General features: G+C 37.4%; 1 long non-coding RNA gene across 2 annotated transcripts; it reads right to left on the reverse strand.

Moving 5' to 3' along the window:
- Positions 1-34,222: 34,222 nt before the first annotated feature.
- On the reverse strand, positions 34,223-41,906 carry LOC128851366 (uncharacterized). 2 transcript variants are annotated; one of them, XR_008448727.1, is made up of 6 exons: positions 41,792-41,906; positions 41,211-41,367; positions 40,253-40,496; positions 38,490-38,741; positions 37,489-37,728; positions 34,223-34,935 (listed from the first exon to the last, which is right to left on the reverse strand). It is a non-coding gene; the product is annotated as an uncharacterized LOC128851366 (long non-coding RNA). The 2 variants fall into 2 exon arrangements; XR_008448726.1 differs by lacking the exon at positions 41,792-41,906 and having other exon boundaries at positions 41,211-41,611.
- Between the last annotated feature and the right edge of the window lie 30,183 nt (positions 41,907-72,089).

Raw genomic sequence — 72,089 nt, forward strand, 5'->3', positions numbered from 1 at the left:
AACCATGAACAATAAAATTTCATCAAATAAGAAACTGAATTAAGTGAGTATTCTTTACCAATAATTCAACTGCTTATCTGGAGAGGCTGCAATCAAGACCATAAATGTTTTCCTCCAAGAGCTTGGGACTTTATTTTTCTGTTTTGTTCTGTAAATTTGTTAACTGATAACAATGGCAAAGAATCACTTTAAAATGTGTCAGCTGTATTTCTCAAACAAACTGAGTGCAGACAGAATTTGGGAGTCCCAGTTCACATATTAAATGAGCCCAATAATTTAGTATTAGCCTGAACATTCGTCTTGCTAGCTCTCATCTTATTTTGGGATTCTGGTGATATAACTGTTTCAGACTTTGGGTAAATTTCAGTATAAAAAGGGTGAAATCTATGTCCAAAAGAACAGAAAAGAAAAAAATGGAAATAATCAATCGCATGTCATTTTAAGTTAATAAAAAAATGGAACTTCCATTGGGACCACTGCAACATCTAAATATTTAGTTCAAATAATCTTTACTTCTTACACAGGGATCATAAGGACAGCCAGGATGGCAATGTGGTGAACCTGGCCCCCCATAAAGTTCACACCAACTGACAGTAATTTTATTGGCTCTGAGAGCTGAGTTCGTATTCAGGTGAGGGATGTTGTTTTCAGAGACAAGGAGGGAAAGGCGAGTGTTCTCTGAAGCTCAAAAGCTGTCCTTTTTGTCATAGTAATAACCACAGTGAGCTTATCAAAGGCAATGGAGAAGTCAGAGTAAAATAGAATCTGGAAGCTGCAAGGTTTGGGTAAGACCTACTGTCCCCATTCACTTGCTCTAAACGTCAGCTTTCTTGCAGCATATGTCTTTCTGTGGAAATAATTTCTTTTGGTGATTCTGCTGAGATTTTGCCCTCAAGAGGAAGGGCTGAACAGTTCAGAAGAGACGACAGAACCTTGGCACAGAGCTCAGTAATTGTGTCCTGTCTGAGTCACAAAAGCTTCGATAAGAATGCACTGAACACAGAGGGTGTCTTTGTATCAGGCTATAAATAAACTTCAGACTCATTTAAAACCATTCAGAATCCACCACTGTTTTACAAGGATGGATAGCAGAACAGCCTTGATAATAACATTATTTTCTTCCTGACATAGAGTGCCTAGAAGAGGCATATGAGGTCTGACACATAAAACCTAAGACTAAGCCTATGGCTTGGGAACCAAGAGTGGAAGAGAAAAAACAAAGAGATGGTTATAGAACATGTTCCAGCCTGTCACAGTGAGGCAAGGGTCAGCTCTATCACTTCACTCAGTACAAGTGGATGTCTGTTCAAATATAGATGTTTTCTTACCCTTGGTCAGAAATCGTTGACATGCAATAGTGAACAGCAAGGTAATACTAAGTTTCTTGTGAAACTGAAGAAATTCGTAATGGAAACTTTCCAATTATTGACTTAGGGTTACAGTGAAGAGGTACCAAAGATCAAATTGGTGGTCAAAGGAAGCAATTTTTTTGTCCATAGAAGATGTGTAAGCAAAAACGACGGAGATCCTCAACAGCCTTTCATGATCTATGGAATTGCTTTGAACGTTGGCAGCACTGTATGTAGCCGTGTGTCAACTCAGAAAGGAACTACTTTGAGGGTGATCATAGCTGAATTTCTTAATTTGTTAAATAAAAAGAGTTATTGGCACAGTCTCTTGGGTTTTTTTTATGTCGGACCTCACACCCATGCCTCTCAAAAACATTAGAACAGTACACTCCAGAAGTGGGTAAAATCACATAAGTTTTCCCACATAAGTTTCTACCTAAACTAAAATGCCTGTTATTAATCACTGCTACCTTTCTCCTGGCATTAATTAAAAAAAAAAAAAAAATGAGGGGAAAGTGAAGAGAAAGGAATATTAATTTCAAGTAAAAAAAATTTAATTTCAGGTAAAGATGCTGTTAGAGAGAAAAGTGAAAGAGTTCTTGGATATGTTAACTATCTGACATAATAATCACTGAAATTCTAAGGGTAATTGCCAGATAAAATTCAAGTGCCACCAGCAGTCACTTTGAACATTTTCTACACACAAATTTTAAGTGTCAGCAGATAGGAAGAATATAAGTTACTGTGTCAATCACTGGAAAGGATGAAATAGCCCAAAAAGATGAGGGATGTAATTTAAGTGGATTGTATCCAAGAAAAAATACTGAAGTGAGTAAAAGCATTGATGTATAGTTGTTAAAATAAAAATTAGAAAAATTAATCCTTATGAAAATCGAGAAAAGTACTAAGGACACCCTCAAAAATGCTCCAGAGAAGGTCACATTGTGTGACAGAAAGAGTTAATATATTCTTGCTTTTGTGACATGGTATTAAGACCTTTTTTTTTTTAGCTTATGCTGATCTCACTTACTGTCTCTTTTTTGTTTGTATTTTTGTTTACTTATTAAAATACTGCATCCTCCTCCTATATTCACTGCCTAAACTCTTTTATTCTATGTCTCCTTAGCCTTTCCTACCATACTGCAACCCCTTGTCACTTCCCTAACATCCTTGTCAATATTCAAAGTCCTTTTTCCTTGAGATGTCTTTGCCGGAGGACACTCTTGAGCTGTCATAATACTTATTAATAAGCCACTGCTATCTCTTTCTTTCCTCTGAAAGACATGGAGTCTGCCAAGGTGTTCCAAGAAAGTTCTGGGTTTCACTCTGACACACCCAAGTGACATCTGAAAGGTTGCCTGTAACTCTAATATCCAGTGAGACCTAATAACATTTTTAAAGAATATGCATATTTTTTTTAAAAAAAAGTTTAGCCAAAAAAAAAGGAAGAGACCCAACTGTAGAGACTCAGAGCTATAAAACAAAAATAAATAGCTTGGAATTTAAAATTTAGATTAGACATCCAGAAGAGGTTTTTAACAGAGAACACCACTGAATAATAGAATAAATTACTTGAAGAACTGCTGCAATCTAATGACTTCACTGAGCAGGTGGGACTAAGCATTACTGTGGGAACAGAGAATAGGGAAACTGTATGTAAACTATATACTGGATGAAAGGTCCAGGTTGTTTTCAGCCCCCAAGTTGAAGGCTATAGTTCAGTTAAGCTCACTGCAGATAGTACAATCTTTGCAGAAAAAATAAAAAGTGAGGCAAATCTCGTATTTTCTTCACAAACTTTTTATGTTCCTATTATTCCTCTTGCAATTCCTACTAGAAGAATAAAATAATGTTTTACTGACATTCTATATATCAAAGAAAAGCGAAGTGACAGTAACAGAAATGTAGAAAGAAGATTTCCATACTTTAAAGGTTATAAAACACTGTTTTTCTGATTATTGTGGAAGACATTTGCTAAGTCTATCCATGGCTTAGGGTTCACTATGAAGTTGAAAAAAAAAGATCCAAAATTTTAGATTTTAAATTCTCTGTATCAGAAAATCACTTTAATATCTTACTTTTTAAAATTTATTCTAAAAACAGTCACAAAGTTGTACATGGAACTCCAACCAAGCATTTTAAAATATTTTTTAATGTATGTATTCATAGACATTAAAATGATTTACTGTAGAGGAAATGTTATCCACCTGCTTAATAATCTTCAACTATAATTATTGTTCATACTTCTGTAGTCATTGACAGTTAACAGCACTTCTATTAGTTAGTTTACTTATGTTTTAATAGCTAAATAACATATATACTATCAATTTCCTCCACATTTTATCACTGCACTCAATTTTTTGGTGTATCATCCCTTTTCTTAAATTAGATTAAAAGCTAATAGAAGACAGTAAATTTATGCCTTTCTGCATACTTGTCAACACAGAATACAATCTGGCTATAATCCTGATGTGTTTTTATTTGCTACTGCTTTAACATCAGGAAAGTATTCAGAAAGTTTAATAACCACCAGTAATTTAGAAGGTATAACAACAGTACTTATGCTGGAAGATCTGTTTCTGTCCCTATTACTTTAACTGAAAACCACAACTTTGCTTCTGAGGTCACAATCAGGCAGTTTCATTTTAGATATATCCAGGCTTTAAAACTAAGATGATCTACATTTTCCTAGAAAACTTCTCAGATCAACACGTCTTTCCAGGAAATATCTGAACTGCTAGAAAACTTGTTCTATTTTCCTTAGCCTAATTGTGCCAGTTTGGATCCCAAAATAAACATAACCCAGTCAGAAACCTTTCTATGACATCCACTCACACAGCACTTCCAATAATCAACATCCAAGTCTCTAGAGTAAAATGCAGAAAAAAATTTCAAATAATTTTATGGATCCATAGCCAGAGAAATCCCTGTTGGCTCCACTTCTGAAAAAAATCAAACAGGCATATTGATTCTTCCAAAGTCAATGTTAATATATGCGTGCAGAAGAGGAGCCAAGTTTTGAGGTTTGTTTTGGTCTGGGTTTTTTTCAAGAGAACAGTATACAAAGATTTCACTGTTTCTGGTGAATTCCTTCACCTCTATAGAGAGATCTGCAATCATAACTGTGGAACAAAAATCAATAAAACCTTGATTCTATAGAAAGACTTAATTTCAAAAGATACGAGAAATACAGGAAGGCTGCTGCCAGTATTTTAATCTGTTCACGCAAAATTTGCAATTAGGGTGTTGATCTCTAGGCAATTTAATTATACAAATGTTAATAGCTGACATTTTTCTTCTTCGTTTATGTGATCTCAAGGAAAGGGGATCTCTGCTCTCAAAGATGTTGATAAAATATTCCTTTTGAAGAAATATACATATAGGTAAGTATCATTAGCAGCTAAAATTGTTATCCAAATACAAGTATAATAGCTATTGTACTCCAGAGGGAAAAAATGTGAGAGGTTATCCTTGTTTTCTCCTCTTATCAGAGCACACCACATATTTTCAGAGTGCTATCTAGTGTCATCAGGGTAGGGAAACGTCAGTTGACCCTTTTCCCCTTTCGAAACTCAGCCTAATCAGTCCAGTCTGGTTGATAACGTATAAGACTGAAAGATAACAGAAGCAATAGTGAAATATGATTTTGCTCTGTCTAGTTATCTCATTGGAACTAACCTCTCCACATTTAGTAGTTTGCCCATGAGAAACACTTCAGTACCCTTAGCAGGAAAAAATCATGCTCTATTAACCCTTTACAGTGTTTACAAGGACATGAGAAAGCTGAAGTATAAATTGCTGCTAGTGTAAGAGAGGATCTGGTTCAGACAGGTTAGTTTTATGATCAGGCAAATAGATTGGTAGTCCCGTAGATACAAGACCCAAATTTTGTACTTCAAGTGTGTTACTACAAGTTCAGAGCTAGAAACAATGTCCAGTTTCTTAAAACTTAGAAAACTAAAAGCACACAAGGATTGAATAGCTGGATCTCATTACAGAAATCTGATAAGTGTTTAACAGTGAACACACGCACAATTCCAGTGTGGAGAAACATCCCCTCTCACCTTATTTGGCATTTCAATGCATTCAGTGACAATGTAAAAAAGAAAAAATCTTATTGTCTAACAAGAGAACAGGAAAAAAACCAACTGTTACAAAACTAGGTTGGAACTTCTGTGATTTATAACCTTACAAGCATATTACAAAATGTCTCCTGTTTTCAGTGTAATCAAGCAGCTGAGCACAAGAACTACTTTTCATCTTCAGTATAGAACATATAAACTGTTCACTGAAAAAAACTGGAAATAAGTACGTTTGGTCAAAACTGACTTAGGGAAAATAATTTATTTCCCTGCTGTAGTGCATTGTAGCTTTGTTCCACAGGTACAAATAACAGCACAGCAAACCAGCTCATATTAACAAGCTGAGGTGAACTGCAGTGACCTACATTCGAGACAATATTTCTGATTTCTGCAAAATATATTAGTTCAAGTTTTATCTGTTCAATCATAATAAGCCTGCCTGAATGAGACCTGTACTACTGGCTTCAGTAAGAACAGGACTAGAGATACAGTGTAGGGGTTCCTAAATTGTTTGCTGTATAACTAATAATCATAAATCTAAACTAGAATAAATTGGAACATAGTTCTCCCTCTCTCCTTGCAGTATTATGATCAGTTCTGAAACATATGAATTTTATTGGAGGCAAGAACTGAGCTCCATTTACTTCTGCCTTTGCTGACATTCTTGTCTTGTAATTGCACCACTAATGAATTAAGCATTTGAGCATTTTTTCTGTTCCCCAGAGCAATTATGTTAGTCTTTCACATACCCAGACTCAGTATAGTACACAACAAGCACAGCTTTCTGTCAAGTTACTTCTGATGTGGGATGCAGTCATTTATGGATACATACCACGCCTGTTTTCTTGACAAATCGAGCCTGAATAATTAAACTCTATGTATCACTTTACCTTCTCATAACATAGCAACACATTGGTTAGCAACAGGTAATATAATACCATATGTACTTTGACTAAAAGTTTTTTTTCTAAATAGCTGAAACCACAGTGGAATAGGTATCTGTTCAGGAGGAGATATAACTTAACGATATCTTTAAATGGCATTAGCAAAGTATAGTTTCTGTACACTTTTGGTATTGTTGAAAGTGTAGTTAAGATTAACAAACCATGTCTGGAGGATTCATGAAGTTCACTAGGTCATCACAGAAGACCAGAATGAGCAGTAAATGATAAGCAGCATAGCATACAAGGCTGGTAATTTGAAGATACATAGATGCTGAAGACTAATTCCTCCAATACCTAATCTGCATGGGTCTTCCTACCCGTGCTCATATTCAGCCTTGTGCATAGACTGTGGCATTGCAGATGTTTTCAGAAACAAGTTGATGGTCAGTCACATATCCAAAAGGCAAATAAGAAGATAAAAAGAAAAAAAATACGTAAGTAGCTAAGAAAAAAGACTGGCTTGGCATATGACCAGTCATTTTACAGATTCAGATACTGAGTTACAATCTCCAGCTGCTTATAATCACTTGATTCTTACAGAAATCAGCCTGGGAGACTTCTCCTTGACAGCTGAACATCATAAAACCCTAGCTATGGTTTTAGGATTTCTCACTTGCCTCTAAACGAAACCTTGTATGCCTGTATGCCATGCAAACTGTCTTCAGAAAGAAAGAAACACTCTGATAAATAATAACTTTTTGCTTGGTGACTAAACCTACTTGCCCAGGAACTGAACTAATATACAGTTACAGTTACGTTGTGCAAAGAAACATGAATATAGTTTCTCTGAAGCTCTGAATCTCTTTTTGACAGTGACACCTAATTGAAATGGCTGCTCAGGTCCAGAAGAAAGGTAGAATTTATCTTTCTTCTTTCCTAGCTGCGTCAGTTGATTTACATTTCCTGTTGCCTAGCTTGCAATCCCTCATTAATTCCCTTCACATGAGATTAATGCACCTAGCTCCCTATAATGAAGTCCACTCTGCATAATTTAAGGACTTTGTGGTCTTGAACATCACAATAACAACATTTCCTTTTGAAATTGTTTTCAAGGCCTAAAATTATGTTTATAGATTCCTTCCTGAAGTATAAGGGACCAAGAAGAAAGATAAATGTCAGATGTTGTGTTGAAGCGTATTTTTATTGATTTATTATGGAGAGTTTGGATGAAGCTACCCTTTGAATCCTAAGTTCACTGATTTTTCATAGGCAGGTTTGAAGGACCCCATTTCAGGTATGCTATATTCTTAAAACATTATCAGGCACCTAACTATTTTCAAAACCAGCTGCCATACTCTAAAAGAGAAAGGACATAAAAAAAGATGCACTTGATTGTCCTGCTAAATTTGTATTGAGGTGCTTTCATTTATCCAACGATCAGTTACTACCTCCTCTAAATCATTCCTGGAAGCAGGATTCACATGTTTTAAATTTTTATCCACAACATTTCCATACCCTGTGTGACACGGTTTGATCATTATATAATGTTTAAAAGGTATATGTTACAGTATTAGAAAATTCTGTAGATCAGTTATATATCAAAACAGGTCAGAATCGTGGAATCATAGATCAGATTTTTCTAATTCTCTAATGGCCATATACTAACACTATTAATCATTTCAAAATATTTTAGATTTCAAACAGCCACAATGAGCTATCCATGCTATTCCAAGAGTTCATTTCTTTTTAATGGTGATGACATTTAGACTTCTAAATCTAAAAACAGAGATGAAGAAACTGTGCCTCATTTACTCCTGTAAAGAAGTACTTTAATCTTTCTTTAATCTTTTCTTCAAAAATAGTTGTAATAGTATCAGTTAGGCCACTAATAAAGGAATGTCTCCCAAAATTAAATAATGTGCAAGTCCAGCCATCTGAAAAAAACACGAATGCTCATGCACTGCTGTAAGATTTCAAACACAAAAAGGCACTGTAGATAGTTGCTATTGTAATACAAATCTATACTCTAAATTTTAAATAGATTTTTAATTGATGCCTGATATTAAAACCATGCAAAATCAGGAAAATAAAAATGACTGGGAAACAAGTTCAAAAATCACTCTTTGTTTTGGGTTTGTGACTGCCAAGAGCAGTATGAATGACTTGGCCTGTTTTTCAGTTTCTTCCCAGATGTGCAACACTGTTAGCCTTCTAAATTAGACCCTTTTTGGCAAATCAATAACCATTTACATTTGGAAAACAGTAGTCCTCATCAAAAGAGGCCAGGTTGTGGGAAAGTAATTACTCTTAATGTGGAAGAGAACAAGAAACCAAATCATTGAAAGAAAGATACATTAATGAATCCATTTTCCACAGTTTCACAGATGAGAGGAAAAGTAACTTGGCTCAATATAACTTTGTAGTAACCATTTGCATCATGAAACAGACAGGAACTTTGTTCTTTTAACTTGAACCAAACACAGGGTTTGAGTTTATTCTTTAAAAGTAAGGATAAAGAGTTCAGGTCTCTAGTCTTGGGAAACTTGGAAAGTGTTTGACTTCATTACATCTCTAGAGTCTGGAAAGATCCCTTTTGAATCACCATGAAATGGAAATAGTAAATGTTTACTGATTTCCAGCTATGGTATAACATTTTGTTTCCAAGCTTTTTCCACACAAAACCTTGAATTCTTTCTAGCAGCAATACTAATTCTTTCAAAAAACATTTTTTTTATTTTGACTAACATTTCAAGACTACAAATATGGCATCAACACCTCGGAAAGTCATCAAAATAACATTTTACTACCACAGAGGGTTATTTTTCTTCAAGAAATGTACACGGCCACTCACATTTCCACCTCAAACAATAAAGTAATGGAAGCATATTCTGACAGTTTGAATTATGTTGATTACCTACAAAAAGGAAATTTTGAATCAGTAGCAGAAATGATTTTGATCAATAAGTCTAATTCTAGATACAATGACAGCTGTATATTTGCATCTTGAACTTTCAGGTGAGTTTACATGGACAAAACTGTCACAGTTATACTGATGACCTGTACTTATAGAGAGTTTTCTATACATTGTTCTTAACATGAAAATGAATGAAAAATGAAAATAGTTTTTTTGGCAGATGGAGTGTCATTTTCTTAGCCTCCTACTTTCTGCAGACATTATCTGGCAGACAAAAAATAGCAATATTTGGTTTTTTCCAAAATAATTAGCGTAAGACAATGGAAAGAAAAACAGGTTCACCTAACCTAGTTATTCTCATAAAATGTCTTTCAGTTATATTTTAAGTATGAAAGATAATGTTGAAAACAGTGTGATAAGTGTCTTTAAAAGACAGACAGATTGGGAAAGAAACTGAATAAAGCTTCCTAACAGCTCAGATTCACGTGTCTTTTCTTGGGTGATTTACAAAACAAAATCCCCACGGAAACAGAATTTATGTAAAGGAATTACAGAACAATATATAAGACTTTCATATTCCCTTGTCCATGAGATCTGCATGGTAAAGTTACATATGCCATTTTACTAATGTCTAGTAGGAAATAAAAGCATATAATGAGGTAGTCAAATTCCACGGCCAGGACATTTTAGTCTATCTATGTTTAATGATTCTGACATACAAAGTAGTATGATTTTATTATTTCGTTATTTAAATTAAAACTCTTTGTCTCTGTACTAATTTTTGGAGTGAAGCAGCAGATCCAAAAGTGCAAGACCTATGATGTCATAAGATATTCAGGGGATTTATAAGGAGCATGGAAGATCTTTTCACATCTCTATGAGCCAAGATATGTTGTCATTTCCAGCTGTAATTGTTTAATATGTAAAATAATAGTTTCCAGTTAACACAGTCTTATACAAGATGGCAAAATTATTTCCACTCATCACCTCTGTAATAAATGTGTAGGAGTGGGAGTGGTTATGAGCTGCTTATCTCCTCTTTTTATGTTTATGTAATACAGAGGGTAACTACTTGGTTGAGTTTTCAGTTCATGAAGGAACTGGAGGCTCTTTGAACAAAAAAATGTACAAATTAAAAACATAGCATACAAATCCTGACATCCCATCCCACTACTCAGAAATATGCAAAGAAAATACTAAAGTTGATTTGAATGACAAAAAAATTAAATCAAGCTGGTCAAACAAAAACCAGGCAAGACATATGTAAAGCTCTTATAAAAAAACCCTAAGCCTTACAAAGTTCCTTCAGCTTCAAATACAGAGAATAGTCCTCTCAAAAGTGCTTCTCTGGTAGACTAAAATATTCTAGCCATAGCTTTTCCTGACCACTTTTCTTTTCTGCTTTTCACACACATAACTGTAGTCAGCAGAAACTGGCACTAGTAAAGAACCACTGTGCTTAGACCACCGCTTAAGACCTTGCTCCCACCTAGCTCAGTGGCCTCATGACTTATATTTACCCCTAGTACAGTGCAGTGAAAAAGTAATATGACTATCCCCTATATATATAGGTTTAGTGTCACCAGAAATGCCTGGATATTTCTGCTGTTTTGTTTTTTAACAGCATCATTATAAGTGGGGTATAAAATAATAATGGTCAAGTGAAGTGTCCCATTTGTAGGCTTCAGTCTCTACAGTTGTCAGTCAAGAATCTTTCCTGAAACCTGAATTCTCATGCATATGAAATCTTCTGTTGACAAAAAGCCTGTATCAACAATCTTTAGCAACTGCATAGCTACAACTAACACTTTTAATGTTAAATAATTTCTATTTCAAAATGGAATTAAATCTCTGTGCTGTACTCTTCCTTGTAACAGGTATATTATTTTACAAGTCGCATTATGCAGCATGAAAAACTTGAGATGTATTATTTATAGCTAAAAAGAATACTGCTGCAAATGGTGCTCTGTAACTCTGAGAGGATATTCAGATGTCAAAGAGGTACAGTTAATATTTCTTTGTCCTCAGTAAATGTTATTGCTCGTATTTAGATACACCATTGAAAAACTTCTGTGGTTGCCTATCCTTGTATCTTCAGTAACTTTCACTGGCTTGGTATTTCAGAGAAGTGAGTTTCTATTAACAATAGTTAAATGGAAAAGTTCTGATATATCTCATCCAAAGACCTGTTATTTGAACTATAATAGACACCTGTTTTGTACTACACTCTGTTGCAACAGTAGCACATACTACAAAAAGCATCTGTTTTGGGGACCATTCTTGGATCATACTTTTTGTCTCCATTGAGAGAACTACTTTTCAAGTAACATTTAAACAACAGAGTATCCTCAAAAAGATGGGTGGAATCAGCTTTTTGGGGCACATTTGCTAGCGCTTCTCAATTAAATGACCAAAACAATGAGGACATTTCTCTCCAAACTTCTTAACTCTAACAATGTTTTTGCTGACATTTGTTATTTCCACATTAGTGCAATTTCAAATTCAATTAAGTCCATGAACAAAGCAGCAAATTCATGCATAGAAAAGAATTAAAAGTTAAATGGGATGGAACAAGAAAAAAACAGTTATTTTTCAGATTTTCAGATTCTGTTTTGATGGGTACCTCAGACTGTCTCACCAAAAGCTTTCTCATTAACTATAATAATGTCACTCATGACACTCAGTGAAACACTGTAAAAGCAGTTCTCAGATATATTAAAGGAGTTGCTGATCAGTGATGACATGGGGTAAATATTATGTTGTTGACTCAGGCATAATAAATTAACTTTATTAATCTAAACAAAACTTAAAAGGCACAGATTTATGGTTTTAACTCAGGCATCACTAGATAGTCAGATTAAGTATCTCTCTTCTGTTGGAATCCATTGCTTTTCTGATAGTTCCTGTTCTGTTTCATTAGCATGCTTTGTGCTGAAAATGGATTGTTTACCTAAACTGCATTGTGATGGCAAAAATATAGCCAGAATATCAATTCTTTTCATGGACCTAGTTAGTTCCTAGTGTAAGACCAGGCCTGAATAACAGCAATGCAACATTTTCTACTGGGTAAATCAAAACGAGACCGTCTTTTGCTTTGGCACACTATTTTCGAGCTACGTGTATTCAAATGTATTTTCCAATTTTACTGTTTTGCTACACTACCCATAATAACTATCATGACTAAATATGAAATCTGATACTACTAAGGTGCAAATTAAAATGAAACAAGAAAAGGAAAGATGTTATCCATAACTGCAGTTTAATGTATTCATTGTAAGAATGAATTTGTTACATATTTCTCTTTCATTAGCGTAGAAAATTGGGGGAGGGGGAAAAGGGTGAGATTTAGCACTTTGGTAGAAGCTATTTTGACTATGATCTTACTTGCCTCAGATATATCCAATGGGAGAATTTGCTTACATAAAACCTCATGAGCTGGTACAAAAGCTGCAAAATACTTTCACACATAAGCAGATATATGATATAAATCTCTATTTTAAAAATTATACTTTTATAGATTTTTCATTGTTTTAAGTATTTTAAACCATACTTGGTAGTTCATTCCAATTAAGGGGATAAAACATTATGACCCTCTTTTTTTGGAATGAAATCTGATAAGCAATGACCTTTGTTAAAGGAGTACAATGACCTTGTGTATTGGTTTTGACTGAGATAGAGTCAATTTTCTTCATAGTAGCTTGTATGGACTATGTTTTGGATTTGTGACCAAAGCGGTGTTGATAACACAGGTTTGTTCTAACTATGGCAGAAAAGTGCTTACTCAGCACCAAGGCCTTTTCTGCTTGTGATACCACCTCACCAGTGAGGAGACTGGGGATCCAGAAGAGACTGGGATGGGACACAGCTGGGATAGCTAACCCCATCTAAACAAAGAGATATTCCATACCATTACGTATGGTGCTGTGAACAAGTTTTTTTAAATAAAACTCACATTTAAATAAAAGTACGTCTTAATAAAATTCAATTATAACGTCATGCTGTTACTCCATGGAGGAAATAAATAAGGGTAAATCAGGTTACATGTGATTATTGCTAAAGAATTATATGTGTACTGAGTCATACAATATTACAATGCTAAATTCTTATTCTAGTTAAAATGTTACTTGTTTAGCCTGTATAACTCCTTTCTGGTTGTGTACTTCTGCTGCCATCCAAGAAGGACTCAAAAAGGCCTCACCAGCAATCTATGGTTGGTGAAAGTTCTCCTTGCTTCAAGGAGCACCCTTGAGAGGCATCTCAGCACAAGGAGGGACCATCACCATGCAGCCATGCTGCTCAACAGGGAGAGCTTAGAGGAGTCTCACTTAGGCTGTTGTATTTCTGGGATAAAAGTGGCTCCTCTGGAGCCTGAAGCAAAAAAAATGCTGCTAGTTTGGATATGGGCAGGGCTGGGGTGGAACACATCTGTCCCACATGACCAGCAATGATGGCAAGAAGGAGGATGAGGAGGAATTCAGGATTATGGTGTGTGTCTTCTCAAGTAACCATTACACTTGATACAGCCCTGTTTTCCTGGACATGGCCAAACACCTGCCTACAAATGGGAAGCAGAGAATGAATTCCTGAATTTGCTTTGCTTGCACGTGTGGACAGAGTGATTAAGTGGCTGTGTGGGGCTTAAACTGTCTACTAGGGTTAAACCACAAACCCTTGTCACTCCACTTCTGATCACTGAATGTGCTGGAAAATACATTTACTTCTTCCTAAAAGCCCTAATTACTGTTATAATTTCAATATATATTGTGAAGTAATTTTTAAAAAAAAGTTCTTTAAGATTCATACCAAGAAAGAACTAAAATATATGGCTTAAGAAAAGCTATATAGTCCAGCTTTAACAGCATTCTGTTGTCATCAAAATATCATCAGATAAATTGTTATAATTATTCCAAGGTCTTGAATGGAAAACAAAGATGTGTTATTCTTTTCCTGAAGTGATTTGACATCATTGATAATCATAGACTCACACACAATAATACGAAACATCAGGGCAGATTTAAGCCAAATGGCAGAATCACACACAGAATATGAATTAATATTTTGATAGCCTAAATTCACCACAAATAGTCCAGTGTTGCAGATGGGAGTTATACAGAAAGAGAAACTACCCAAGAGGAAAAATCCTGTGCTATGCAGATGAACTGCAGTAACAGACTTCCATCAGGGAGGTCTTTATATCGGTCCCCTGAGCACTTATTGGTCCAGCTGAGTGTGTCATCTGAATGACATTTCTTCTGTATTGGCCTCCTCAGCAACATTGGCCCAGCCTTGGGGAATGAAAGAATGGAAAATATTACTTTTTTTGAGAGATGACTTCCTTACAACTTACAGATGTCTATCGTCCAACACTTATATTTTCTATTGGTACTGTAATTGCACGGATCACTTCTGTGAAGTCAGCAAATGCTTCTCTGTCTCTGAGAATGGTTCCAGAAACTCTCCTAGCCTGAATAAAGAGAAAAGATTGAATATCCAGTTCTAGGTGGTAAAACTTGCATTTTTCTTGATAGCACTTTATTCAAATTTAGATGCTGCAAAAGACAGTTTTTTCCTTGTATAAATAACTTTTATATGACAATTTGATTATTTTTTTTTTGCAGCAGATTCGTCTAATCTGAAGCTCTTTACAGAAATATCTAGTTGCAAAGTCTCCTTGCTCCAGGTTACCTCTACACCAACTACATGCATCACGGATATGGAAAGATGAAACGCTGAATCACTACTCAAAAGTTAACAGGCTAAACTGAGCTCTAAAAAATGTGGTTACACTTATCTCTACAGGTAGGGCAACCTAGCTGCCAAAACCACTGTTTACACTGTGTGTAGCCCACTGGACTATGACATTGTGAACTAGGAAAGTCTGCATACATTTGATGCACTGTCATCTGTAGCTAAGGAGAGGTAAAGAATGGAAAGACTGTTCAAAGATGTTTTGGTGAGCTGAGGTCTTCAACTGTTGTGGATTTTTTAAATCTTTCCAATCCCTGAAATTATGCTTATTTTATACATGATAAATAGGAACACCACAGTGATGGGGGGAGGGGTTGTGAGAGGAATGTTTCAAAGAATTAAATTTATTCTTTTATGACTCCTAATGCAGTAAGACAGGTAAACATCTGTTTTCTAGTTATCCAGAACTTACCTCATTCTCAGTTCTTTATTTACCCTATAGCCTTGGTTGAAGTTTTGTGATGGCTGATAAGTCCATCCACACAATGAAGAATATTTGTGGTCAACAAAAACAACTATTTCTGAATTACTGCCTACCATAACACAACTACCCGGAGGGTATGAGATCTGGTAGCTCTCACTTTATTCAAATATTCTTGAAGGAAAATACTTATAAGCCTAATAGTAAAAAAAGCAATGCTAATACAGATAACACTTATGGTTGCAATTCAGGTGACTACCAGCATCATACAATCAGGTGTCCCTGGCCAGGAGGATGTCACCATGCTAGTGAGATCCCCAGATAGTTCTATCAAAAAATCAGGTTTTATAGGATTTCTTTACCTATGCGTGATTACTAACAGCTACAGTCCAAAAATAATACCCTGAAATAACATAAACCACAGGCTAAGTGAGATCTTTCAGCATTTTGCTGAATATAGCTTGCTTTGGCAAAATGCTTATGGTTTTATGTCTCACAGCCTACCATACAGTCTAGAGCTGCTAAGAGGGGGAATGCAGAGTGGGATGTGGGAGGAGTCAGTCACCACACTGCTCAGTGAGGTGTGCAGTTTATTCTTCCCCTCGGCGATCAAGTCCTGTTTATCAGTGTGCTAACACTACTGTCATCCAGAATTCCATTAATAACTCCATAGAGTAGCATTACTTATTCAAAGCCAGCTAAGTATCTCCTAAACCACTGGTCTCTGATTTTCCTTTCTTCCCTTTCTTCAATCCAACTATCACTCAGTTTCTTCCAGCTTTGTCCACAAACACTTGTACCTTTCCACTCATGCTTTCACTGATCTATAAACCATCACTGCTGATTTTCTGTGAGTACTCTTTGCTTTCCTCTCCATGACCTCTCTCTTATTTTTTCCACCAGTACGATTAACTAATCTATCCCTATTCCTCCCTCCTTCATATTCAGTTTCTCTCTCAGAAGGTATTTCTTCTATTCCATGACCTTGGCAATATCTTCTGCCTTTACTCTTGGATAATATCCTGCAACAGTGATACCTCCCTTCCTCTGTCATTTCTTCCCTTCTATGAGCTAACACCTCATACATTCACAACTCTAAGCACCTTCCATGTGCCAGACTAGCTTTCAAGGTCCCTTTTTCCTGCTTCAGTCTCATCCCTGCAAAAGAGCTTGCTGATTCATTTCAAGAGAGAAAAAATGTAATCTGACTTTCCTGCTGCTCTGGGTTTTTCTTACCCTCTCTCTTCTCACGTCTTTTTTTCTCCTGTCAGTCACAGCTACAGATGCTTGTTCTCTGCTCTTCTGCAATACTTGTAATTATTTCATTTATGCAATCATTTTTCCCAAAACTTCCTTTGCACTTACACTTATCCTATTCCTAGTTAGTCTTTCTAAAAGTTTTCTTTGTTCTCTGGCTTATTGCAGTCAAAATATAGGCATCTTATGATCTCTTCATATTCAAACTCTATCTGTGTGTCCATGTATTAACTAAATGCACTATTTTCAGTCACTATCTTGAGTATTGGAATTCCATCTTTAAAATAAAACAAGATTGCTGTTTTGAAAAAACAAATAAAGAAACAAGAAAAACCACCAAACAACAAAAAGACCAGAAAAAAAACAGTTAAACACTAAACAACATTATTGGAAGATTATATTAATAGCTTTTCTTGAAAAAATAGGAATACTGAAAATGAATAAATATTTACTTTTACAATTCTTAGTAATATTTTAAGATTAAGCTTCGCCAAATATAACTTAAACTCCATATTTGTAAGCAGGAGTTAACAAATGGGTTTGATTTTGCTTGATGAAAAATTTCTTTTCTATTTCTTTAATTGCTCTAGATACCAGTGCAATAATTTTGCCATATCTAATTTATACTTTCTGTAAGCAGGCTTTAATCAAATTCTAGTCACCATTACCTCTAATGATCCATTTCACCTTTCTGCAGACTGAAGAGGAAAGACCTGTCACATCAGGAGAGATGCTGAAGCTAAATAACGCAGCCTGATCTGTTCCCTGTATACCACAACTTAAAAAAGGCAATGGGTGACAATAGTAGGTGCCTCTCTTCTGAGAGGTACAAAGGCATCCATTTGCTGACCTGACAAGCCCTCTAAAGAAGTGTGCTGCTTACTGGGGGCTCACATCAGGGGTGTCTACCAAGCCTTGTAGAGTCCACTGGCTATATCTGCTGCTGCTGTTTCAGGTAGGCACAAGTGGTACATCCAGAAGCAGACTGAGGAGTACCAAGAATTATGGAGCCCTGGAAGCAGCATTAAACGCTGGAGAGCAAGTAGGTTTTTTTCATTAGCCCTCTTGGTAAAAAGAACAGTGTTTGAAAGCCAGCTGAATCTGGCAAGTCAACAAGGTTTTTACAGGATTGGTGCCACAGCCAGGGGTTTGGCTATTCAGACAACAGGACTCGCTTTGAGAAACCTAGTCTCCTGGGGGCTGATGGGGTCCATCTGTCAGAGAAGGGGAAGAGCATCTTTGGTCATAGGCTTGCAAACCTGGTGCAAAGGCCTCTAAGCTAAAATTCCTGGGGGGAGAGGAACCTCAATCCATCCCAGTCCTACCAGTTTGATGCCAGTGCCAGCACTAGATGCCCAAAGCCTGCAGGAGTCACTGGTCAGCAGGAGAGCAACTGAAGAGCAGCACAACGGAATTACCAGCCATTCCAGATAGTAAGTCATCTTCATAGGGGGCCCCACTTAAGTGGCTCTATGCAAGCACGTGCAACATGGGAAATAAACAAAAGGAGTTAGAGACATATACACACCTGCAGGATCATGATTTTATTGGCACCATGGACATGTGATGGGATGGCTTCTATTACTGGAGTGGTGGAATGGAAAAACACAAGTTCTCTAGGAAGGGCAGGCAGGAGAGATGAAGAAGACGTGTTGCGCTCTCTGTCAATGCCCAGCTGGAGTGCATGGATCTTCACCTGAGGACAGATGCGGAGCCAATAAAGAGTTTATGGGTCAGGATAAAAGGGAGGGCAGCAACAGGTGCTATTATAGTTGGAGACTGCTACAAGCCACCTGACCAGGAAGACCAACCAGATGAGGCCCTCTATAGACAGATAAGAGCAGCATCATGTTCACAAGCCCTGGTCATCATGGGGTGATGGAGTTGACGGGAGACAAGCACATCCGATGATGATCAACAAGTCTCAATTTATTGATATGATAGGTATGCTTTTATAATAGCAGTAATAAGGCTCATACATATTACAAAAGTAAGGCTCATCATTGGTCCGATACAGAGTGTCAGCCCTGCCTCTATTGCTACATTCCTAGGATGTTTGTGGTTTTTCTAGCTCCTGTTTTTATCTCCTGTTATCTCCTAACTTCTTGCTCAAGGAGACTGTGGCCTTGTATGAGGCTGCTATTATTTCACCAGCTGCATTTTCTCACGTCCCTTCTCCTCAAGCCACGTCTCTACAAAAACTCTCCACAATGGGGGTTTCAGCCACCTTGATGGAGGGACAACACAGCAGGGCATAAGCAATCCAGGAGGTTCCTGGAATGCATTGATAGTTACTTACCTCTCCAAGTGATAAAGGAGCCAATGCACAGAGGTATTATGCTGGGCCCTGTCCTCAACAACAAGGAGGGGCTAGTGGGGAATGTGAAGTTCAAAGGCAGCCTTGGCTTCAGTGACCATGAAATTTTGGAGTACAAGATCCTTAGGGCAGCAAGGTGAGTGTGCAGCAAGCTCACTTCCCTGGACTTCAGGAGAGCAAACTTTGACCTCTTCAGGGATCTGCTTGGTAGAGTAGCATGGGACAAATCCCTGGAGGGAAGAAGGGCCCAAGAAAGCTCATTAACATTCAGAGATCACCTCCCCAAAGCTCAGGAGAGATGCACTTCGACAAAGACTAAATTTGGCAAAACCACCAGGAGGACTGCAAGGATGGACAAGGAGCTCCTGGACCAATTCAAACACAGAAAGGAAGCCTGCGAGGGTGAAAGCAAGGGCAGATAACCTACGAGGAATACAGAGAGATTGTCCAAGCATCCAGGGATCAGTACAGGAAAGCTAAAGACCCAGTAGAATTAAATCTGGCCAGGCACATCCAGGGCAACAAGAAAAGCTTCTACAGGTACATGCATGATAAAGGGAAACCTATGGAAAATGTGGACCTTCTTGGGAAGGAAATGGGAGATCTGTTTTCCCTGGGATATCGAGGAGAAGGCTGAGGTACTCAAAGACTTTTTTGCCTCAGCCATCACTGGCAAAGGCTCAAGCCACACCACTCACACTGCAAAAGGCAAAGGCAGAGACTGGAATAATGAAGCCTGGTGTTGCACAAGTCAACCTATGGTCAGAAACCCCAGTGCTTTCCTCCTCACACTAGGCTCGGAGCCAGGTATTTATTTCCTGGCTCTTCATACTCCTTCTGTCGTCGTTCCCTGTAACAGGAATGAGAGACGAGAACACTACCTGTGCACCTGATCCCTTCACCATTTGTCCCAAGCCCTGAAATCCCTTTTAACTGCCTTCAGATTTCTTGTTTTGGTTTTCATTACTGCCTACTTGGAAAATCAATAACGGATGATAATCCATGGGCCTGACCTGAGTTGGCCATTTTCTTTCCACATCTCTAGCCTAGGCCCAGGTAGGCAGCAGACTTCCCCATGTAACAGGTCTAGTCTGCACATTGGGCCTACATTTCCCTTCAGAAGGGAGTCCACTATGATAATGACCCATCTTTTCTTCTTTACAGAAGAAATTTTGTGGATGGCTTAGAGTGTCTGAACCTAGGGAATGTTTCTAGGCTGTGAGATGCATCATCCTCATTAAGGTTTTTTTCCACTTGCCAAGCTTCATATCTACTGTGCAAGGGAACCTGGGAGGCTGAGGCTGAAACAGCTGGGACACTCCTGTTGCCCTGGGCAGGAACCTGCTGCCATTACCCTCTATCTGCTAAATTTCTCTTTTCAGCTGAAAGGAGAGAGGATGAGGAGTCCTCTGTCACATGAGGTGTACCTGACTGTTGGGTCTGAGACAAGGAGCATAAGGTGTTGTTCTAGTGGTCAGTCTCTCTCTCACACTCCCCGATGGTTCTCAGCCTGCTCACCCCCTCCCTGAGTTCTGTCATGTAGTAGAAGATTTTCTCCACCTGAGCACACCTCCCACAGGTGAATTCCCCACTGGTGTCCAATACCAGCGCAAGAGCGGCGCATACCTGCAGCCTGGCATGTGTCTGGCAGCATGTACCTACTGGGGCTCTGTCGGGGAGGCTGCATCAGTTACAGCTGCTGCAGAGCCTGGAGAGGCCTTATTATTCTGCCAAGCGGACATCACGGTTCCCTGGTACTTCTGACCAAGGTCTAGCCCTGCCCATGCCCTTTCCTGCTTGCTCTGCCTGTGCAATCTGCCTCACAAAATGCCTTGCCATGCCCTTCTGATGTGCCACACACCTGTTCACCCCGCTCCTGTTGCTCGCACTCTTTAGAGGTTATTCATATCTCCCAGAGATGCTTCCAGGAATGCCCCCTCTGCGTCAGCTGCCCATGTGCAAGCTGCCGCTTTGGGGAGTCAGGAGCTGCCTGTCCATAGCTCCCTCTTGGGCTTTCCTCGCCCTGGGGACTGCCTGTCTGTGGCCAGCTGCAGAACTTACTGTACCTGCCACCAATTCTGCTGACTGAGAACTGTTCAATCCCATACACTTGGCCTTGACCCATTGATCAAGCCTATCCAGATCCTTCTGTAGAGCCTTCCTTTGCTCAAGCAGATCAACACTCACACAAAACTTGGTGTTGTCTGCAAACTTGCTGAGAGTGCATCAATCCCCTTGTCCACTTATATATATAAAGATATTTAACAGAACTATGCCCAATATTGAGCCCTATGGAGCATTATTTCTGGCCGTCTGCCTACTGAATTTAACTCCATTCACCACAACTCTTTGCACCTGGACACCCAGACAGTTTTTTACCCAGTAAAGATTGCTCCTGCCCAAACTATAAAAGTGACTTTCTTCAGCAAAATGTTGTAGGAAACACTGTTAAACGCTTTACTAAAGACCATGTAAACAATATCCACAGTCATTCATATAGTGAAAGGTGATCCTCAGAAGTATTTGGGAAAATAGTATACTATATCTTCTTAAAGCTATATTAAATTTCTTCTTTCCTGATATGCCCAAGAGAAACTTCAGCAAGAAAAAATCTCACAGAACTCACTATCAGTCCTACTGACCAACTGTCCCATGTTTCCTGTCTCCTCTCTCTTATAAATTACTCTGCTCTTTATTCCTTATTTATTTTTTAGGCCTCTTGGGTCTGTGATCATATTTTAGCACTACCTTTATGTAACACCTAGTATAATAGTATCCTGGAAAGTTCAAATTAAATATAAAGAATAATTTTGGCTTAATCTCCCTGGTCAGTGCTTTTGAGACAGTCATTTCTGAGAACTATGAGCTAGAATTGGGTCCATTAGATTCAATTTACAGATGAACTTAAAGAGAGTATTTAGGAAATAGTCCATACTCAAAGGTAGTGATCTAAAGGAATATATTATTAGGAGTTTTGTGTGGCTTTTTAAGTAAGCCTTTTCTGAAAATTTTTACATGTTATAAAAAAAAAATGAAATTTAGTATTTTTGTTGTGACTAGTTTGTGACAGCTCTGACAATCTATTGTAATTATTGTGCTGTCACAAAGTAAGGCTGAAAGCTATCCCTGCATACATACATTAGTAGGTGGATGAATTGACACAATAGCTCTCACTCACTTTCTGCTTCATTTTACATTATTTTTTCCCAGACAAATATAAAAATATTGATTGCAACAGTCATTTTTAGAGTATTATACTACTTTGTATTCTTAGTTAACATGTTGGTATGCAATGAGCCATGCAGGAAAACAAATACTGTCATCATAATGTTGTTCAAGTCTAATTTCCTCTTGAGCAGTTGGAGGATAGTCCTTAGCTGGCGTAACTCTTGTAACTGTGCTGAGCTCAGCATATATCCTTTCATTTATAAATACATTGCACCTGCAGATTCACTTACCTGTGTGGTATTACTGTGTATTGTCTTGTTTGAAGAAACATTCCAGTGACCTGATCCAAACCTAAGAAGAAAATAAAATATATTCAAAATAAAAAAGATCTAATAAATTCTGAGACTAGTGTTTCTTTATACTTGTTTTAACCATTCTGAATTCCAAATGCTGAACTTTAATGTGTCTCATTAAAATGCTTTCCTGTAAATAATGTTTTGCATTTGTTTTATCTTTACAGTAATGTGACATTTGTTTTTAAAATAATTTTATGTACTATAAGGGCTGAACTGTGCCCATGAGACAGTTTACTGTAATGATGGCATAATAATGTTATATCTTAAGGTACAGTCTAAAAGACACTTCCTTAGTTTGGGAACTAGTGGTTGTTTGCTGTTAGTGTATTAGAGCAACAAATTACGATCCTGTAATTCTGACACAACACTTGGACACACTCCACTGATTCCTTTAGGGGGCCAAGGAAAAGCAGTACTGGAGTGTGTGCAGAGCCAACTGCTTCTGCTTCTCCAAAGCTGAAGGAGGGCTTGGTTCTCCCTTGTACATTGTATATATCTATCCCTAAGTCTGTTTGGAAATTATATAAATCCCACTTATTTTGCTCTTTGAAGCTCTTTGAAACACTTCCCATAAAACTCATAAAATGACATCTGACATATATACATAGGCAGGCAAAGACAGGGTAAAAGGATAGATAAGATGAAAAAACTGAGAAAAGTCTTTGTAACAGTTTCTGCCATTTTAAAGTAATGTGACTGAAAATGGGATCTTGCCCAATATCTCTTCTTTACAGCACTTCACACTAAATCAGACTTATAGCTCTAGGTGCATTTAGTAGACAGCTAACAGTAAAGCAGCTGTAGAGAACTGTCAGGTTACTCAGAGCCTGATCCTGCAAACATGAATAGGCACATAGAGCTTCATGAGAGCTAGTTTTCCCACAGAGGTAAATGAAATTGCATGTGGAAAACGAATTTACTCCTGTGCATGACTGCAAGACTGGATTTTCATTTTATAACTTCTGAAGTCATGAAGCAATAAAAACAAAACCATGAAAATAGACTGATTTGTGCTATAGTGCAAGACGTAGAAGCTAAGAATAGAGATTGCCACAGATGAAGTGAAATATAGGATACAGGTCTGTTGAGCAGAGCAATCTGTTTCTGGCTTTCAGTTGCACTGGCAGAGGTCATCTCCTTGGTGACAAACAGATTAGTTGCTCCTGGCAAGGAGAATTACACGTGTTTATGAACAGGATCTTCTATGACTCTGTTGCATAACTGTAGATTATAAGTGGTCACACTTTTCGGCAAAAGTATGTGGGTTATTGGATAATTGTTACTTTAGTGACAGGAATGCATTGTTCATTTTGAGCTGCTGACAGGTAGCCATGCAATGGATGGAGCAGAGGTCATGGAGGCTATGCAGTGAGATTGGTGAGATAATGCCAGCATCTTCACAGTCCTTTCTTTATAATGTTGACCTAGGGACCTCAGTGTAGGTGGACTATCATACAGGATGCACATCATGAACCACTTCATTTCTCAGTGGGAAAGACGTCAAGAACATGTTTATCTCAAGGCAGATCAGGCCAAAAGGCTTTCACCCTTTCTTTTATAAATATCAGTTTTCTCTATAACTCGCTGTGAGATCGTGCAGGGAAAAAATCAGGAGGGCCAAGGCCCAACTAGAATTAAAACTCGCTAAGTCTGTGAAAGACAACAAAAAGTCTTTCTACAAGTACATTAACAGGAAAAGGAGGACGAGGGAGAATATCCAGCCTCTAGTGGATGCAGAAGGAATAACAGTGACAGGGGATAAGGACAAGGCTGAGGTACTTAATGCCTTCTTCGCCTCAGTCTTTAATAGCAAAGAAAGTTGTTCCTTCTGTTTACAAATCCAAGAGTTAGAGGGGCAGATTGAGGCTCCCATGATCCAAGAGGAGGCGGTTAGAGACTTGCTTGCCCAGCTAGACGCCCACAAGTCTATGGGGCCGGATGGGATCCACCCAAGAGTATTGAAGGAGCTGGCGGATGTCCTTTCCAAACCCCTATCCATCATCTTCCAGAGGTCCTGGCTGACTGGGGAAGTTCCACTAGACTGGAGGCTGGCTGATGTTGTGCCCATATACAAGAAGGGTTGCAGAGAGGATCCAGGGAACTACAGGCCTGTCAGTCTCACCTCAGTGCCAGGGAAAGTCATGGAACAGGTAATCTTGAGTGCTATCATGAAGCACATGCAAGAGAACCGGGTGATCAGGCCCAGTCAACATGGGTTTACAAAAGGCAGATCTTGCCAAACTAACCTGATCACCTTCTATGACAAAATCACTCAACTACTGGATGGGGGAAAGGCTGTGGATGTAGTCTTCTTGGACTTCAGTAAAGCCTTTGACACAGTTTCTCACAGCATTCTGCTTCAGAAACTGTCAGCCTCTGGCCTGGACAGGCACACACTCTCCTGGGTTGAAAACTGGTTGAATGGCCGGGCCCAGAGAGTGGTGGTCAACGGAGTTAACTCCAGCTGGAGGCCAGTCACAAGTGGAGTTCCTCAGGGCTCAGTACTGGGTCCAGCTCTGTTCAATGTCTTTATCAATGACCTGGATGAAGTCATCGAGTGCACCCTTAGCAAGTTTGCAGATGACACTAAGCTGGGAGGAAGTGTCGATCTGCTGGAGGGTAGGGAGGCTCTGCAAAGGGATCTGAACAGTCTGGACTGCTGGGCCGAGACCAATGGTATGAGGTTTAACAAGGCCAAATGCCGGGTCCTGCACTTGGGGCACAACAACCCTATGCAGCGCTACAGACTGGGGGAAGAATGGCTGGAGAGCTGCACGGAAGAGAAGGACCTGAGGGTGCTGGTTGACAGCCGACTGAACATGAGCCAGCAGTGTGCCCAGGTGGCCAAGAAGGCCAACGGCATTTTGGCTTGTATCAGAAATGGGGTCACCAGCAGGTCCAGGGAGGTGATTCTCCCTCTGTACTCGGCACTGGTGAGACCGCACCTTGAGTACTGTGTTCAGTTCTGGACCCCTCACCACAAGAAGGATGTTGAGGCTCTGGAGCGTGTCCAGAGAAGAGCAACGAAGCTGGTGAGGGGGCTGGAGAAGAAGTCTTATGAGGAGCGGCTGAGAGAGCTGGGGTTGTTTAGCCTGGAGAAGAGGAGGCTGAGGGGAGACCTTATTACTCTCTACAACTACCTGAAAGGAGGTTGTGGAGAGGAGGGAGCTGGGCTCTTCTCCCAGGTGACAGGGGACAGGACAAGAGGGAATGGCCTGAAGCTCCGTCAGGGGAGGTTCAGGTTGGATATCAGAAAAAAATTCTTCACAGTAAGAGTCATTGGGTACTGGAACAGGCTGCCCAGGGAGGTGGTCGAGTCGCCTTCCCTGGAGGTGTTTAAGGAACGGGTGGATGAAGTGCTTAGGGACATGGTTTAGGGAGTGTTAGGAATGGTTGGACTCGATGATCCAATGGGTCCTTTCCAACCTTGTGATTCTGTGATTCTGTGATCCTACATATGCCACCCTAACATCAAGAAGGGCTGATTGTCCCTTCTGAGGCTGTAATGCTGCTCTAACCCCATCATCAAGCAGTACCTGAAAGTGCATAGAACTGGCAATTTTATGACAAATTCTGTAACTGGAGAAGCAGAGTAAATGCTGAGCACTAGTTAACTTCACATCTTCCTATAGTATCATTTTCTTATCTATTCTTACTTCTGCGTGAGTATACTCTTTCTTTTAACTATAAATTTTGACAAGATGGTTTGCTTTCCTCAATAAATGATGACTGAGAAACAAGACCTCCACTTTCCATTTCCTATCAAAATCTACCTCACTGGCTAAAAGAGCATGCCATTAAAAACAAAAATAAAGGCTTTACTGAACTGTTGCAAATAAAGCTTACTTCATGTAACACTAACAGTCACAGTATCCCTTGCTAATTTCAAAAGTAATACTACCTTGTACAAATGACAAATATTTGGAAGCATGGAGAAAACCTTTCAGAAGAACCTAGAAAATTCTACAGACTTCAATAACTTTTCTTCAATCAGCAGGATAAACTCCATTTAAGTAGCTCTCAGTAATAAATATCACAGCACAAAGAAGAAAATTTAATTCAGAACATGTATGGAGACTTTCCCTTCTACAAAAAGGCAGAAAATAGAAGGCTTCCAAAGCATGCAACACAAAATTATTTAGACCACAGATTAATTGTTAAGACTAGAAAAGAACCTGAACAAGGAAGAATAGTAGTTGTCATGTTTATAAAATACCCACTAGCAGTTCACTGAAAAATACTGGATTATTCAAAAGATTCACTAACCATAACTGGCATGAACACTTCAAAACCAAAACCAAATCCTAATATCCTTGAAAAGACCTTTTTCACTGAGGAAATATTTAACTCTTAAAAGACAAAACCACTCTACCAGTCCTACTCATCAATGATAATTTTAATGAAATTGCAGAAAGATGAAATATTCTTCTAGTCTTTAGAAGTCAACTATTTCCAACTGTTTAAATTGTGCAAGACCCAGAGATTCAGATAGTCGAGTGAACCACAAAATTATCATAACCAGAGAAAGGAAAGAATACAACTTGGGAATTAAAGATTATTCTGTGAAACTGACACCAACTGCTTTTATTTAACCTGAAATTATAGTAGAAAGCCTCTCAAAGTAAACAAGTCATCGGTAGATTACAGGATTCAGCATACAAGCCACATAGTTACAAGGGCAAAGAGATAACGATTCAATCCACAAAAAAATATTTGCAAAATAAATATCACTTGTTTTGCAACACCTTATGTGGGATAAAATAAATGCAGTAGCAATACTGGAGCAATTTAGTATTAACAAGAAAATGGAGGAAAAAAGTAAAAGTTCATAATGGTTTTATAGTCTTATTTTTTGCATAGTTCTTAAATGAAACATATTTTTGCATATAAAAACTTCATTTAGTTTCAAAGATACAAGTACTGCTACGATGTGGTTTTGGAAGTATTCCCTTACATGTGTGTTTTTATGTTATACACAAGTTCCTTGATAGTTTTACACTACTGTCTTATTCAGTGGCTTTAATAATGCCTTCCAGAATGTTCATTTTCTGTGTATTACCACTGCATATGCAGGATAGACATGCAGTGATAAAATATTATGAGCAAAAGGAATTAAACCTGCATTCTTAGAGTTTCTCGCTCACTACTGTGTCATGACATATTTTTTAAAATAATCAAAACTCTGATTACTTCTAATCACCCTTTAAAAAAGCCTAACTGGCAACAAGGACATTTCATTTTCTCTTCTGAAATATGTAATTTTTCCTTCTTCGGAAAGCATTTATTGATGTCCACCAATGGAAGGATATCATCCTGAGTTACAGCCACTCTATCCATTTCAGAACCAGTTGCACAGCAGCCCTGAAAAGCCATGAAGGAAGCATTATATTATTATAGAAGTTAGTTGTTTGGATTTGTCAGCAGTCTTACCCCTTAAGATCCAGAGGTCTAGTAGTTTAGAGCTGTTACAAGTAATTGAACTGAAATGAAAGGTTCTCTGTCTACAATTGGATTCATAAGATTAGGTTCTGACCATTACTCTGTAGGTTTTTTCAGTAGAAAGAATGTAAAATAATAAAATATATATATATTTGGTGTTTATATCAATGTTAGAAAAACTGAGAAACATTGACCTGATATATATTCTATTCACAAACAAACCAGTCATCCTCATATAAAAAGTCACAAGGAGAAGTATTGTCTTCTGAAATCAATGACAGTATTCTCAGCGAGTTCAGAAGGCCTGAAAACTAAGACACATTGACTTGATATATATTCTATTCAGTGACAAAACAGTCATCCTCATATAAAAATCACAAGGTGAAGTATTGTCTTCTGAAATCAATGACAGCATTCTCAGAGCTCAGAAGGCTCGGGACTTCATCAACCTCATAGGCATGTATAAGTACAGGGGCTAAACGGTGGCAGTGACTTATAATTCTGAATTTCCCCTGTTTTGGGAACTGCATCCACTGTATACTAATCTTTGCCATATCACTGCTAATGAATTTGTCAAAAAAAATCCTGTCTTTTTTTGGAGGCTAAAAGTAATTTTTCAGATTGGTTAATGTTTTGGTTTTTTTTCCAGTGATCTATTTATAATTCCAGTTATTTTAAGCAGTATGAATATTTGAGCATATAGAAGAAGAGATGCTTTCATCCTTTGTAGCAGACATTCCAACTTATTATCCAGAATTTCTAGAAATTCTATTGCCATAGGCCATAAACTTTTAAAAATATTCACTGAATGTAAGCATTCCCAGTGCCTTTTCACAGAATTGTTATTTACTGGATATCAAGTGTTATAGTATACTGCACAATGCTAAAAAAAACTTAAAAAAATGCTTTTGAAATGCATGGAAGTTGCAAATGGGCAGTTGCAAATGCAAGTTTGCTAATGATGCCAAACTGTCTGGTGCTGTCAACATGCTGGAGGGAAGGGATACCATCCAGAGGGACCTTGTTAGACCTTGGAGGTGGGCCTGTGGTAACCTCTTGAATTTCAGCAAGGCCAAGTGCAAGATCTTACACCTGGGTCAAGGCAAACACAATTAGAGGCTGAACAGAGAATGGATTGAGGTATTGAAAGCAGTCCTGAAGAGAAGGACTTGGGGGTGCTGGTGGGTGAGAAGCTCAACATGAGCTGGCACTGTGTGCTTGCATTCCAGAAAGCCAACTGTATCCTGGGATGCATCAAAAGAAATATGATCTGCAGTTAAAGTAAGATGATTCTGTGGTTCCACCCCTCTACTCTGATCTTATGAGATCACCCAGTTCTGGAGTCTTCAGCACAAGAAGGACACAGATTTGTTAGAGCAAGCCCAGAGGAGGACTATCAAGATGATCAGAGGGCGGGAGCACCTTCCATACGAAGACAGTCTGAAAGAGTTTGGGTTGTTCAGCCTAGAGAAGGCTCCAGGGTGACGTTACAGCAGTACTTAAAGGGGGCCTATTGGAAAGCTGAGGAAGGTCTTTCTGTGAGGGAGTGTAGTGATGGGATGAGGGGTAGTGGTTTTAAGCTGAAAGAGGGGAGATTTAGATTAGATATTAGAAAGAACTTTTTTACTGTGAGGGTGGTGAGGCTCTGGTACAGGTTGTCCAGAGAAGTCGTGGATGTGTCATCCTTGGATATGTTCAAAGCCAGGTTGGATGAGGCTTTTAGCCATCTGATCTAGTGGAAAGTGTCCCTGACCATGGCAGGGGAATTGGAACTTGATGATCTCTAGGGTCCCTTCCAACCCAAACCATTCTATTATTCTATGATTTCTAACCCAGCACTCATATTAGCATTGCTTTTTACATTACAAGACCAATAACTGGGCAATATGTGAAATCACAGGGTAACATACGTAACTAAATGAGAAAAATTATAGAATTTTCATACAAAATCACACATTATCAAATATCTTTAGCTGACATACTGATAGCGTTGTCTCTAAATGCTCTCAGGCCACTTTATATTAACTCTTTGTAAGCACTTATTAGACAGTCCATTGCAATTAATTCCTTTATTGATCTTCTCTGCTGTGTTTTTAATCATTCACAATGCATTAAATTCATTTTATCTATACATGTACAAGCCCCCTTTCAATTAATTTACTAGTATTACAATAGCATGTCTGACATAAATGTAAAATACGCAAAAGTCAAGGACAACATTGTCAATACATAGGATACTTTAGTATGTCTGAGCCTAATCCCATCTCTAATGATTTCACCAGGAGAATCCTTACTGCTTTATTTCTCACTATTGTCTACATAACATTTTTATGTTTGAAATTCAAATGAATTATCAAAGCATATCCCTTGTTATCTTCTTCCTACAGGGTCTGGATTTTTTTCTGACTTTAGGAGGATAATACAGATTTTGTAATAAAAACTTAGACGTGGAAAGGGCTTGACAGAAGCAATAATGCAATCCCCAGGCTAGGCACTCCATTTACTGCTTTTCAGCTTTAAAAGTGACATTAGTAATAGTTGGAAAATTAACTAGGCTCTTCGTATTCACCTGTTATCACCGTATCAAAAGAGTACCATTTAATCTGAGACCACAAACAAATACTTTCTATGCTTTTCCTGTCATAGTTTTTAACAAATCCCAATAGAAACAAAGTCTCTTATATTATCAAGAAGAAAAAATCTCTTCTGTCCATGAAGGACCCTGAACAGTCAAGAGTGTGACCAGCAGGAAATGAGAGATTTAAGTACAACACATATGTTTATCAGCATCTTGCAAACCAAGCTTTCTTAATCCAGCTCAGTATTTTAAGAATCCAAATAAAAGGCAAGTGCCCTTTGGTATGCAATGCAGTGCAACTCTGTTGTTTATGGAAGTATACCATCACACATAGAAAACGAATTTTTTTATTTATGTGACAAAATGTACCTACGAGTACATACATTCTATGTGCTATATTTTTATTTAGAATGCCTTTTTCACTCTTAGAGACAGCAATGAGTTTAGTTTAGATAAGCACAGAACTAAAAAAATATTTCAGTTTTTCAGTTTATTTTTTTATTGTGCCTTAATAATTTCTTTGGAATTATATGTCAGCTCAAAATTAACTTTGCCTAGTTATGTCTGTTTATAAAGTATATGTCCCATGTTCAGAAACATCTATTCAAACTTTGGCTTATCAAGCTCCAGATTTCTTTGATTTTTATCAAGAAAGCTTAGCCCTGTTTCCTGCCAAGGATAGCCTAAAGATTGAACCTCAATCAGTTAAATATTTTCTAGTGTATTATATGGAACCAGAAAATTCACACTGCATCTACTATTTACCTTGGATTTTCCTTTTTATTTTTTTTTTTAATAGAATTAATTATCAGAGTCTGGTAACTCCTGAAATACAGGACTATAAAAGCTGTTCATGATCCACTTGGTTTTCCCTAGTGTTATTTCACATACTGCAGCACTGCAGATGGTCTATTACTCTGACCATCTCTAGTGCCAAAGGAAAGAAAAGAGCAAAGAGACGTATTTGCTGGATCACCAGGAAGGTCTGGATGCAGTTTTCAATTTGCTAACAGAAGCACTCTCAGCTGCATCCAGCCAAAGATTAGCAGACATCGAATCTACCATCATTTTAGGATAGGATGTACATGACTTGAAGAGAAGAGGAAAGATAATCCCAAAAGAGATCATCCCTCGGAAGAATGTGCCCTGCTGTACTGATGGGTGTAGTGGGCCACTGCAGAAGACATTGTAAGAAGGGTGTCTTTCGCTGGAATCTGGGCAGAGTATGATCACATCTTGATTGCAGAGACCTGTATTTTAGCACGAAGAATCACTATATAACTTGTACTGTGACTGTCTTTGATTTGTTCCTATGGAAATGCGTAGGACCATAACACTCTTCATGAACCACGTTGACCACTGGATGGACTTAGCTGATTAAATGTAACAGAGAAGCCTGTGCATGGTTCCCAGCTAGCACATGTGGATGATACCATCTATAAACTTTGTCTTACCTTGAGATTAGGCAGCATACCTACACATAACTGTCCTTTATCAGACAGCAGAAATGATTAGTAGATTCTTTTACCTGTAAGGAAATCCTGAAAATCTGCAAGGACCTCAATGGTGATGAAACTCACCATGACAGGACCTGCACAGTATGCTGTGATCGACATGAAGAGGCTCACCTGGTGCTGCAGCAGCCAGCATTCTCAGCATCGGCAGGGATGTCAGATTGCTATTACCTTTTCTATGTTTTCTAGCAACATCAGAAAGGACATGAGGTTATCACTTTTTCTTCCACTTTATTGCTATCAGCTTCTCTACTCTTTCTGTGCTTTGCTCAATAAATTAGGTAATCAGCCTTGGGTATTCATATCTTTGTTCTTGATATCCAGAAAAACTCAGAACCTCCTCAGTGAAAAACGGGGGGCACTGTAAACAGAACACATAAGCGAACCATGACATTGCTAGGTCAACCCTGTCAGCAAGGTCAGTATTAAATCACCCACTTTTCCAGCGTAAAACTAATGTTTTCTCTCCTTAAGATCTGATTCTAATTATTCTTCTATTCTGTGTAGACAAACTATTGTATAATAATTCTGTGGGTTTGCTATACAGCATAAATGAGTACAGCAGTACTAACATTGAATTAAAAAAAAAATTACATCAAGGAAAAACTCTGTATTTTCAAGAACCATTGGTAAGACTTTTGACTATGTACTCTGGGATTTTGTCAGATCAGATTGATCTTTAGCCAATTGCCAAGAAAGCCTCAGGCAAGAACTGTACCAAAAAGACACTTTAACCATGATAAGTTTCTATATGTAAATCAATGGGAAATAGGAACACACATGAAAATGCTGAGGTTTTTCCCTATACTATAGACAGTTATGTGGAAAACTTTCTGGATTGTAGGTGTGATAGGGGGGTTGTAGTTTATTTTTTGTTACATAGGAATTGATTACAGTGTTAGCATATACAGCTAGTTTAATGAACATTTTCACCTCAATAGGAAATCTGATGCCAGGGTACTTGATTGAAAATTTCCACTTTAATTCAAAATGCAGTATAACAGGATTTGGAAACTTCTGATAACTCAAAATGCAGATTTGCCTCATAAATCGCTCTGCTCATTTCAGGAATCATTATAGATTCTATCAATTAAAATGGAGAAACAAAGTGGAGATTTGGATCACTGATCTGAAAAGCAATTTAGCTGAGTGCAACTTCTCTCTTTTTCCTTGGATCAATGATATTAAAGTACTGTGATCCACTTTGTATTACTTTCTGTTTTCCACTTTCCAGAGTATGTACAGATATAGCTAGCAAAGAGCAGGAGACATGAAATAAGTTATTTTGGGGGAACAATTTCATCCACTGTAGCCATAAGAAGTGCTTACACAAAAAGAGTAGATATGTTCTTATTGCATACTCAGAGCAAAACCTGACTATTTATGTCATAAATATAGGTGTTCGTGATTTGTCCTTTAGCTAGACCTATGGAGCTATGTATCTTGGAAGGAGTGAGCAGGATTTTATTGTTTAATAGATTTGAATCCATTATCACCAGCTCAATCCTATTACCTTTAACTAGTTTTCTCTGTGTGAGAGGTTATTCTGCAACAGCTGTTTTTTATCCAGTTTTCCTGATTAACTACATGTGAGAAACCCTCAGTTTCCAGAATAAGAGAGATAATTGGAATAAGACATTTTCTGGAATCAGACAAATTGCAGATAGACTTAACAGATGAGATAAGCCAGTTGAAACTGGTGCTTTACCTTATACCAAATACATTTCCATGCATAGGAATTATGACCCTTAGTTGTAGTTTGCAGATAATGGTATTACAGTGAACTTAGGTAAAAAACAAGTTTCCTCTATTATAAGAATGCTCAGGAATGTTTTCATTATGTTTCTTAATATTTTCTTTCTGGCAATTACTCCCTTTTACCATAAAAAGGAAAAAAAAAAAGAAAACCCCAAGATTTTAGATATAAAAATAAAGTGCTGACAGAGGAAACTTGAGCTAAATGGCCTTGGTCTTAAAAGAAATTATTTTTCAATTAATTTTTTTTGACAAAAATTCCCACTTGTGTCAAAGGCTAATTGTAATACAGCAGTCCATCATCTGTTGTCATGTTTACCTCCTACTTTTAGTATTCAGAGTTACTGAATAGAAGAGACAATTCAGAATTTTACATAAATAAACAAATTATAGCTGTTAAATGAGTTAAAAATCCTTTATTTCAGAACAGACCACTTATTCCAACTTCATCTGATATACCGATGTAATTCTTTATTCTGTATTGGTCCACTTATTTCAGTTTTACCTAGCTGGATAATATTTTTGTAAATACTAAATTTGTCAGGTACTGAGCACGATGCTAAGTACCAGAAATAAAACTTGTCCTTTCAAAACACTGGCAATGTTTTACAACATTAGTTAATTGATATCCTTGTATAATCTTCCTTTCTCTTACACAAAATAAGGGCTACTTGGGTAATTATCAGTTTTATACTGAATATAATTTTAGAATACATTTTCAGACATTCTTTCCATGTTCAATTACATGTGCAGGTGTAGGAAAAATACTGACTTTTTGCCACACAAGAAAGTTAAGAAAAATCTACTAAAGGCAATTCCAAAATACTTTTTTCAAAAACACATTGTCTCCTGGCTGTCCACTCCTTGAAATTCTGTAGGATCTGTGGGATTTGCTGTGGCAAAAGGTTATCCAAGAACCTTAGCAAAGACGCAAGCATTTCTTCATTTTCCAGGCACTGCCTACAGGCATATAATTTTCTATCAGAAGTAAAGCTTCTCTGTTTGTCAATGGATAAGGCAGCTATATTAAAATAAAAATCTGTTTTCCCAAGGAGCTCCTGGGAATCTGAGAAAGGAAAGCCTCTTCTTCATGGGAATGTACTCAATAATCTCTTCTTTTAGTTATCTCCTTGGAAAATCATATTCAAATGACCTGAAATCACAAAAATATTGTTGTGTTCATTGTTGTGTTGTTTCTATTTCAAATATTTAAGACAGCATTATACATTCAATATCGTTACCCAGCTTAATAATGCTGATACCTGTGATGATAATAATAAAAAATAAAGCTCTATATCTCTATGCAACAGAAGCACTGTGGCACCCATTGGCTTCATTGAACAATTATTTGGGACATACTTGTCAAGAAATATTGGCTTGTTTTAGCTATTAAAGAGATCACTTTGGTTTGGAAGACTAAACCTTACGTTGGGTTTTATGTATTTTAACTTGGTGGCAATATTTCACACTCGTCTCTGAGGCTGGGCTCCAGCTGTAGCAGTTCCTAGATTGGAGGTGTTTCCATTGGAAGCTACAGTGCTTTGCTCTTCATTGTCCAAACCATCACATTTTCCTCAGCAAATTCTCCACCAGAAGAAAATGTAACACATCCACCTTTTTGCAGGTGCAGAAACATAAGTTTTACATGAAACTTTGCCTCTTGTAATATCTCTTGTGTAATTCTAAATATTGCATAAATATATATCCAATACTATTAATTTGACAGTATAATCTTTGAAATAAATGAACAGGAAAGCAGTGGAAGAAAAAAAAAACACCTGAAAATATGCTGCATATGTTTTCAAACAATTAAACTATCATCTTAAAATGCAACATGCTAATTAAAGGTTTTGTTAAAACCTAATTTGTTTTTTTTCTAAGGTTATGCAAGGGAACAGTAAAAAACATTTCCAATTCAGTATTTCCAAGGAAATTTTAAAGATAAGGCCAGTTGCTAGAAAGGAGTCTGAGGCCATGAGTAACACTTTGGTGATCTGCAAGTGCAGACTAGTTACATCATCCTTCAGTGGCTGGTAGCTGATGGTCAATATTGTGTGATATCACACAAAAATAAGATTCAGTTTTGTCACCGGCATGTGATCAGAGTTTTCTTGTCATTCTAAGAACAGAGGTTGAAAGGATTATTATTTTTTTTTTTTCTTGCTGAGAAAAGTTTGGTAGTTAGGTTTATTACATTCTAGAGGGAAAAAAGTTTACTTCCTATTTAGCAACTGCTCATTCGGTGTATTGTAAAGGAAATAACAGCTTCATATGTGGGTCCTACTGTCTAACATAACAAGCCAATACAAAAATACAATTAGTCATTACTTTCTGAAAGGCAAAATTCTTTTTGACAGTTAGTGATTGTGTTCATTATAAAGCAACACCAATTTGGTGATCTAATATTCTAAAACTGGGAAAAAGAGGCTCAACATGTTAAAAATAGATTGGGAAGCCAGGAGAAGTTGTCCTTAATTTCTCTTGTCTAGTCTGTTCTATCTTCTAATATAATTCAATATTTATTATGTTTAAGAATGAAGACTCCACGTCTCCTCTTTCAAAGGAGGTCAGACTGGACTCACTCTCACTTTCGCATTCTGTATTCCAGTGAGTGTTTAAGTACTTTATCTAAAAGACAGAAGATTCAGAAAGAGGTAAATGGGAGATTCTCTGGCTAGCACATCCTATGTAGGAAACTGTCAGATTTAAGAGTTAAGAAAACATAGTTCAAGTCTTTATCCTGACAGAAAAAAGAATACTCACCCACAGGACCTGTAGAATTTTCTCCGTTACATAAATACATTCTTTATCTGAAAGTACTTATTTCATAAATTACAGGTTAAAACCAAGTTATTTAAAAGTAAAGAATTCATTTAGGGAATAAAGTACCACAGGATAAGTGGAAAAAAAAATAAAATCCAAAATATGTTATTCAAGAATCATTGGATCAGATCAACCTCATAACTATAGTCTATAACATAACATAAATGGGAAAATAATAATGTAATTAATCAGTCAGACATATAGTAAAATATCTGACAGATTGCCTATCAGAGTTAACAAGTGAGAGATCATGAGAACTGGTGCAAGAATTGTGCATTGGATAGTAAACTGACAGAAAAAAAGCTGGCAACTGACAGATCTGAGAAAGTAATAATCAATCTGGGATCAATTGTTAACAGAATTAGTAAAGAATTAGTCTTGGGATGGATCCTATTTATTTTTTTCTATTACATTGCATTTGATGCAGGCACAAAAAGTAAAGGCTAGCTGATAAATTTTTTGGTAGCACAACATGAATCAGACCAGCCACAATACAGAAATAACTGGAGAAGTATGGCAGCGGACAACACTAAAGCAAGCTGATATACTTCAGAAGGAATTAAAGTAAGTTCTGTTTTAAACAGTTAGAAGAGAAGAAATATATTGTGATGCAGTTGAGTTTGGGGGAGGGGAGAAGCTATTTAAAATGTTGACCTAATAAAATTGTTTCTAGAAGGGCCATAAATACATTTAGGTTGGAAATTCAAAGTTGTAACCATCAGAGCCAAAATATTCTGTAACAGCTGTCCAATAGGAGTAGCAAGGGCAATAAACCAAACTAGTTTTAAGATGAAGTATGTTTCAGCAATAAAAATGTTGTACATAAACATCTATTTCAACTAATGCTTGCCAAAACACAGACAAATATCCAATAAAACCTTACCTAGTATTTTTGTCAAATTGCTCAGTGAACTGCAGGACAACAGAGGCTTTTAGTATCTGTGTCTCTGAGATAACTCCTCCATAACAACCGCTTTGGAACTGGGAACTTCAGAAGCACTGAAAGCCGCAGATTGAAAGGTTTATCTGCTTTTCAAATTTCAAAAGCAATCTGGTAGTTCAGGAACTTGAATTTTCAGATTCCTCTTTGTAGTGATGTTTACACTGAGCTTTGGAAAAAAATCTGGAACACATGAAAAAAATGCATTTTCTATCAGACCATTACGAGAATGAAGAGGATGAAGACTTCTTTAAGCACTGGAACTCCTCAGGGGAGGGGATGATCCTAAAAGCTTTCCTGTTCTAGCTTACTCAACAGATACTGACTTCAAGGGGGATAAAATTCCTTCACCTGACTGCCATTCAAAACGTAATAGAAAGGGCTGCAGCAGTTTAGAATTGGCAACTAAGGAAAATCCTTACACAAAACAAGCAAATCATTTGGTCAAATTTTCTGTTTAAAACAGAAATTACAACAGCTGATATGTCTACAAGAACTTGCAGGCAGCAAAAACACAGACACAGAGCAAATATTTATACTTTTTTTTCAGCAAAACTCATTACAGAACTGGCAGTGCTCCCAAGGGACAGCAGGAACAAAATGCCTACAGAATCAGGTCTGAATGCCTTGAGAGTCTACAGCTTCTTTCAAAGAAAGCCAGCAGAATTTAGTTATACTGGAATTAGGTCTTCATTGACGTAAGAAACTGATCAGATTTTGATTTATCAGTAGTTATCTGATAAAACATAGTTTTCCACAGAAATGCATCAGGTTGCTTTGTCAATCCATACCAACATGAATCTGCAACAGATACCATAACGTCTAGGCATGGTCCTAGGATATGTTAGTGCAAAGTTGCCTCAGGAACAGCTTTGAGAGAAAGAGAGAGAAGGGATTTCTGAGAAGCACATCCAGCTTAATGGTAAACACTCAGAACAACTCACCTTGTCCACTGAAGCGTTTGTTAGGTGCAGAGTCAGAAACTGGACAGTGTGTTTCCAAATCCCATGGGATATTTATATCATCATGAAAATAGCACCCAGATTCTACTCCATCCACAAAAGTTTCCTTGTTTTGACTGTAAATGGCACTGTCTTGTCTTCATATATCTTGGGTTTCTTGCAGTGATATCTGAGATTGTAGCTTTCTTACCGTAAGTGCAGCACTATAGTCTCACAACATTGAAGAGTATGGCACTGAAATTAAGAGCAAATACAGTCTCTATAACCATAGCATACTACAGTCATTATTTCCATACCTTAGGAAGACAATGTTATGTTTGTTCAGGTTAAGAGAGTTTATGATTTTCCTATATCAGATATTTTCTGATTTACATTTATTGAGTTAATAAAAAAATTATGACCCTTTTTACATGATAAATTCAATGAAGGCAAAGTACTTGCATGGTTCATGTGCAAATTATCGAGACAGATAGTGTTGCTTTAAAGGGTGGTTTCTAAATGATCCTTGTGATAAGGCATGTTACATATCAAAGTGAATATACAAAATGAGGTTGAAAGTAAGGTAATCATAGTAATCAAATTTTATTGCTGAACATTTTTTCCCTAAATCTAAAGGTGAACTATAAAGGTGCAGTCTGACGATTTTTTGTGATTAGTGAATTTCATTACCTTAAGTAAACCTGTTTTGGGTCTCTTTATATACAGAAAGAAGTGCTCATGTTGTCAGTTACTACATTTCAGCTGTGTAGTAGCTTTATAGTAAGCTGTTTAAAAATAATCACAGGCTGGTTTTTTTGTCCACTACTTAGAGTAAATACATATATTTCAGGGAAAAAATGGAGATGATAAAAATTGAGTATATTTACTTGTGCTGTTATACTGTTTCTGCCCCTCTCAAGCTGCAGCTAGCAAGAAAAAAAATACATAAACTCTAAAGAATATTGGCTTTTTTATATTATATCTGAAAAATCATAACCCCAACTGACCTGCTAAAAATAAATTGAGAATAATAATCAACAATTCATTTTAAATGTCACATCAAAACAAGGTTGGCAGCGTACTTTGCTATGAATTCTCTTTTTATATTCAAACCAGAGAAAGAAAAAGTGATTGAAAAAAGTCAGATGAATAATAAGATTCTTCATAGTAAAACTTTATGACTATGCTATATACAGATTTTCAAAAAAATATAACACCTGAAGTCTATGCATGTTCAGAAGCAAGAATCAATTCAAACACCTACATTCTAAATGAAGCAGTATATGAAGACCCAAATCTAGAAAACATGTAAAGTATCACACGTTACTGGAAGATACAGGTATCAGATAGGAAACACAGTATATAAGTTAGATGCTAACAGAATGGAAGATCAGCAGTCATAATATATTAAATATTCACTTATCAAAGCCCCAACATATTTAATGAAAAAAAATCTCCTTATACAAATATTCTGGTCAGTGCATGGTGAGTTACCCTTGGTCAGCACCCAGATACCCACCCAGCCACTCTCTTTCCCTTCTTATAAGGATTGGGGAGAAAATAAGATAGAAAAGCTTGTGGATGGAGGTAAAGACAGGGAGATCACTTACCATTACTATCATGGGCAAAACAAGTTAAATTTAATTCCATCCCTCCCAATTCCCCTACACACAAGCCTTCATCCTGAGCCACACAGGTTGGGGAATGGTGTATACAGTCAGTCTATAAGTTTCTCTCTGTCACTCCTTCCTCCTCACACTGTTCACCTGCTCCAACATGAGTCCTCTCTAAGGCTGCCTTCTTCCAGGTTAAACCAGTTCCAGTGTGCATCCTCCTCAGGCTGTAGCTCCTTCAGGTGTAATCCAGCTGCTCAGGCATGGTATCTTTCACAGGCTGCGGTGGAATAACAGCTTCCCATGGTGTCCTCCAGAGGAATCTCTGCTGCAGTACTCCTCCCTCTCCTTATTCTTTGACCTTGGTGCTCACAAGGTTCAATTATGTTGAAAGAAACTGTATTTATATCATGATGAGATAAAACACAAAATCAAGATCAAGAATTCTTCTTTCAGGATCTATTTTATTAAGGGTGCGATCTATGACAGCACACTTAGAGAAAAATGTGTATCTAATAAACTTGAAATTTGAAATCTGAACTGGTCTAAAGACCTTATCAAGGCTATTAGCTGGATGAATCTGCCAGATGGTTTAGAAGACATTAATATGCATTTAGAAGAAGCATCTTCATATGTGAAATGTTAATTTTATATAAAACAGTCAAATGTGTGTTGCTTTGCTTCAGTTAACCTCATCAGCATGGAGAAACAACTCTATGATAAAAAGAGTTATCAGTGCAATGGTAAATAAAAGATGACAATCTAAATATTGCAGTGGCATTCAAATATTCTTCAAATTCTGTGAATCAACAGCAAAAAAGAAAATAATAGATGATTTATTGTCTTTTCATAACAAAGCCTGATCACTGTTGTTTGATGATGAAAGCATGATGACAGGGGTGTGAATAATGTTATGAATCATGAAATAAATTAAGGTTGTTATTTATAGTGTAGAGAAACACAGTACTGAAAAAAGCTAATATTATATATTTTCTGTGACTGCAATTAACCATGTGCCAAGAGCTGTTACATATTCTTTATATTCTTTTAATTCAGGGGTAAGTGAAAGCTGCAACATAGTGAAGAATATCCGGGGACTGTACAGTTTTACCTGAGTCACACGAGATGATGCATGTAGGTTGTCAGCCTGTAACGAGGGGCAGAGGAGAGAGAAAGTTCTCTTTCCACTCTGAGCTCTTTCCTCCAGTAAATCTTTATCTGAAGACATTCCAAGTAAAGTCGCTCTGTCACACTGGCTTTGGGCTAAGCTGCAGCACAGTGGCAGGTGAATGTCATGTAACACGAAGAAAGTCTAAATAGCACTATTTGACATAAGAAAAGCTTGCAGGGTAAAGTTCTAACCACCTTTGGAAATACTAGATTATTTCTCATCCACTGCTGCATTGAGATCTCAAACACTGTGACAAACACTGTTGCACCCTAAAATGCAGAGAAATACAAAACCAGAACTGTGTATATTAAACACAGAAAGTATGCTAAGGAAGACTTGCCTTTTTTTCTTTTTCTTCTTCCCCCCCACCCCCAACCTCCCATAACCTTGCGAAGAGAAGAAGTAAGTTAAATGATTTGATTAAAACCAGCTATGTGGACTGAAAAAAAGTCATCTCTCTTAAGCTTCTCCTATCCATGTGAATGAATGGGCATGACAAGAACAAAAGCCTAACTACATACTTAATATGTCATCAGCATTACTAGTCCTCATTTAGACAGCCGTTACAGTGACAGTTGTGCATGTGGAAAGATTCTTCTTCACCAAAGGATACGATCCTATGAAGCTGGCCTACAGTATCTTTCCACATTCTTCAAACACACTGTAGAAAAAAAGGGTTTCTACATTTAGCATAAGAATAAGTTGTGCAAAATTGACCCACCCTAAACCAAAAGGTTACTATGTGCATTCACTTGCACATACACGCATTCATTGAACTCAGGATAGAAATTAACTTATTAAAAACATATCTCCTCTCTCAGTTCCTACAAGTGCCAAAAAGTACAATTTTTTGAAGTCTTACCTTTATTTTAAACGCAGAGTTTCATCGCATTCCTATGTCTCCATCTCCATGCGCTGGCAATTTCTTCCACACACTGATCCACACCTTATTTGTAGGAATGCAATAGAAAATCAAGAAAAGTGTAAAAGAAAAAGGGTACCTGAAACTGCATGGAAGGCAGCATGACAGCTGAGAAAGTTTCTGTGGCCTTACCTCCAAGCAGAGCACCATTCCTACTCTGAAACTAGCATTATCGAATGTGTCCTAAGGACTGCATAGGGCATCATAAAACTTAAATTCCAGATTTAAATTATAGAGCAGAAGCAGCCTGTAGGCTTAGCTTGAAACTAAATTTACCATTAACTTTGCTTAGCAAGTAGTGCATTCTAAAAGCTGGCTCTGGGTAATCTATACTGATCGACTCAGTGAGAAAAAGTTGAAGAGGGAATGTAGGGCCTATACGTCCCTTAGGTATATATATCCAGACTATGTAGGGTAGGAATCTTAGAATTCCACCTGACTCATGGCCAAATGCCATGGTTGTCTCATGGCCAAACGCCTTGAACCATTTGTTTTTAGAAAGGTCATATGGCTAAAAATGAAGAGGTAAGAAAGCTGTGTTCATTCTTACAAAGTGAAAGACAAGGACAGTAAGATATTTAGGCATTCTCAAATTAACAATTTTAATTTTTTCAAAATAGTTTAGAATTTAATTTATTTCCATGCAATGTCTTTCTCTTTCTTTCTTTTTTTTAATAAATCCATAATATTTTCTTCCAAAACTGAACCACTTTTTCATAGCATAGGATGACATTTTGTTAGCTGTAATAATGGCCCCTAAACTATATTGTCACTCTTCAGAAGGAACCTGTTCCTCTTACCCACCCTTATCACTCATGCTGTGTATTTCCAGATGAGCTGAAGCACTGGAGGAATTCAGCTATCACAGGCTGTCTTCAGCTCAGCCAAGCTCTTAAGTTACTCACTGTGTTTGTGTGGCATTTCTGATATCCTCAAGAAGATCCTCTAAGCTGGCCCAGCCACTGTGAAGAAAACAACATTCAGTTTCTCTGCCTGGCTCGCCCTCCCTCCTCCACTCTGTTTCCAGCTGCAGAACCGTGTTGCTCTTTTTGGAGACAGTTCTCTGTTATGTAGGTGGAATTCCTTCTGTTGCTATTGTCCCCCCTGTCTTTTCAGGCCTTAATTTTTTTTTGTGAAGTGCTCTGGGTGCCAAAACAGCACCCTGGCTATTCGTATGGGCCGTATTTCTCTTGCAAATAGCACACTCCTAATAAATACCAGGCTTAGAATTTCAAATACTGGAAACAGAAACCAGCAAATCCTGCTTGCAAAAGGGTAATGATCCTTACTATATCAAGCCCTCTGCTTCTGTTTGGTCTATAGTAAACCTTCCACAAAACTGCTCAGTCCTGTTATGAAGTTCCAACATTATATGAAATTCACCATATCGCTGAAGGAATTGCTTCAATTTAATTACTTTTGGCATTAAACACCTGTGTTCTATTTAGTTCCCACTTTTTAGTCTTAGATTTCAGTCTCCGAATCTAGTCTTCTCTGAATGATTTTTTTTCTGATAGGTTAAGCATTTATCTTCAGTCAGAAATCTGTTCCCCATGCAGGTATTTCATTGATCAGATGGCTTGATATTCAGATAAAGGCAGTAGTTAAAAATTTTTTACTCCCAGTTTAAGATGCACAGGTTAGAATGTATGAATTTTGCACATGCTGGATGTGCAAGCAAGTAATTTCTGGATTCGCTTCCATGAAATTATGATATCTTTAATCTAAGCCTCTTCCAAGCAAAGCAAACTGATGTTCTTAGAGACAGTAATGTTTTCCAACAGTGCTGAGCATTTTTCTCTTGAAAGCAAGACCATTTTATTAAGAATATACAAATCTTGAAATCAATGTGCCGCGATGGAGATGTGCTACATCAATGTACATGGAGAATATACATATCTTGAATTCTAAAGTTTTCCAAATTCTTTCCTTGCTTCTCACCACAATTGTTAAAGCCAACAAAGACAAAAAGTACTGAAGCTATTCTAATGGCATGGACAAATCAGACCTTAAAATTGACACAATCTTGCTGAATTAATTTGAAATTAATTTAAACCTGTGACAGAAGAAGACCTAACACAATACTTACAGTAAAGTTGTGAAACTAGGTTTCAATGAAGCTATGCTAACCTACAGGAACAGTATCCTAAATTTCACATTTTCACATTTCCCCATAGATGGGATAATTAATGATAGGAAAATTAGACACGAATCGCGAAGATTCAGTGGTGTAGTTTCGCTATAACGAGGCAAAGCATCTGTTAACCCCATTCAAATAGCCAGTTAACCCATCTTTAGTATGCCTTTTCTATAGCCAAAATGGCTTTGCTGCTTTGCCTCTCACAAAACAAGAAAATGAAGAAGAAGAAACTTATCTAAGTCAACATATTTCAGACATATTTTGGATAGCTGTTTTTCTAAAAACATCTTGGAGAAGTAAAAAAAAAAAAGGATGGGTATTGCTTTTCACAGAATGAAAGCCTTTATCTAATTTCTAATTCTGTTCCTCTGAAGTCAGAGAGAGTTTATCTTTGTCATCAATGGGAAAAGAGACAAGACAAAACTTAGCAAGTCTGTGAACTCTACCTGTAATCTCCATTGAGTATCTAAATGACATTCTTGCAACTAGTACAGGGAGAAACAACTCATGCTGAACTAAAAGTTATGAAACCAATGAAGAGGAATTATTCTGAGAATCATGCAATCTGTAGAAAAAAATCTCCTAAGAGTCAGAGAAACCATCAAATGACTATGAAATAATAGGGAAAGATATAAAACTTCTGAAAACAGACAGTCAAGAGAATACAAAAGGCAGAGAAAAAAAAAAGAAAAAGGAAAAGAATTAAGTATGATACATTTGTGAAATGACGCAATGCACAAACTAAAGTAAAAGTATGATGGAGATCTAAAGAAAGTACAGTAAGCCTACATTTCATAAACCTTAATTAAATGAAAAAGTTAACTATCACACTGAAGTAAGGTAGAAAACAGTGTCACTCATCAATCATAGAAATATTTTTTTCTGAGGACGAAGATTTTGTTTCGATGTCTTGCTGAGGAAGTTTCTGAAACAAAAAAAAAGTAAGATTTACTAAGTAAGCAAGATTCACCTCATATATGTAATCTATAGCTATTATTACTTTGTATGTTGCAAAGCTGTCCTCAGCTCATACAAAATGACTTTGTTTATATAAAGTAAAAATGGCGCAAAAAGTCTTCTTCCTTCCTGTACCACAGATCTTCCCACAGTACAGATTTCAATCTAGCCTATAGCTCTAGAGTTGTGGAAGGATTGAGCAGCATGAAGAAATATGACCAAGAGATTCGCTATTCTTAAATACACTAAACATACACCACAAAGAGGACAAGATGGGAAACTAAGTATAAATAATTATTGCTATGAACTTCTTGCATATTCTGTGGATCCTAACACAACCCTAGCACACCTCCAAAACAAACTTGGTTCAAAATGTATGACATACAGAATATTTAAAAAGGCCATATGACAAGTGTTTTTACAGGAGTCTTTCTTAGGACACTTTGTATACCTTAACTTCCTTTCAAGCATATGTGGATAAAACCCAGGATATCACAGCTTCATGAGTTGTGTTAATGTACTTATGTACACACACACATATACATAGCCATCAACATCATAAAAATCTTTATTAGCTCCCAAGTCTTTACATAAATGTTCAACTAATATAGAAACCAATGTTATTTTGCCCATGTGTCTATGAGTAAGCTTGAGTCATGTCAATGACAATTGTTTCCATAACAACTAACAGACTCTGAAATGAGAAAATGATAGAAAACTTATTAAAAAAAAGACAAAAATTTACGCAGACCAGTAACTCGACAAAAGAAACAACAATCTGACTATATGAAACATTCACTTGCAAATGAATTCTGACTTTATATTGAATTCTGACTTGGCAGCTGAAGTCCACCTATCAGAAACAGCATACAAAAATCCCCAGCCTTCATTAGCAGTGATACATAAATAGCCAAAGTTGGGGTTTTTTATTATTGTCTGGACATCTGTTGGTCTTCCTCTCACTGCAGCATATTCTGGGCTAAAATAGACCAGATGTGGAAATTCAAATAATGGAACACACTTACTAGATGTTTTCAAGTTTTTTTTTAGACTTGCCAGATAGTTCTTAAAAAAAATTGAAAGAAAACAAGGCCAATAAATCTAACCTGAATTACGATGTGGTTTGGAGGATGAAATGAGAGTCATGATAACACTTGCACACAAAAATTTTCTATGCTTACAGCATCATACTTTTCAAGTTGTCAGGCTGAGACAAACAGACACAGTACTGGAGTTTTTTCTTGGTGCAGCTTTCCAGGATTCCACTGCTCTTTTTCTCCAAATGAGACTCATGCCTTGAGTGCAGTGAATTATCTTGCCATACCACTATCTTCACATCCTTCTCCCTCAAGGAATGGAAAGAGGCTAGTACACACTGAGACCAAATCAGCTCCAGAAGTGGACAAGATGGAGCAGTGGGCCTGTGTGAACATCGTGAGGTTCAACAAAGCCAAGTGCAAGGTCCTACATCTGGGTCAGGGCAATCCACAGTTTCAATACAGGATGGGGGGACATGCTTGAGAGCAGCCATGCAGAGAAGGACTTGGGGGTGCTGGTTGATGGGAAAATCAACATGAGTTGGCAATGTGCACTTGCAGCCCAAGAGGCCAACCGTATCCTGGGCTGCATCATAAAAAGCGTGGTCAGCAGGTCAAAGGGAGGCGATTCTGCCCCTCTATTCTGCTCTTGTGAGACCCCACCTGGAGTATCGTGTCCAGTTCTGGAATACTCGACATAAGAAGGATATAGAGCTGTTGGAACAGGTCCAGAGGAGGGCTACGAAGATGGTCAGAGGTCTGGAGTAGGGGTTGTTCAGCCTGGAGAAGAGAAGGTCCTGTGAAGATCTCATAGTGGCCTTCCAGTGCCTGAAGAGGGCTGACAAGAAAGCTGGGGAGGCACTTCCTACAAGGACAGTTTCAATCTGAGGGTGGTGAGATGCTGGAACTGGTTGCCCAGGGAAGTTGTGGATGACTCCCCCCTGGAAGTTTTTGAGGTCAGGTTGGATGGGGCCTTGAGCAGCCGGGTCTGGTGGGAGGTGTCCCTGCCCATGGCAGGGGGATTGGAACTGGATAATCTTTAAGGTCCCTTCCAATTCAAACCATTCTATGATTCTAAATTTTCTCATGCTAAGGAAGTTTACATGAATGAAACCACAGTAAAACATCTTCATTTACAGTACTAACATCTTTTTAAAATACTGACTGCAGATCTTCTTTCAAATATTTTTAATTCTCCCGGTATCTATTAGCAGAAAACATTTTCTGAAGCATAATATGTTTGCAGTACTGACTCCAGTTTGTATGCAACCAGCAGCTGGTATATCCCCAAATCCTTTTCTCTCACCATCTATGGCTATTAATTTCTTGCCATTGCACAATGATTAATATGTTTATTGCCTGAGAATTTGTAGAGGAAATAGGAAGATGATTTCAACAACAAACTGTAGCTTATAATCTAACCACAAAATGGCTGAGATTGGAAGGGGCTTCAGGAGGTCATCTTACCCACCCTACCTGCTGGAGCAGGATCATTTAGAGCAGGGTGCACAGGATCATGTCCAGACAGATCTCAAGTATCTCTAAGGGTGGAGACTCTACAACAACTCTAGGCAACATGTGTCAGTCCTCTGCCACCCTCACAGTGAAAAACATTTAATATATTAAATACACTTCAATTTTGAAAGGGGAGAACACTTAGTTCTTTACAGTGTTTTTCCTTTGGAAGGGTTAAAGAATTGGTTGCTTTTGGAAAGACATCAAAGACAATCTCTAGTTACGAGACTGACTCAACTGATGACACTTTAAAATAGCAGCTTAACAATTGTTTACTGAATTTCTTTGAGATTTATTTTAGTGGTATAATGAACTCAAGTGGTTTTAATACAGTTATAATGAATATGGAATTTCCATCATACTTCAGCTTGAACTTAATGCATCATTATTTTACCTGCACCAACAGTGATATAAGAATAAATTGAATTAACATACTTGGCATATCGGTGGTATTAGAAGTGAGGGAAAACCTCTCTCCAAGGGAGCTGTAAAGAAAACCGAATTTCTTGCCTTGTTTTGTATTCTCTTCTTCTTACAGGCCTCCTCAAACAATGGTTTGTATTTGCTCAAACACCATTCTTATTGTGCCAGGTAGTAATATACAGCCTAAAGGTGTAAATGAATGCTGTACTCAATCATTCCAGGGGTGGTGACCACTGAATCATCCACAGTGGATGGAAAGTTCTTTTGTTCATGCTTCATGTTAAAGGAATGCAAACCAGACATACTGTACTGGTTATTTTAGATACGTCTCAAACAATAACATGCTTTTTCAGGTTGTAGCGTAATGTGTAAAATGCGGTCTTCATAAAATGATAGCATAATATAAATTTTCTAATGAAATGTTTATAACCCAGAAATATCTCATTATTCACAGAATTACATCAACTGAAACCTCGTGGTGAAATTCCCATGCATGTCAGTGGGAATGGGTCCATGTCCATAGTGAATTACTGGGTGGTGACACAAATTTAAGTTGTATGTAACCAAGTTATTTATATGCCCATACTCTGTAACACAAAATATATGTTCAGAATAATATCTAGCCTTTATCAAACCAACTTCTACTATTGAAAAGTCTTGAGAATGTAATGTGTGATCCAGCTGGTACTGTGATTATACTTTCAAATCTAAGTGTCATTTACGTATGCAGATATACACAGGCAGTTCTTAGCATGGAATAAAAAAAATCTTGCTCTGTGCTATATGTATTAAATAAATAATTTTCAATTATTAATGTATCAGCTTTCTAGTACCTACATGGTGATAGTCTTCTCCTTAAGGTCAATTTCATTCCTATGGACTTATGAAATGTCAAATACAGACTGTGGTGTATCTAATTCGAGTATTATTATGAATGCTAATCGTGCTTCTTAGAGTTGTAACTAAAGATCAACATAAAATGGAGTCCCAATGAGTTAGCTCATTTACTTGGAGAAATAAATGGATTTTTGTCCAAAAGGGCTTTGAGCTCAAACAATTCAAACACAGGAGGAAAGAATAAAAAAAACCAGATAGAATAAATTATCTGATGGCTGGCAACAATGTCTTAATTCACATATTTAGTAGTATGAAGAATACTTATAGGTAGTTGAAGCTAGACTGAAAGAAGAGGAAAAAGGAAATTAAAGGAAGTTGAGTAATTAAAAAGGGTAAAACAACAAATGCAGAAAAGACATTCTGAATGACAATGGAGATTAAAGCAAACAGTCAAATCAGAGTAGATGAAAATCTAGCTGAAACTGTTCAGGGCTTTGAATGAATAAAAGATCAAGCTTTATTTTTTGCCCCTACAACTGATATTAATAATGGTTTTTACTGATCTTCTCAACTGTCCATAAGGATCGCTGATAATACACTGTTTTGCTATAATAAGGCTTGGATAATTTTCAAGCTTCATCTTTATTTATCAGATTTTCTCCAGCCAATGATTAGATATCTGTGATTTCATTTAGTTTGGAGGTGTCATGAATTCCAATATAGTAGAGAACTGAAAAATTAAATTAAAATGCCTATAACTACATTGTACCAAATGGTACAATTTCTTTAACAGTAATAGTCTTTCATGGATGAATAATCAGAAATCTACCAGGTAAGCATTACATTAGATGTTGTCTTAATTACCGCTTGCTCCCCCCATCAAGGATACATGACAGAATGTATTTGCTTTATTAAGCAATCAAATATATGATTAATTTTGCAAGATTAAGTTTTCAGTTGTGAAAAATTTATCATAGGCTTATTTGTCCAATCTTTGAATTCTGTGTATTGTATTGGGAACAAGCCTTTAGTTGAAGAAGCTGAATGTTTATTGAAAGGTATTATTATTATTATTATTATTATTCAATTATTATTATTATTACTACTGCCACCACCCTTTTGTTTTTAAAATACAATAAAAAAAAATATTACCTGAACAAATATCAATGTTTGAAATACTTCTAGCTGAAACACAGACACATCTTTCTCAGAAGGAAAAAAATATTTTGCATGGAATATGTATAATTTCTGAGAACTGCTGTTCAGAAGAGGAAAACTACTGTCTTTTTCCCAGGCAGAAGACTTAAGACCTGATTCAGTTCAGACGCTGGCATAAAGAGGATCCTTTGCATCTCATGTTAGAGGCTGATAATGGAGTGCAGAAGATCCTGTATTCTGGTACTAGTGTTTTGAAAGATTGCTCTAAATTCATTACAGAATGGACAAATAGTCCTTCCTTTGAAATCAGCCTCTTGGCTGAGAAAGGTAAAAACTACACTCCCACTCCCCCAAACTGTGTTTTGTTGCTCTTGTGGGATGTTTGAAAAGAGGATTTCCTTTAAATTGTTTCACTAATTATTTATATATTCACTGGTAATAATAAAAGTTTATGCCTTTCTTATCACAGTACGTAATTGTTTCAAGCCTCCCCAAGCCCTTCAGATTCAATCAGTGGTTTCAAATAGTTTAAATATTTTCCAGCTTCTTCAGAAAATAATCTTATGCTTTGTCAGAAGTTTTACAACAGGACTATTAAGGAATATATACAGACGCAAGAGAAAACAGCCATTTCCTCAGAATGAAATTGGCTCTGAAAGTTTTCAGTCAAACTATTTATATAAGCTGTATTGCGCTGGGATTTTTTTCTAATTCCTGTAAATTGCTATATAGCATAGGGTAGCGAGTTTCTAAAATAACGCTTCAGCAGCACCTTCTGTGTAGCTGCCAGATAAACACTCCGACATCTGTGGCTCTGTGTTTCTAAGGATGCTGGTGGCAGGGAACAGTATGAATGGGAGCTTTGCTGCAGGAGGCTGACTGGGTGCTGCTGGGGATACAGGAGGGAGTCTGGGAGGGAGAACCACTACCTGTGTATTATTTCTTTGTATAGGCCATTGGAATAAACTGAAACACTAATAAATGTGTGCAGTGAAGGGCCACCAATCAGGCAAGTATGTTGAACCAATATATTTTTTTAATGTCATTTCATTTCATTTGGCTACTGTTTTCTTAGGAGGGCACTGTAGCTCTGCTGAATGTATTTGCTTTTGATTCATGAGAAACTGAATCAGACAATGGGTCTATTTTATTACACCAGGCTGTGTTTCTATTGCATTTTGTCTTTTTACATACCAAACAAATATTGCTATGTTGATTTAAAAAAAAATGTATTCCAGACTTATACATATCATTTAGTAACTTAACTTACCCTATTTTAGTACACAAAATATAGAGTAAGTTTAGGCTTTATAGTGATATTGTGTTCCTTATTTTTAACTATTACCCTGAAATGTGTCCTATTTTTAATATATTCAACATCTGTTCTCATTAGCGTTCCCTTAGGTCTAAAATATGAGCTAGAGATGTTTGAAATGACACACCCAAAAAGTTATGAGGTAAATTAAAAGTAATATTTGAGTTTAAACACGTGAAAGTTAGAAAACCCCCCAGTTTAAGAAATTCCAAGAAGAGCCCTGTGAAAATTAGGACTCTATCGTTAGAAATTTTGGAGCTTCAGAAAGGCTTTCCTGTTCCAGATCAAAATGAAAAGAAAGAGAATGGAAAACTACCAGAAAGAAAAAAAACTAATTCACTGCAAATAGGTCATTTCTCATAATACACGAAGTTATTTTAAAATTTTGTATCATTCCAAGAAAGAAATTAAAAGTTTGATTTCTACATAAGAATCTTAGAATTTTCATTTAAATAACAACAAAAACTAAACTCCCTTTCTTGCTGTTCAAAGTGAAAAATATGACATCAAAATTTTCTTGATAGAAGAACAGAAGGACAAACTTTGTTTTCTACCAAAAAATTTTACTTCTGAAATATTGGCACCAGTCCAGTACTTATTGGTTTTCTTCTTCTACTGCAGCCCCATTCTATAAAATGTGTATTTCAACGATTCTGATAAACTTCTCTCCAAGGGATAGCAGAGAATTAACTTTCTTACTGGGCAAAGGTGCACATTCTGAGCTGTAAGGAAACCAACATAAGCACTAGCTAAGGGAATATGTCATAAAATCCTCAAAACAAATGTAGGTAATGTTCTCATGCCCTGCTATCACAGGAAGACCATCAACAGTATCTTGTCAAATAAAGCAGCAATAGTAATGGAACGTGTTGCAAGATGTACAGATTCACACAAAAAGATTTGGTCAATGTTCCTATCATCTACTATCCAAACACTAAAAACTAGAGTTTCATCCACATATCTGTGCTCATAGATGTATTTATTTTCTAGAATGAAGATTATATTTTGAAATTCCTGCACCATGCACAGTTTTTCTTTCTGCATTTTAACACACGGGGCAGACACCTCTTAATGCTGAAAAGGGGTGTATTACATAACATTTATCTTCATCCTTCTCTTCTCTCTAGAGAAAATCAGTGGAATCTAACCCTGAAGAGGCAGGCAAACATAAATATAATTTGTGGCCTAATCTTGCATATCTATCATTTCCAAATAATTTGGCCCTTCTATGTTTTTCTAAAAAGTGTGGTCATTATGCTCAAGGCAATTCAGCTTGGGTTCAGTATGCCATTTTGTACGAATTTAAATTCAGACTTGTCTGTTAGAGAGGAACATGCCCTGCAAGGCCCATGCAGTTCAGATTCTCATGGAAACATATCAGTTATTCTTTGAAAAACTACCAGGTATGGTTCAGCTGCATCCTTCAGTGGTAGTATGAACGTAGAAGAACATTCTTATGGAACAATGGGGTGGAAAACACGTGTCTCAAGAAGGGATATCTCACATTCAGAAGTCTGTCAGTTTTTTTCATAACATATGGGACACCTCAAAATAGAAGACTGTATTACGGAAAAGGAGAGAGACGTGAGTTGTGGGGTTTCCTCTGATAATGGTCTTTGATGAAGTATTTTCTTCTGAGGTTCAAATCACATATGTTCAGCTTTGGTCCAGTGTGCATTCAGCAGTTAGACACATGAATCTAGACATCAGTGGGAATATCTAGAACGAGATCCCCACGCCTACCCACACTTGAGACTCAATGTCCCAAATGTCAGAGCAGCGAGTGCACTAGCACAGGAGAGCTGACAAGGTAGCAAGGAAAGTCACATCAGTATTCAGGCCTTGTGACGGAGCTTTCCATCCTTGTTCTTCCTGTGTATCCAGGAATGCAAAAGAAGTGGAATAACGTTGTACACCAGAGACCTGAGCTGAGAAGCGGCTTAGGAAGCTGTTTATTTCTGTTGTTAGTAACTGTCTCTCAAGTGAGATTTAACCAGTAACAGGCTGTGTTACTGGTACTGCTCCAAGCAGCTCTAACACAAAACAACTGCAGAGCCTCTGTGAGTGTTTACACCATCTGCCATCAGCTTCAGCCCAAAGGAAACCGCCTTTGCTAGTTTGTGACCCCCTTGTGGAGGCCAGCGGCTACACGAGCCTCCTCTGACTTTACCCACTCAGAGTTTGTTCCAGAAATGCAGGAAGGGAGTGCAACACGAAAACCCTACGATCACGTTCTGGACACCTCTGAGAAACAGCAGCTGCTGGAGCCTGCTGAATCCCCGTGGGGAGAGCCCTCTTAGCCCCAGGGGTGCATGTCCCAGCTTGGGCTGAAATGAGACAGAGTGATTTATACTGGTACAGAATGAAGGAAAGGTACTTCCACAAGCAGAAAGTGTCTCAGTTACCCAGTGCCAGCTAGGAGCTGAGAGGCAGCGAGATCCCTCTTAGCTGCAAGTGACTATTTCAAAGAAAAGTCAAGCATGTTGTCTCAAACTACTTCTAGTGATGGTTTAAACTAATGTTTAATTTTGCCGTGAAATGGACTGTAAGTGCTCACAGAGCCAGGAAACAGCTAAGAAATACTTTGAAATGCTGTTCAAGCCATTCATCCTGTGTGCCTCTCAGCAGGCAGTTACTGTCTGCTAGTTCAGAGGTGGTACGCAAGCATTACCCATGTAAATGAACTTAATATGGGTAAACATGTCAAGTCGATGACAAGTTTGGAATTAAGCTAATTATAGAAGCACTGGAGATCAAGACAAAATTTCACTGGAAAAATCCAGTTCACTCAACCCAGAACATTCTGTCTGAAATAATTTACATTCAGGAAACTTTCTACAAAAATCTTGGTGAATGAGATCTGCTGCAGAGCACAGCCTTGTAAGGTGTAGAGAACTTAATATTTCACAAGTTTTTAGCACCATAGAAAAATACATCATGTCTATATCCACAGGGTTTTTTCTTTCTAAATAGTTATACCTGTCCTATTCAGGACAAAGCAAATTCCAAAAATCAAATAAATAAATAAATTGCAATAGGAAAACCAAAATTTTACTGCCACCAAAGTTTCTCAGAATCAAGAAACAACTTTGTGTAAGTGCTCAGTAAAGCAGTAAATCAAACCCTTTGACTTAAGTAACAAAACCATCTGTGGCGAGTTGATCTTGGTTAGCTGCCAAGGTGCTCACCAACCTGCTCATTCTCTGTCCCCCTTCTCAGCAGGACAGGAGGAGATATTAAGATGGGAAAACTTGTGGTTTCAGATAAAGACGAGATCATTTAGCACCAACCACTGTCATGGGCAAAACACACTTGACTCAGGGAAAAAAATAATTTAATTTCTTGCCAATTAAAAATAGATTTTCATGGTGAAAAATGGAAACTAAAACATCTTTCCTCCAGTCCCCTTTCTCCTCCTTCTTTCCAGGCTCAACCTCATTCCTTGATTTTCAACTCTGCTAACTCTACCAGGAGCAGGGATGGGGAGTGGTGTCAGCCTGTAAGAGTTCTTTGTTGCTCCTTCTTCCTCACACTTTTCCTGTTCTATAGCATGGGCTGCAGCTTTTCAGGATGAACCTGCTCAAGTATATATTCTCCACAGAGTTCAAACCCTTTAGGAAATATCCACCTGTTCCAGCACAGGGTCTACCACAGGCTGCAGTGTAGAAATCTGCTCAACCATGATCTCTCTCTAGTCTATGGAGAAATTTCTGCTCCAGAAGCGCATTCTTCCCCCAGCTTTTTCTCTGGCTTTGGTGCTTGCAGGGCTATTTCTCATTTTTCACTTACTCTTCATTTCTTGTGCAGCATGTTTCCCTTTCTTAAATACATTTTCCCAGATGTACCACCTGCTTGGCTGACAGGGTCAGCTGTGCCTTGCGGTGAGTTCTGGCTGGAACCATCTGCCTTTGGCTCGGAGCAGCCCCAGCCTCTCCTGAGAAGCCTTGCTGTAGATCCCACTGCCAGCACCTGGGCACTGACACCCTGTACATCATCACGGCGTATTTATGGTTTCATCCCTTCTCTTCACACCTTACTAAACTGTAATGAGAGTTCAATTTTGCCATCCAAAGTGAATAGTTTAAAGAGAAGCGCCGCATACCTCCAACCCACAAAATATCCCATTGATTATTAGGTTAAGGGACTATCATGGCCTCACAAATTTAACTTTCTGCTCTGAAGGAGAAGAAGGGACTAAGTCTGCTACTGTCTCATGTTTGATGTGTTCTGCTAATAAGGTACCATATTAAGTACACATGTAGAAGGCCACCTTCTCTAGTGGCTGTGACTTTATAAAGGATTTTCTTTTTGAGTTTGTACAAGCATAACCTGTGTACTTCTGCTGGAAGTTGAGGTGTTCTTATGCTTAAATATTTTTATAAGAAAGAAAAACAGGCATCCATTCTTAATCAATGACCCCAAAAGTGGTCCAAATAATGTAAGATGAGAATAAATTTTTCACTCTTTCTTGGTTTAATGAAATACTATATTTAATTTGTGAATGGTAAAAATAAATAGCTGCATCTAGGCATTGATGAAATCAAGTATACAGACATACTTGTAATGCCTGTGAAAGATGACAGCAACCCTAACTATGTTTAATTTAACCTCTGTTTTTTTAAGTCAAGAAAAGCAGAACTTGTCTTCAGCAGACTTTCATCATTGGTTAAGACCTCTGGTTTCATTAATTCTATAAATATAATCTTGGGCAGCAAAACATTTTTTTTTACTTATATGTGATGAAATAAATGTACTTTCAGTAAACTTTGGTGTTTATTCCACAAACTTTCCTGAATCTTTATAGGTTCATTTCAATAGCCCCCCAATTCTCAAATGTTCACTTTAAAAAAAAAAAAAGCCATTGAATTGAAGTTTGAAAAAAAAGGTGGGGGGATGTTAGGGCTGGAATACATCAGGTTAAAGTAAGGGGAAAGATTGTACTTTTCATATATGTGCCATTTGAAGGTTGTGATAGCCTGCCATACAAATTAGCTTATTTCTGAAGACAGGAGGACAAAGGCTTTGATTTTTCCAGGTCATTTATAGCAGTCTAGCAAGAAGAGATAACAAGGGAACAAAACTAGAAAAATAATAATAGTATGAGAACCAGCCCTTTCATAGGAAAGAAATGAAAGTGCTTTTATTTGAAAAATAACTGATTTGCAATGAACATGGAATTAATCATTCTGAAAGCAATGTACTCCATGTTCTGTATACACAGCACATACTAGTGCATGATGTATATTGTATTAGATGTATTTTTCTAAATCATCTGATGAAATACACTTTTTACTTGGGTCAACACCAGATGTCAGTATCAAAAAATTAAAAAGGCAAAAATAAGTTAGCACTCGCTTGTTATTTCACGGAAGCATCGTTAATCATATTTATAAGGCCCAAACAAAAGTAGTAATATACTACATCATCACTGACAGAAGTTTTTTTTAAATCTTAGAAAAGTGAGAATGCAAATTTTCAACATTGATCATTTTTCAGTTTTGTGACAATCAACTGACATCTATGTTGCCATTTGTTTGGTTTCTCTGGCAACTACCACCTGATCTATTATTATGAATGTATTCTTACTCTCTACTGCCTCCAGTAGTATTACACTTTCTATTTCAATGGAATTTATTTTAATATTGATCTACCAGACAATGGTTTAGCTGAAGCTACAGGATCACAAAATTAAATATGTGCTTTTTAAATTTAATTAAAATGTGGAGACCAATCTGTCAGCGAAACAAACTTGTCAATGGGTAAGATGACATCATTTTAGAGGAAAACTGAAGTGTTTTTAAGATAAAAAGATGTTATCTGTCTGGATTTCTGTTAAAGCCTTTGTCATGGTCCCCCACAATATCCTTCTCTCTAAATTGGGGAGATATGGATTTGATGGGTGGACTGTTAGGTGGATAAGAAATTGGTTGGATGGCCGTATTCAGAGAGTAGTGGTAAATGGCTCAAAGTCCAGATGGAGATCCATGACAAGTGGTGTCCCTCAGGGGTCTGTACTGGGACCAGTGCTGTTTAATATATTCATCAATATCATAGCAAGATCAAGTGCACCCTCAGCAAGCTTGCAGATAACACCAAGCTGAGAGGTGCAGTTGTCACACTGGAAGGACAGGATGCCATCCAGAGGGACCTGGACAGGCTGGAGAAGTGGGTCTCTGAGAACCTCATGAAGTTCAACAAGGCCAAGTGCAAGGTCCTGCACCTGGGTTGGGGCAACCCTATTTTCGGTATACGATGGGGGACGATGTGGTTGAGAGCAGGCCTGCAGGAAGGACTTGGGGGTGCTGGTCAATGAGAAGCTCAACATGAGCTGGCAATGTGCGCTCACAGCCCAGAAGGCCAACCGTATCCTGGGATGCATCTAAAGAAGCTTGGCCTTGATCAAAGGAGGCGATTCTGCCCCTCTAGTCCTCTCTTGTGAGACCTCATCTGGAATACTGTGTCCAGTTCTGGAATCCTCAGCATAAGAATGATATGGATCTGTTGGAACAGGTTCAGAGGAGGGCTACAAGGATAATCAGAGGTCTGGAGCACCTTCCATATGAGGACAGGCTGAGAGAGTTGGGCTTGTTCAGCCTGGAGAAGAGAAGGCTCCAAGGACACCTTATAGCGACCTTCCAATATCTGAAAGGAGCCTATAAGAAAGCTGGGGAGGGACTTTTTACAAAGACCTGTAGTGACAGAACAAGGGGCAATGGATATAAACTGGAGAGGGGCAGATTTAGACTGGACAATAGGAAGAATTTCTGCACTATGAGAATGGTGAGACACTGGAACAGGTTGCCCAGGGAGGTTGTGGATGCCCCATTCCTGGAGGTTTTCAAGGCCAGGCTGGATGGGGCCTTAGGCGGCCTGATCTAGTGGGATGTCCCTGCCCATGGCAGGTGGGTTGGAACTAGATGATCTTTAAGGTTCCTTCCATTCCTAACTATTCTATGATTCTATGATTCTAAAAATACGTTTGTTCTTGGCTTTGATACTAGAAGAAAATATTGCCTGTTTTACATTAGAAGTCAAACTAAGCACACTCAAAAGCCTTAAGCAGCTCTTAAACAGAAATTACTTGAAGTAGCAGTCTCCATGGTTAATATTTGTCCATAAATATTCTATCAGAAAAGTAGATCACAGCATTTACCTTAGAATTTCTGTTGTTATTCACAGAATAAACCACTCTGGCTTTTGCTCTCATAAATGGGCAAGCAATTGTGCTATATGGTCTCACAGAAACCAGCGATGCTCCAGGTAAACTTATAAGCTAGAATTCACATAGTCAATATACAGGTTCAGATCTCTGATGAGTTTTATGCTGTCCTTTCTTACCAATTATTTAGACTGAGGTGGATTAAACATATGAGATTCATTCTAACTGAAATCAACAGAACTACACTAGTGGTTAAACTGACTAGGTTTTTTAAATTTCTCTAAACTATTTTCTACGGTCCAATGTGCCCATTCTTTTTGGGATATTGACTAAGGAAACACCAGGTTTCACCTACATAACCTGTAACAAGTGTAGATATGTAGTTTTAATGAAGGCAAAATAGTTTAAAAACACAATAAAAATGAGTAAACATTTGTAACTCAAGAGTACATTCAACAGTAGTCACATTTGTTCAGCTGTCTGAGGCATCGAGACCATTCAAATTTTTATATAGGAAAAAAAGAAGCATAGGACATTTCAAGTGTCTGCCCACAGGAAAACTCAAGAAAGATAAACTGAACTAGAATGGCATTAGTAGTGCCCTGAACACATGCACTCTTACAGAAAGATTAGAGATTCTAAATAATATAAATAATAGAAAGAGATAACAGGAATTAAAAGGAGATTCCACTATGATTTTCCTCTAAAGTTATAAGCTAAGCAAAGAAGAGACATCTCTTTTACTAAGGTTTCAAAGCAAATGAAAGCATCTCAGTTCAAAACACCGGGACTCAGAAACCCTTATATACTTAAGGCTAAGGTTACAAACACTTCATTAAGACCTTTTTTAAGAGTGTTTTTAAGAGTTTTTAAATTCACGCTCCCAGACATCTACCGCTGTTTTTTAACTTTAACATCAGAGAACAATTAAATGCAAGTTTCAACTCTAAACCTCTTCAATATCTACTTAATTGTTGTTGTCTTTCACCTACTTGGAGAAGCTTGACTCTGGTAGACAGCCTTAAACCACAGTAACTTGACACTATTCCACACAAAATAACTACTGCAGTTGCTTTCTTTCACCATTCACTACTGTCATTGCTCAGCTGACTGCTATGTAAACAAGGCCCTCTAATTCCATCCAGTTACTCTTGTGATCAATAAAGTATAATGAATTACAATATAGCTTCAGAACAAAAGTTTCCAGACTTGTATAAGAAGAACAAGCAGTGAGAATAAACATTTTTTTTTCCCCTTGGTAGGTTATTTTGTCAATCATCCTCAGTGTTTAAAAAGAAAAAGGAAAGTATTTTATTCATCGTTATTATTCACCTGGTTTCTGCTTCCAGCTTTTTAGCTTTCTTCGCTTGATTAATACATCTTCTTTATTCAGTTCTGGTACGGGGACATGAAGTTAGATAAGGACAAAGAAAGTTACAGGAAACTATTTCTGCCAATAAGTAGAGTGACAATAATTACATCCTCAGCTGCTAGGTCTCTGTTTGAACTGATCAAAACCCTGTTTTGTTTCATCTCCCAAATTTTGGTGCAAAAGCATGAAAGAAGAATCACGTTATTGATGCCTCCATAGGGACTACCTCTACTCACTCAGAGACAATGGTAAAATTACCCATAGAGAAAAGCAATATATAAAGCAACATAAAGTAGACTGAAAAAAAAAAAAAAAAGAAAAACCAAAGAGGTAAATATGGATAAAAGATATTCTTTTTGTAGAGAGAGAATAATTTTAAATACTCACTGACAAGAAGGCCAATAACGTCCTTTATGATTGCTCGCACCAAAAATATAATTTACTGCCAGTAAAACAGACAACTACAGGAAAAGAAAGTCTCAGTCTGTGTAGAACAGAGATGATATTCAAGTGAGATCTACAGATTTCTCATCCATCAGGGTCTCAAAGGAAATCCAAATTTGGCAGTACTTTTAAAACTTATTTCACTAAATATATCTTATAAGATTGTGTGCACAAATACCTAGACACTTTTAAGACCCTGAGACCCATTAATAATTGCTTGAAAAAGAAAGTAAGGAAAAGCACCCTATAGAAAAGGTTCAACTTTGACTGTACCACACATGAAAATGTGGGGTTACAATTTCTTTATAGAATTAGGAATCAAATAACTTCCTGACCAGGAAATGGTCATTTCCTGACCAGAACAGTGGAAACATGGCTATACACATCTTTTAAATAACACAGGCATTTTGTATGCTATATTTGCTGAGCTGACTCAATGTGCTGGAGAAACAGTGAAAACAATTTAGGAGGTGGTAAAACTGTCCCCAAAGTAATGAATACAATTCTATCTTACATTTATTATAAGACCATCTTCATTTGGAGACCTATTATTATCAGACCTTTCAGTATTTAAATTTCATATTAACTACAGAATCATTTCACAGTGGAGAGAATATCAAAGTAAGAGTGCTCAATAATTCTAAACTGTTGACTTGAGGATTTTTCTTAATTATCTCTATCTGCATTATGATTAAATCAGCATTTAAAAAAAGAAACCAGAACATGGCTGAAGAAGTACTTGTATTTGTAAAGAGAAATTGAGAAGATATTCTTGTTTGTAATGTATGGTTTACTATGTTATTTACAGGAAACCTGATGCCATTATGCATTTCCATCTAAGCTGTCAAAACAGAGGAAGACCAAATAAACATTATTCATGGATTAGACTGTTCAAAGAGTTTAGGTCTGATAACTGCAGTTTATCTGCCAAATATGCATCCACCTTTTCAGCTAAGTCTATGGACAACACTTCTCATCTAGAAGTTCCCAGTGGGAGCTGTTAAGAAGCTCAGACTTTTGAGAAAACCCACCTTTCTTTGTTCATAAAAATAGTCAAAATGTGCTCATTCTTCCACGCAAAGGAATGGTCCTTGCCCTGAGGAGTTCAGGCGACAAGACCAGGCATATGTGAAGAGTTGACTGAAACTGAGGAAAAGACAGTTTGTGGAGGATACTTATATCAACTAATTACAATCATTTTGGACACAGCAGCTGACAATCTAGTGTTAAATTCACATTGTCCCTAGACTGAGTTTAAGCTTTATATACAACTCGCTCAGACTACTGATTTGCCAGTCGTGTAACCAGAGAGGCTAGCAATAATTCCACTTTGGAGTCTTATCCTTCTTACTAAGAATTTCTGAGGGCCAAGAAGATTCTGCTTGAAATTTAAAGTAAGCATTGTTGACTCTCCCTTAGATGGAACTGAGGAGGAAATTTTCAGCTACTCTTGCTTTGAGCTAAGACGCAAACATCAGTAGCTCCTGCCTTGTAGCTGAATGCAGAGCCCAAATTACAGCAACATGGTTTTTCCTCTCCTAAAATACAGCAGCAATCAGCAATCATCATGACATTCACAGGTGTCTGTCATCTTCCATTAAGTAACTCATTCTCATCTCATCTCATCTCATCTCATCCATAAACTGATAGCTAGCAGCTAGGAGCACTCGGGAGCAGCTTACTGTGTTGTCCTTCAGGCTACTGATTCACTGTAGAGTAGCTTTGACAAAAAAGCTGTCTAAAACTGCTTATGCCTGAACCAGGATTCATCATAAGACCAGCTGCATCAACATACATAACTACTTATGGGACTCCAGGGATGATGACTGATTTAATATCTATTATAAAAACCTTTTCCTTTTTCAGATTTCTTTTAACTTCAATCATTTCTGTAATCTTGCTTACAATGTAGTCCATATACCATTATACCAGCACAACTGAATGAACAATGAAACACAGCATGTGGCAAGAGCTTTTTAAATTAGCTTTGTCATCCAGCTAGCACACTGAGAAACTCAGCTGTGACTCACCTTCTTTTTGAACAGCCTATTCACGTTTAGCTGCTTAGCACTTCTGGCTGTAGGGCCCCCTACAGATCTGAAAACCTACCTGAGGAGTTGTTGTAACAGGCATGATATGGGTGGAAGAGTTATTGGAATGAATGAATCTAGGGTGTCTAATGAATTTCAAAGAGAAAAGAACATTTCTTTATCTTATACTGATGAGCAGATCTGAAGTTGAAAGTATGTAAATTCTGTCATCTTTAGTTGTACTTCTCCAGAAAACAGCCTCCCATATGCCCTATAAAAGAACTTTCAATTTTGATTTGAGAGAATTGAGATGGTCAGAAATTATGGGTACAATCTGAGTTCACACAGTCTGACTGAGAATTTGTTTAAAGGGTACACTGTTCCACCCTATGACTTTAAAGTTCATATTTGTCAAAGTCCTAGTTAACTACTTGGCATTACCTACAAATGTACGTATAGCTGTTCTGCAGAATATGTGCTAATATCAACCAATTAAAAAGAAGTCATTACAATCTGCTATCACTAGGTTGAATTAGTTATCAGAGAGATGTTCAATAAAAAACTTGTCCCAATTAAGCAGACTATAATGCAATAATATTTTACTTTTTTATGGTACCTTACATTTGGCATTTGACCAATTAGGCTGAGAGAACAATGCTATATCACAGCACGCCTATTTGAAAAAGGGCAACAGCTAACTGTCAAGTTGTTCTACTTCACAGTGGGAAACTTCACAATAACACCAGACAAAGCCCTAATCTTACAACACGTAACAGGAATTTTTCTGATTTTGGAGAAAAACAACACTGCTCCAAAGTGACATTAATATCAATGCTTTTCAATAGCCCCAATATTTTATGTTATGTTTCTTTTGTCTAAGTACAGTCTAGAGTGCCTACAGCAAGGATGAAAGCCAAACTGACTCAAATTTGAAGAAACACTAAATATTTTAAAGCTGTTGTTTAAACTAGTTACACATCTCCAAAAGAGTCCAAAGGTCTTCTGACTGTACTCTGTGTACAGTTTTATTGAAATCCCTTAAAAAGACAGCATATTTGCAAAAGCTACATCCCCTCCCACTATTCTTCTATTAGAGTTTTGGTGCTTTCCCTATTTACCAAATCAAAAGTAGTAGAAGTTAGGAACTGGTTCTCAAGAAAAGCAACCGCTTTATAATCTCTATGAAGTGGAATAACAATGACAGTCATAATTTGAAGGATGTGTCATCACAAAAAATAAAGTTTTATGTCTTGTTACAAAATTGTTAAAAAGCAAATGTATTTGGGAAATTGTTTGATAAACAAAACATATTTTCTACTGAGAATATGTGCAATGAAATAATTTATTTTCCTTTTCTTTTTTTTTTTCATTTCTATGTTGCACAAGAACATGATGAACTCAGCTCTGTTAGAATGGGTTAGTGGCTGTGGTCACTAAACTGAAGTCACTGCAGGTGTGAGGTATAATAGAGAGGCAGATGCACAAAGACAGCAGGTAGAGATGGTAATTAAGTTATTAAAAGAACAGGGCTAGGAGAATGCAGAATCCTGTAACCTAAATAAAACCATACACATTTAAACTGTGTTCATCTGTGCTCTATTCTTTATGAAGCGTCAAATGGCTTGTGTCATAAGAAGCTCACGATTTTATGTACAAGTTCTCTAATATGTGCAAGCATTCCTCACAAGTTACTCACTTTCTTGAAGAAGAATATCGTTTTTCTTACAACAATAAAAAGCATGTTCTCGTTTTCAAGCTGCTGTTTGACATGCATAGGAGGATATTTTTATTTGCACTGTAGATGAACTAATGATTTTATACACTGCTTGCTGAGCTTCTATCAGGAAATATATCCTATTGCTCACATACTGCTAAAATTAATCATGTAATAGGAAAGGCCAAGTGCTTCAATCACAACTCCTTCTAGATATATTTTACTGTGCATGTATTCAGAGGAAAAAAATATTATGTTAATAGGAAGATCTGCAATCATAACAAGATGGGGTGACTGGGGTTAAGATTATAGTTGCAGCACTGCTGAGCCCTAGTGGTAGGAACCAGCTTGTACTGGAAGCCAAGATGCAACCTTTGGCCAAGATTCTGCAGCATTGGAGAGGTTTGGTCGAAATCAATGCCCACCTTGCTTAGCTGACAGGCCTTTGAGAATTCTGACATAGAGCACTAAACACATGTAAAAAGTGAAAAAAAGTACTAAAAACATATCATCTTACACATGTTGTTAGTTTATGTGGTTAAAGTCTTGCACCACATACAGTAAGGATCTCAGGGGAGGCAAGAGGCATGGAGGGGAAATCTCAGTTACCTAGTCAGTGAAATAAAACCCTGCCTTAGCTGCTCCCAGGTCTGTCAAAGGAGGGTCATAAGACCCATGGGCTGAATGTCTTACCCAGAACCTAAAGAAAAGAGGAACAAGGAGTTGGGCAATCTTACAGACCAAGGAGGGTTACTTCCTGGGGTGCATGGGACATATGAAGGACCAGGAACAGTACTTGGGGATTATACAAAGGTTATTACAAGATGTTAGGGGATAAAATAAAGATGGGGAAAGAGGTGATAAAATAAAGAGGGATCAGGGTGATTTTGGGAGGAGCAATAACTGGAAAATAGTGGCATAAGGACATAAAAGGCCTTGGTAGTACATAAACAAATTGCTGGTCAACAAACTTGTCAGGCCATGCTCCGTACCTGGTCAATGCCATCTATCCTGTCTTTCCATTTAACTCCATTCTGATGATCTTCCTAGGTGAGATGATCTCTATTTTGTGAGCACTTGTGTATGAGTGTCTGAGTGCTGCAGTCATAGGTCACAGAGTCCTGTATGTCTGAAGTGCCAGCAACTGAGGTTTGTGATGGCATGTACGTCAGTGTGCGATTTCTAGTGAACATCTGTCCACACTGGCCATTGAGCATGACAAGCAGCCCGGAAGCCAGATCTGGGCAGAATACATGTGTGTCTGTGACTGATGTGGGATGCATCATAGTATCATCCTGCAATATGCTTCATTCTTAGGCACAGAAGAGGAAATAATCTTGAAGGAAGCCTGGGAAAGCCTTGAGATTAGAGGAGAACTGGGAGAAAATGCAAGTAGTATTGGAGTAAATTGATTCCATTTAGCTTGCTTGCAAATTAAAATTTTATTGTCATTTTTTAGAATCATAAAATCATAGAATCATAGAGTAGTTAGGATTGGAAGGGACCTTAAAGATCATCAAGTTCCAAGCCCCTGCCATGGGCAGGGACATCCCACTAGATCAGGCTGCCCAAGGCCCCATCCAACCTCCAGGGATGGGGCATTCACAGCCTCCCTGGGCAACCTGTGCCAGTGTCTCACCACTCTCATGGTGAAGAAATTCTTCCTAATGTCCAGTCTAAATCTGCCCCTCTCCAATTTATACCCATTGCCCCTTGTCCTATCCCCACAAGCCTTTATGAATAGCCCCTCTCCAGCTTTCCTGTAGGCCCCTTCAGATATTGGAAAGTCGCTATAAGATCTCCTCAGAGCCTTCTCTTCTCCAAGCTGAACAAGCCCAACTCTCTCAGCCTGTCCTCATAGGGAAGGTGCTCCAGCCTTCCGATCATCTTTGTATCCCTCTTCTGGACCCATTCCAACAGTTTCAAATCCTTCTAATGTTAAGGATTCCAGAACTGGACACAGTGTTCCAGATGACACCTCACAAGAGAGGAATAGAGGGGAAGAATCACCTCCCTCACCCTGCTGGCCACGCTTCTTTTGATGCAATCCAGGATACGGTTGGCATAACTTTAGTTCCCACTATAAAAGGAGTACCTGGTGGATAGGACTAACATATGAATGCTATTATGAATGCTTTTCATTCCTCAAAGTTATGTGCAGCCCAGAGTTTGGCAATTAACTAAAGACATCCTTTGCAGACACTTACTTTGCTGCGATATAAGTAGAGTGTATATGGGTGTGAGAGGGGGAATCCTATGTTTTTAGCATAAACAAGTTTTCATTGATCAATGATGCTGATCAGTGATATCTACATCTAGCTAAGATTCACTGGCTTATTTAGGCAATTGCACAGCCCAAAACTAATGGAAGTCTTTCTAAAACATTACCACTAAAAGCTCACCCAATAAAGTAATTATACAGATCAAATTAGGAGGATAAAGGATGAAGATTTCTGATTGCATACTATACATACAATTTATAAGACTTTATTAAAAAAAATCTATTATCTATATATATATCTATCATATCATCTACTCAGTGTCTGAATGTACACACAGATAGAGAAGTCATAATGGGCAGCATTTAATGTTATGCATAGGATAATAGGCATTTTTAACAGCCAGTTAATGAAAACCTTCTGGTAAAGTTCCTGTTTTTTCATTTCAATGCAGATTATAGGTATAATTCACTGCAGCATTAGCTAGCTAAGCAAAAGCTTCTCTTTTTCAGTATTCATATGAAGGGAATAAATGACAATCTTACATAATTTTGTTTATATTGCACCCTTAAATGGAATTAGAGTGAGAAATAATTGAAAAATAGCATAAGGGAACAAACATTGATAGGAATCCTTTAATTTTGTGTAATCTATTATTTTACTCTAGGTGTGCACAAAACTGTCTTTGTTTTGTGAATTTACAGCTTAAACAAAGACTAAATAACCATGGCCTGCAGGAAATAGTCTCCATTGCATATGAGGTGCTAACTGGAGTATATACAGCTGTGGTCAGTGCTGATAACATAAGCAATTCTGAATTAATTCTTCCTTAGCAACTCCTTAATGCTTACTAACTTCCTGAAAGATGTTCAAAAAGTAACAGTAAACAAAGTGTAAAAGAAACAGAAAAGAGCTAGGATTAAAAAAAATACAAAGCAACATTATTTGTTAAAAATTCTGTGGAACAAAGAAAGTTTTGATAAGCTTGAAGTTTGTCATTAAAAGTTTTTACAAGAGCACAGCCAAGCTTAGTAATTGTTAGTAATTATAACCTGAGACATGCTGATTTGAAATTAATTTTTCCAATTGTGAAATGCTTGGAGAGGGGGAGGTGTCTTAGTGAATAGAAGCATAATTTTAAATACTCTTTCTGCTGCAGAAATTAAATACAAAAGTCACTTTTGCCATTCTCAACATAGATGTGTTGACCCTTTGAAGCCAATCAAAACCAGCTGACCTATTAAGCAACAATATGATATTTAAAAGAGGAATCATATTCAGGACATCTTTCTGTGCTCTTTGAATGGTATCACATTGCAGCTTAGAAGTGGCTTAATACTGAGATCTTCCAAACATGACAATATGATTTCTGATACCCCAGAGTCAGCTATTGCTACACACAGCTTCATCAAGTTTGAGAGATTTTATGGTCTAGAATGAAGAAAAGCAAGGCAAAGAAAAAAGTGTTGTATTATACAATGTACGTTAGTACAGAATTATATGAAATGGTATGAAAATAAGTTTATCATTTGGTTTTCTTCCTCAGTCATTACTTTACCTTTTAGCACATAACAATTTCCCTTAGTCAAAAGAGAGAAAAGAAATCTAGTTCAAAAATGTCTAGTAGAATATGTGAAAGAAAGAATGGTAAAAACATAAGGCTTTTAAAAGAGGTTCATGTGAAATAAAATATCTTTTCAGCCCATCAGTCCTAATCATCAATATAAAATTAATTTCCAAGTAATTTATTCAGCAACTGCTGATTTTAAGCTTTCCTTCTTTAGGAATTAATCTATTGCAAATTCCAGACTTTCTTTTACAAGAGCATGTCACAGTTTCAAAGATGGGACACCTCAACTCAGCCTCAGCATCACATGCAGCTACAAGAATTTCAGAAGTTGTGTTTCCAGCTTTTAGGGATCTTTTAGCTACACGATTGCATAGCCACTTTATTGTAGAAATATCTTTGATGTGGGAATAAAACTGAATGTGGGAATAAAGCAAAATATGGACAGACATGGGAATCCTAAAGTTTTCTGAAAACTCCCACCATAGGCTGAGTACAAGGCAGTTTTTCTTTAAAAGCAAAGTTACTGGAGATGCAACATGTACAGGTGCAGCACACTTTTTATCAGGAAGGAATGCAGCAAGGACATCTTGCCCAGTGAAGTGAGAGATGGGATGTTTGGAGACAGACATAACCAGCCCTTTGCCATCAGCAAGGAGCATGGTATGACTGCCCAGTTATTATCCAGTAAGATGAATTGTAGCTGTTCCTCTGACAATCATGCCCTCCTCTGACCTGTACTCATTATAACATCATTGTAATATGATTATAATACTAAAACACACCTCACCTCACTCCTATTGGGTATGTACAGTTAGCATGAAAAGTGAAAACTTTTTCTCCACCTGTCAGCATGATTTGACGTAATGACTTCAGTCACTCAAGCTCCACCTAAAACTCCACCTTAAAGGTGTGAGTTGTTACAAAAATGTAAACAAAGGGGAAAGTTGTGAGGGGAAAATATCATCAAAACCTTTGGGATCAGCTGGTTTGTACTCTATCTTCCTTCCCCCACCAGGAAGGTAAGGCCTTTGTGTTATGCTTGCTAATTATATATCTCAACATCAAGCTAATTATTACTATGTCTTTATATTTTGACCTTAACTACATACTACTTACCTGCATATCGTTCCTATCTACTCTCAGGCTCTTGACTTTCAATGTATTTTTGCAAACAGTATCTTATGCCCAGCCACCACCAAACCCTTATTTAGTCACAGATTGTTATAATCAATTATTCTTAATAAAATCGACTTGTTTATATATATGTGTGTCAGGAATCCTACTAACTGTTGGGGGGGTTTAAAGGGAGTTTCCGATTTAAACTTAAGAAGTTAGACAAGACTGTGAGATTGCTGATAAGAGCCAAGTAAAGAATTGTAGTACAAGCTGGATAATATTAATTGTCCTTGCATGATTGCTCAGTGTTTGCTGCAACCCAGCAAGCTGTACGATATATTTTTTTTGGAGAAAGGTCTAAGCAGCTTGTTAAACTCTCCCTCTGAATCCACTCATATTTTAACTTAAATCATAACGTCTGGGTATCACTTATCAGACCGAGACTGACCGAAGATTTATCTCTTTTCATGAGCTGCCACGTTTTCAAGTATCCTACCTACAAAGCCTGGTGGAGAATAGCGTATGTGTGTGCACAAAACCAAGATGTACTTGAACAGAATTTCCCAGGTGAGGCATTGATATTTTCTGGTTATTGGTCTTATCTCATACTTGAACATGGTGAACATTTGGACTGTGCAATACAAATTATAAATAAATAATTAATAATTCATCTTGAAAAAAATTGAGACTAAGAACATCTTGCAAAGAGGTATATTTTCTTGCTCAACATGAATAATTTAAAGGGCTACAAGTACACGTAGATTTTTTTTTGTAATTTTAGTGGCTTTTAATTTCTCAAAGGCCTTTGATTATGAGAAGGTTGAAGGTTCTTAACCTTGATTTGAAAGCCTCGGACTTACATACTGTATTGGGGCATGCCAAGTTAAATCTTCCACAAAAATGTCACTGTAAACGTAACTGAAATTCCTGGATAAAAATTGTCCAGGAAGATTTCTCTCTGGCACACCAGTTTAGAAATTCCTGCTTTCTCCTAGCTCTTCCTGCTTGACTGCAATTTCATGCCATGTTCACCTTCTCCTTACACTTGTGCCAGCATAAATGCTTACAGAATCATGTGGATAACCAGGTTTGTTAACTCAGAAAAAAGAAGGACAGTGGAGAAGGGAGAAGGTGTAGACATGAGAAGAAAGAAGGTGAAGTCTCTGTCTAACTTTGCTGCCAGCAAAGTAGTGTATTGAACTATATTTTAAATCAGAAAGTTCACGAGTTCAAGCTTAGCTGGGGAACGAAGAACCAGGAAACCTTTCATCCAGCCTTTCTTAGCACTCAATAAAACATTAATTTTTCAAGTCTTTTGCTTAGCCACAGGTAGGCATATTACTGCTAATTTTCAGTTTAGGTTAAAACTCTACAGAGACCTCTGGTTTTCAGTGCCTGATCTGGCATTTGAGAATTTGTGAGGTGTTAGCTGAGTACTGATGAGGTTGAGAAGTAGGTGTTGTCTTGTTAATGAGCTCAGCAAGGAAGCAGAGCAAATTCACAGCAGAAAGAACGTGTAATACCCTATGGCTGAGGATACATCTCAGAATGGTTGATGAGATTTCGAGATCTAAACACAGCAGTTTAAAACTGGATTTTATATTACAAAGAAAGAAGGTTTTTATTGCAACTTCAGATTTTGAATGAGAATTAGCATACAGTCTAAATATAACTAAATGCAACTTTATTTACATACTTAAGGTAGAAAGGTTAAATCTGACACTATAAGCGGAAATATTAAAAAATATATTTTACATGACAGAGATAATTAAGGTTACAGATAAACAATACAATAAAAAAAGTGACTATAAGGTTCTAAACTCATAGTGTTATTGCATTTACCTCTTTCGCTCTCAGATAATACAAGAAAGAAATTTTAAGGATTTTACAGTTTTCTTCTGCAATGATTAATAACTAAACACTCTTCATTTTTTATGGGAGCTTTCCAAGTGTTCTAAACCAGCTTCTTTTGACAAGCCACCAGAAAAAAAACCAAATAAAAATGTAAACAACACAGGCAATTTCTTGGCTTCTTTATAAAATAGGCTAATAGATTATTTTTTGTGCAACTATTTCCATTAAGAATTTTCTAAGCAGCCAAATACTTTGATGCAGTTGTCTGTGCTGAGCCTTTATGTATATTACTTTTGCAAAGCACAGTCAAGTTATGCTCTTTGGCAATGACTGATATTTTATGCATTAAACATGTAATCATGTGGCAATTAGGGATGGTGATATTATATCAGAAGAGTATGATAATGAAGTTCACTGTGAGATAGTGTTTGGCAAACAGTCTCTGTGCAAAGATCTAGCAAATATTTTGATTGTCTCTTCTGTTTAATAGAAGTTCGTTGCTAGAAGATCATAGGAGAGTGTTCATGAAAGAGCCTTCATCAAACAGAGATAATGTGTTAAAACCAATGATGGTGTAGATCAGAGAATTTTGTCAGTTTATGAGAAATTATAGAATCATTTAGGTTGGAAAAGACCCTCAAGATCATCAAGTCCAACCATTAACCAAACACTTTAAAGTCCACCACTAAACCATGCCCCTAAGCACCATGTCTACACATCTTTTAAATACCTCCCAGGATGGTGATCCAACCAGTTCCCTTGGCAGTCTGTTCCAATGCTTGATAACAATGAAAACTTTTTTCCTCATATACAATATAAACCTCCCCTGGCACAACCTGAGACTTGGGAAAAGAGACCAACACCCACCTCAATACAATTGCCTTTGAGGCAGTTGTAGAGCATGATGAAATCTCCCCTCAGCCTCCTTTTCTCCAGACTAAACCACCCCACTTCCTTCAACCACCCCTCATATGAATTACATTCTAGAACCTTCAGTAGCTTCATTGCTTTTCTTTGGAAACACTCCAGCAGCATAA

This window comes from Cuculus canorus, chromosome 2 (assembly GCF_017976375.1).
Source record: "Cuculus canorus isolate bCucCan1 chromosome 2, bCucCan1.pri, whole genome shotgun sequence".
Taxonomy (NCBI): Eukaryota; Metazoa; Chordata; class Aves; order Cuculiformes; family Cuculidae; genus Cuculus; species Cuculus canorus.